This window comes from Juglans microcarpa x Juglans regia, chromosome 1D, assembly GCF_004785595.1.
Source record: "Juglans microcarpa x Juglans regia isolate MS1-56 chromosome 1D, Jm3101_v1.0, whole genome shotgun sequence".
Lineage (NCBI taxonomy): Eukaryota > Viridiplantae > Streptophyta > Magnoliopsida > Fagales > Juglandaceae > Juglans > Juglans microcarpa x Juglans regia.
Window position 1 is genome coordinate 15,788,700 of NC_054594.1, and position 71,796 is coordinate 15,860,495.

The window sequence follows — 71,796 nt, forward strand, 5'->3', positions numbered from 1 at the left end:
ACCCGTCTTTAAGAATTTGAAGTGAACATCTCCTCAAAATATTGCATTATCAGCTCATCTCTCTCATCTCCTTCTTTCCAAACTCCTGCCCCATCCTTCAATCTGACTATTTGATTCTTCTTTTTTCTTTGTGTAGCTTTATTATGAAAGAATTTTGTATTTTGATTCACTGCCTTTAACCATAGAGCTTTAGACCTTTGTCTCCATAATATTTCATCCCTTTCAAGCCATCATTGTAGTTCATCTTTGGCTTTCTGAAGTTCATCCTTAATTAGGGAATAAGTGTTGCCTACCTGAATTTTTTCCAAACGATCTCTAGCTTGTTGGATCCTCTTATGCACAATTCCAAAACTCTGTTTATTCCATTTTCTGAGGCTTTCACTGCACCCATAAATTTTTTGCATGACATATCCCATGGCCCCCTGTCCAGTAAAGAGATTCCAAGATTTTTCAATAACCTTTTTACATTCTTCAGCTTCAACCCACATAGCTTCAAACCTGAAAGGTTTAGAACCCTTTTCTTCTTGAAAAATTACCTTTTGTCTGCAGGATAATGGGCAAGTGATCTGAATGTGCTGTTGTGGCATGAACAACTTTAGCATTAGGAAACTTATTGCACCAATCATGACTTGTTAAAAATATGTCCAACCTTTCACATATGTTGTTCTCCCTCTCTCTATTATTCCACCAAGTGAACTTTGATCCTTCATAACCCAAGTCAAGCAATGCACAATCGTTCACAGCTTGCCTAAACCCTTCCATCTGTCTCTCAAGTCTATCTTTACCACCGCATTTCTCATTTCTGTTCAGGATTTCATTGAAGTCACCAAATACAAGCCATCCACTATGATCACCACTATTTAATAGTCTTAAGTAACTCTAAAGTCTCATGTCTTCTAATAGTCTCAGGTTGTCCATAAATTCTAGTTAATTGCCACTCCTTTTTCTTTCTGCCCTCCTCAGTCACCATAGCATCAATGTGGTATTTTAAAAAGCTACGGATAGTTAAAATCACCTCATGTCTCCACATCAAACTTAGTCCTCCACTACGCCCCTCACTGATGACTGCTAAACAATTTCCAAATCCAAGCTGAAACTTTACCTTCCCCATTCTCTTCCTTCACAATTTTGTCTCCTGTAAAAATAGAACGTTGGAACCTTCCTTCTTGACCAGGTTGCGAAGGGTTTGAATTCCTCATGGGTTCCCAAGCTCATGTGAATTCCAACTTATTATTTCGTTACTTTTGGTGGGGCTGAATTTCAGCCTCTACCGATATCACTGTACAATTATTATCCTTGGTAATCACCACCCTTCATTGTCTATTTTTGATAGCTTGTTCCTCACCACATGAATCTCCATCATCCTTCTCCTTTCTCTTTTGAGAAGTGTTCAACTTTTCTTTTGGGGTAACCTTTATATTATTTCTCCTAAGGTGTTGTCAATTCTTTCCAGTAACCACTTGTTGGTTCTCAACAAGTTGGGCTATTAGCTCACTTTCTTGGGACTCATCTTCTCCTTCAGCTGGGCCACCAAAGGCTCAACCCTTATTGCTTCGATGGGCTCATTTAAGTGCCTATCTGTTATGTCCACCATAGGGTCATTACTTGAGCTGTTATCCTGAGCACTATTCTTTCCTTTTCTTCAGCTGATGTACCGTTAACAATTCACTACTGTTGGGCAACTGATCGTCCTTCCTTATTTGAAAATTGCCCTCTTTATTAGTTACCATAACCTCCTCCGTTGATCCCATATTTATTTCCTGGCTACCAACTTTCTTTCTCTGTATAATTCTTTCCTTAATAGCTCCTATAACATCTCCTTCATTGTTGATGTTAATATCACAATTTATGTTATCTCCTTTACTCCTTATTGATCTCAGCTCTGTGTCAACCACTTTTTCAACAATATCTCTTGCACTTTCCTCGTCATGATTGTAGGGTCTAATTTTCCAAGGGCTTCAATCGAATTCCATCTGTTGATCACAGTGGTGACGACCCTTACTTGAGTAAACTTTGGCTCTCAACCATGGACCATAGGGAAGACAATCCTCTGTGTACAACCTTTGTTTTCGTTGCCACCCTCTGCAATCTTTATGGTTATGTCCCGATCTACCACACACACAACAAAAGTTAGGCAGCCTTTCGTAGACAAATCTGATCCAGCATGCACCCTGAGACCCCAAGTTGATACACTTGCTCTCATCAATGGTTTTGTAATATCCAATTTGACATGAACCCGAATAAATTCTCCCCATGCTACCTCACTATGCTCCACATCAATATCTTCCACTCTTCATGTGCTATTCCTAATCATTCACGCGACCTGTTCATTTATAGCATGTAATGGGAGATCATATACACGAATCCAAAAAGCTACCTCTATAATGTTGATATTGTTAACATGGAGTTCCCTTTCAAATTGTTGCATCAGAACTAAGTTCTTATAAAAATACCAGGGCCCCTCATGCTGCACATGATCCTTTTCTACTTGATCTTCAAACTCTACAAGCATCAGACTAGAGCCTAGATCTTTAAACCATATTTTCTTCACAGGGCACCAAACCTTTTTCGTTGTCCGTTTAAATGCCTCCCCATTATAATACTTTTCAATGAGAAGAGAAACAAAGAAACACATTTCTCCTCTTATCTTCGAACTTTCTAGTTGAGTATCATCCACCACAAGCTCCTCATTTTCTTGCTCTGACAGTGAGAGCCGCTGGCAAAGATCTTTTACATCATTGTCCTCCATCGAAAAAAGAAAACAAAGATACTAGGAGCTCAGAACCTGCACCATGACAGGGAAATGAGAACCTCTACGAGAGTGAGACCTCTCGAGAGAGAATTCTAATTTTTAATATAAGACATTATTAATAATTATGCATATTAAAGTCTAAGTTAGTAAGTTGTAACTATTAATATCATAAATATAATTATATTTAAATATTTTTTTAATGAGTTAGTTACATAATTCACATTAATAATTTACTTAATTTTAATTTTAATAAATTTACTATTTTTTTTATTAATTTATTTGGAAAAAATGAAAAAAATAAAAAAAAATAACAAATTAACTAGGCAATGGACCAATAACTAACAATCTGGTCTGGTCCATTAAGGGTGATCGATCCGGTTTAGTATGAGAAAATGATGGGATTTTGGTTCATCATCTCCCAAATCGGACCGTATTGATTTAGACCGCTAAATAAATGAGATATGATAAGATGAAATGAGATAGAACGAAACCAGTATAATTTTCAAATGAGTAATACTAGATACAATCGTGGAGTGCACAAATACCGTATAATCTATTTGAAAAAAAGTAAAATTTATTATTAAAAAAATTATTATTTTTTATATAAATTTCGTATTTATTTACCTTTTTTTTTAAATTATTACATGACGTGTAATTATCATTTTTCTTTCCAAATATTTCCTAATCTTCTTGAACGGGGGCCTTAATCCTTTCAAGCACACTCTGTGAACACCTTGAAATGGCAAGTAAGCTTTGCCTCTTAGTCCGTTTGATGATGTAACCGGTCTAAACCTGGAGCCCCAATTCTCTCTCTCTCTCTCTCTGGAGAATTATTTGAATACAAAACCCTAGCGAATAGAAATACAATACAACACGAATCGCGACTGCAACAATAGCCGGATCGGAGCAGAGAAGAAAGCGAACCCTAGAAAGCAAAAACAAGTACCCTCATATCGTAAGTTTTGTTTATTTGTTTTTTTTTTTAAATAAAATTTCTTTTCGTTATTCTGACTGTTACTATGAGAGAAATCTAATGGTTTCTCTTCAAAGTTTGGTACGATTTTAGGAGGTGAGGAACATCTACAGGATAAAAGAGGTCTACTTTCTGCATGAGAAGCAGATATGAGTAGGTTATCGTTCAGGCCTCGTCCGCTCGACATTCACAAGAAGCTTCCCATCGTTAAGAGCGTCAAGGACTTCGAAGATGACGACGCCCCCACCACCTCCTCAACCCGCAATTCTCAGCTGCTCCGTCTCGCTTCCGATGTCGACAATGAGGTGCGTTGCCCACCTCCCATTTTTTTTCCTTAGTTTTTAATTATTGCTTTCACTGAAGCAGTTCATCGAGCCTTTTGCATGTGGGAAATTTAGTAAGAACTTTGTATTTTAGCTGCCAAGGCACTACGACTAACTGTGGGATGTGTCAAATTAAGATGTTCAATTTGCATATAGTTATTTGAAATTCTAGACATTAGCCTCACACCCTACACACCTATTTAAAAACATGTCATTTTACTTTTTTACCCATGTAATGAAAATAATTCTAGACATGTTTGTAAGTAAAATAGGATAAAAATGTAAAATGACATGTTTTTAAGTGGGTGTGTAAGGTGTAAGGCTTATGGGTAGCACTGCTCGTATGTATAATTGATAAGTTACAGGCATGAATAGGGCGTCTTTAAGCGTACCCTTAACCCTAGTATTACAGGAGGGAGGGGGTGCCACTATAGCTAGGCTGAATGGCGCCATGGTTTTTGAGACATAACTTGATGAATTCTTGAACTGGGAAGTGTCATTTTTCTTCGTAATTTGTATTTAGCTTTGTTCTAGATATTTAGAAATGCTAAATGGAGGAGATTTGTGCATATTTTGTAAGCATAGTTGTTTTTCTGGGCTACATTGAGGTTTTATTAGCACTAGGATTGATTTTATGACTATTGGAAAAATAGACTCAAGATTTTCCGAGTACAAAGTACAATAGGTATGGTCGAGATTTTTGGAGACATTATTGCATTTCTGTGTTGTTGTATAAAACATGATCCTCATTTATAGTGATGATGGCTGGGCATTGCTCTGACCCGTCAACAAGGCTCACATGGAATTTTGAACTCCCTATGTGTTGTCAAGCTAACGCTCAACCTTTCAATACCTTTTGATCTAGTGGTGTGGTGTAAAACTATTGTATTTTTAGTATTGCACTGATTCTATCTATCTTGTTTTGCATCATCTCAAATTGAATATAGAAAGGTGGTGAATCCCACATTGCTTGGGAATGAGAGAAGTTCTTGCCCTTTATGATGAGTCAAGGGCTCAAATTGTAGCCTACTAGTCCTTTTGGAGTATAGGTCCAAATATGGCTTCGACATTTCTTAGGTTGTTACAAATAGCATTAGAGCCAAACCTCACTGGAGGTGTGGGGCTTGCGCCATGCCAATTATAATAGAATGACCTGATGAGAGCATTAGGTGGTGGATTGTAATATCTCGGATTGAATATGGGTAGGTGGTGGATCTCACATTAGGGTTTGAAAAATTGAAATCGAGTATGAAACCAAGGAAGGGTTGATTTAATGATTTGGATGATTCAACAAATTGAATAGGGCTATTCATGACAATTTTAAATCACTTATTTTAGTTTTAATAAAAAATATTAAAAATATATACAATGCAATTGAAGTATTTAATATCCTGGATAAAAGAGTTTAAAATATGAATTCATTGACTTGTTTCAATCAGACCATGATGCAAATCTAAATAGTTTCAATAAGCTTTTAATTCATATATTTGACCTCAATTGTCCACATCTTTTTGCCTTAAATATTCTCATCTAGGAAGAAGATAAATACCATTAAGTTATAAGCATATAACAATGGTAGTATTTTGTGCAGTCACAATTTTAATACAATATGCTCATTCCTCGCCTAATTGTTTTTGTTTAACTAAACAAAGGAAAGAATTCAATGTTTTATCTTTCAAATTTACTACCATTCTTGGTGAATACCAGGATGAAAAAGTTATTATATAATCAGTTCTATCATATTTTTTTTTTGATAAGTAAGAATCTTTATTGAAGAGAATGAAACTAGGCAATGCCCAAGTACACATGAAGTATAAAAAGTGAGACACCTAATTACATTCTAGTGAGCTGAAAAGAAGATAGAAACTCATGAACATTCCCACCCTTCAGTACAATAGCAGAAAACCACTGTAAAAAAGAGAATACAAATAAATTCCATATTTCCCCCATTGCACTCTCCTTGTTGTTGAAACACCTAGCATTCCTTTCAAACCATAAACACCACATTAAGCACAAAGGTATCATTCGCCACACTGCTGCCAGTTGAGTGCTATTGTGCCTTCTGTTCTAGCACGCTAGTAGTTCCACAACACTCTTAGGCATTACCCAGCTCTATTGAAAATACCAGCCCATAACTCCCCAGCCACCTCATAGTGTAGAAGCAAGTGATCTATCGATTCCCCATTCCTTTTACACATGAAATACCATTTCGTGACCACCATATCCCACTTCCTTAGATTATCAACCGTCAATATCTTCCCAAGTGCAGTTGTCCAAGTAAAAAACGCAACTTTAGACGGCACTAAAACCTTCCAAATGCTTTTCCACGGAAAGAATGTGGGTTGTTGAACTGTCAAAGCCTTATAAAAAGATTTGACAGTAAACTTTTCCCCCCCTATGTGTATCCACAACATATGATCACCTCCATTACCTCCTAAATTTGCTGAATACAAGTAGCTATAAAAATCTGCCATTTCTTCAAGTTCCCAGTCTTGAGCATTTCTAGTAAAAATGACATTCCAAGTTACCATCCCATTTACACAACACAACAAATCTGAAACTGCAGCTTGATGATTTTCAGCCAAATTAAAAATAACTGGAAAAGCTGTGTAAAGAGGGCTCTCTCCACTCCAAGCATTGAACCAAAAGCGGGTTCTTACTCCATCACCCACCTCAAACTTAATATGTTTTTCAAAAGTGTTCCACCCCTTTCTAATAAACTTCCACAAACTTATTCCACAAGACCCCCTACCCTCCTTAGAGCACCATCTCCCCCACACACTACCATATTTGTGATCAATAACCGCTCTCCACAACGAGTTCTCTTACATTTGATACCTCCACAACCACTTCCCTAGGAGTGCCTTATTAAAAGTACTCAAATTTTGCACCCCTAGCCCACCATTCGCAATCGGACAGCTCACCCTTGGCCAACTTACAAGGTGAAATTTAGTTTCCTCCCCCATGCCACCCCACAAAAATGCTCTAAACAACTTTTTAATCCGGTTTGCCACACTCTCCGGTAACGGGAATAAAGAAAGATAGTAAGTGGGGAGATTGGAGAGGGTACTTTTGATAAGAGTTAATCTCCCCCTTTTTGATAGATATAGCCACTTCCACCCCGATAGTCTCTTCTCAATCTCTCAATCTTCTCTACCGTCCCATCCCAAGTGCTCTTTGCTTTGAATGATGCCCCCAAAGGAAGTCCAAGATATTTCATAGGAAGAGAGGCAATTTTACAACCCAACAACTTCGCTAGAGAAGCAATATTACTCACATCCCCCACCGGTACCAACTCCGACTTCCCCAAGTTCACATTGAGTCCCGAAACTGCTTCAAAGCACAATAGAACATCCCTTAGAGTTTGAATCTGTTCACTAACGGCATCACAAAAGATGAGTGTATCATCTGCAAAAAGTAAGTGGGAGATGGAGCTGACACTATTACTATTGTTTCCTACCGAAAAACCTGCAAGAAATCCTCCCTTACCACAGCCTCCACCACGAGGCTAAAAGCCTCCATCACTATAACAAAAAGGAAAGGTGATAGCGGATCCCCTTGATGCAAACCCCTCGAAGTTTGAAAAAAACCACAAGATTTTCCGTTGACTAATACCGAGAACCGAGCAGTCGAAATATAATGTTTAACCCATTCACACCACCTATCTCCAAAGTCACATCTTCTAAGCATATAGAAAAAGAAAGTCCCAACACACATGGTCATAAGCCTTTTCCATGTCTAGCTTGCAAAGGACCCCCAGAAGGCCTTTTCTCAACCGGCTGTCCAAACACTCATTTGCTATCAAAACTAAGTCCAAAATTTGCCGACCCCGAAGGAAAGCATTTTGAGGTTTGGAAATGAGTGTGTCCATCACCAAACTCATACGATTAGCTAATACCTTTGAAATGATTTTGTAGATCCCACCTACCAAGCTAATAGGCCGGAAGTCTTTCAAGTCATGGGCACCGGCTATCTTTGGGATGAGTGCAATGAAAGTAGCGTTTAATGACTTCTCAAAGCTAAGATTAGAATGAAAAGCATGAAAAATTTGCATCACTTCCTCCTTCACTATATTCCAACACTCTTGAAAGAAAGCTCACCACTTGATGCGCCTCCTCTTCATCAAACGGTCTCTCTATGCAACTTGCAACATCCGGATCTAGTTGGTCAAAACTTAAGCCGTCAAGTTTAGGACGCCAATGTACTTTTTCAGCTAAGAGATCCTCATAATACTGCACTATATGATCTTGGATCTCTTCGCGGAAATGTAACACATTTGAACCTGAGTGAAGTACTTCAATAGCATTGTTGCACCTATGAGAATTGGCCACCTTGTGAAAGAACTTAGTGCATTTATCCCCTTCCTTCAACCAAAGCGCCCTTGATTTTTGCCTCCAAGATATTTCTTCCATCAACAATACTTTCTCAATTTTGGTCACCACCACATTCTTCCTTAACAAAGAATCTTCATTAACATCCCCTTCCTCCAATGCTTGCAACTCATCCCAGAGAATATTTTTCTGCACTTCCATGTGTCTAAAGACTTCCTCATTCCACTTCTTTAGGTCAGCCTTTAGAGTTTTAAGTTTACCCGCCACTATGAAGGTAGGGGTACCCTCAAAAGAATAAGCTTCCCACCAAGCCCTGACCTTCTCCACAAAGCCTTCAGCTTTTTTTTTTATAAGTAAAATAAGACTTTATTAAATCACCAAAGTAACACGATACAAAGAAAATGCCCTGTTTATGTAGGCATGTTAGAAACTAGGAATTCATGAAGGTCCATGCCATTTAAGTCTACAGCAATGGCCCAAGTACAAAGAGTTCTAAAAAATAACAATATAAGCTCCTCCACAGATCTCTCTGTCTTTAAAAGTCCTCTCATTTCGTTCCTGCCATAGACACCACATAATACAGATAGGGATCATCTTCCACACTGCTTTAATCTGTCTCACCCCACGGATAGAATTCCAGCAAGCCAATACATCCAAAACTGTTTACGGCATCACCCACGCCATATCCATCCTTTTAAACACTGCGTCCCAAATAGCCTTAGCTATCTCACAGTGTAAAAGTTAAATGATTTACCGACTCACCCCCGCTTTTACACATACAACACCAATCTGCAATAATTATCCTCCTCTTTCTTAGATTATCCGTAGTGAGGATCTTACCCAAAGACGCTGTCCACACAAAGAAAGAGGCTTTGGGAGGAGCCTTATGACGCCAAAGCTTTCTCCAAGGAAACTGTATCTCTGGCTCTTGTGTGAGAACCTTATAGAAAGAGCGAGCTGAGAATACCCCTTTCCCTGCAGGATGCCACCACAACTCATCTTCCTGCTGAATGTTCAGTCGAACAGAATATAAGAGGCTATAAAATTCTACAAAACTTTCCATCTCCCAATCCTGTGCCGCCCGGTTGAAATTGATGTTCTAGTGAATGTTTCTACCTGAGACTGAGACTTCCATAACCTCTGCCACTGTGGCATCTTTGTTACTTGCAATCAAGAAAAGAGACGGAAACAGATCTAATAAAACACTTGTACTACACCATGCATCCTTCCAAAATCTGATCTTGACACCTGTCCCCAAGTGCAATCTAGTGTATCGCTGGAAAACCTCCCATCCTCTTCTAATGTATTTCCATAACCCCTTACCCGCTGTTCCTCTAACTTCTCTGGTACACCACCCCTCCCCTAGATCACCATATTTGCTTTCAATCACAGTCTTCCATAAGGCCTCTGGTTCCTTGGTATATCTCCACAATCATTTGCCTCGTAAAGCCCGATTAAAAACTCTCAAATTTCTGACACCCAAACCGCCATTGGAGATAGGCCGACATACCATCTCCCACTTAACTAAGTGGAATTTAAACTCATCTCCCAAGCCCCCCCACAGAAAGTCTCTCTGTAACTTCTCAAGTCTACCCGCCACACTTGCTGGTACAGGAAATAAGGATAAAAAGTAGGTGGGAAGGTTGGAAAGTGTACTTTTGATTAAAGTAGTCCGACCCCCTTTCGACAAATACATTCTCTTCCACCCTGCTAATCTCCTCTCTACTTTTTCAATCACTATATCCCATATCATACGAGACTTCGGTGCTATACCCAACGGCAATCCCAAGTAAGTCATAGGTAAAGACGCAATTTTACACCCCAGAATGCCCGTCAAATCCCTTATATCTTGAACTTCTCCAATCGGTACCAACTCGGATTTATCATAATTCACTTTCAAGCCAGATACTGCTTCAAAACATAGCAGCAATGCCTTTACCGCCCTCAACTGAGCATGATCAGCCTCACACATGATAAGTGTATCATCTGCAAACAACATGTGAGAAATAGTTGTAATACCCCTACTCGGTGATCCAATCTGGAAACCACTGATGGAACCATTAGTCACTAAGGCTGAGATCATCCTACTCAATGCCTCCATAACAATGACAAAAAGTAAAGGAGATAATGGATCCCCTTGTCTCAAGCCACGAGAGTTTGGGAAGAAACCCTCTGGGCTACCATTAATCAACACCGAGAACCGTACCGTAGAAATGCACCATCTGATCCATGACCTCCACCTCTCACCAAACCCACACCTACCCAATAAATAAAGAAGGAAATCCCAATTAACATGATCGTACGCCTTTTCCATATCTAATTTGCACATAATCCCTGCTTTGCCCATCTTCAATCTACTGTCGAAGCATTCATTAGCAATAAGAGCCGCATCAAGGATCTGTCTACTCTTAACAAAAGCATTCTGTGGTTTGGAAACAATCTTCCCCAATATCCCACTTAATCGATTTGCAAGCACTTTTGCAATGATCTTATAAGCACCATTCACTAAGCTTATAGGCCGAAAATCTGTGATCTCAATGGCCCCAACCTTTTTAGGGATTAGTGCAAGAAAAGTAGTGTTAAGACTTTTCTCAAACTTTCCTAACAAGAAAAACTCTTGAAATACCTTCAAAAGATCCGCTTTAATCACCTCCTAACACTCTTGGAAAAAACTCATAGAGAAACCATCCGGTCCGGGAGCCTTATCTTTTGCCATCTTTCTTACCACTTCAAATACCTCTTCCTCTTCAAAAGCCCTTTCCAATCTGGTGACATCCCCTGGTTCAATAGTGTCAAAAGCCAAACCATCTAACGTAAGCCTCCAACCCACCTCTTCCGTGAAGCTTTTTAAAGAAAACAACCACATGGTCTTGGATAACCTCTTCTTCTCTATTCTCATCCCCTTCAATTCTCAGCACTTTAATGTTATTATTTCTTCTATGTGAGTTTGCAATTCTATAGAAAAACTTCGTACTCCGGTCCCCTTCCTTCAACCAAAGAGCTCTTGATTTTTGGCGCCATGAGATTTCTTCCTGTAAGATTAACCTCTCAAGATCAGCAACCAACAAAACTTTTTGTGCTTGTTCCTCTTCATTTAGTGACCTCCCTTCTTGTAGCCTTTTGAAATACTGAATTTCCATCAACTTGGAATTTTTGTTCTCCTCCACATTTCCAAAAGCTTGTTTATTTCACTCCTTTAGATCCCTTTTTAAGGCTTTCAGTTTGTTTGCAAAAATGAAACTGGATGTACCTTCAAATTGATACGAAGTCCACCATCTTTTAACCCTTTCCACAAAACCTTCTGACTTCAACCACATATTTTCAAACTTAAAATACCTTCTGCTGTTACGAACACCTCCACAATCCAGTAGAATAGGCCAATGATCCGAAGTTATACGAATCAAACGCTTTTGCCATACATCCGGAAAATGGCTTTCAAACTCAGGAGAAATCAGAAAACGATCCAAGTGGGACCACGTCTGATTATTTGACCAAGTAGCTAGACCCCCTGCTAATGGAAGATCTACCAAGTTTAAATCAAAGATAAACTCTGAGAACTCCAGGCTTGCTGGTCTCAATCTTCTACTTCCCAGACTTTCACTCTGGAAGCGCACCACATTGAAATCCCCCCCAATACACCAAGGGAGGTCCCACCAACTTTGTACCCCTGCAAGTTCATCCCATAATATACTTCTATTGGCATCTAAGTTAGGCCCATACACTCCTGCAAATGCCCACAAAAAATCATCTGATACACTTTTAAAAGAACAAGCTACCATATATCTCCCTATGTACTCCTCCACTTTCTCTACTACCCGTCTATCCCACATTATCACTACTCCTCCTGAAGCCCCTGAAGAGGCGAAATATACCCAATCCACATAAATATTACTCCACAAACTCCACAAAACCTTTAGCTTCCAACCACATATTCTCAAATTTGAAAGGATGCCTACCCCATGAATTCCTTCGCAATCAAGAAAAATTGGAAAATGATCGGAACATACCTATGGCAACCTTTTCTGGCATAGGTTCGGAAAATGCGGCTCCCACAAAGAAGAGACTAAAAATCTATCCAACCTTGACCACCCTTTACTGTTGGACCAAGTACAGTCCCCCCCAACCAAAGGAAGATCCACAAGATTTAGGCTTGGTTTGGGTAGTGAGAATACTTGAGAAGTGTTGAGAATGTTTGTGAATAGTGGTGAAAAAGTAATGAAAAAGTAATAATAAAATATTGAATAGTAGTAAAAAGTAGGTGAAAAGTAATAAATAGTAGAAAAGTAGGTGAAAAGTAATAATAAAATATAGAATAGTAGTGAGAGTACTTGAGATACTCTCACTTGCCAAACACACCCTTAGATAAAAAATCAGCTTTGAGAAGTCTTCCATTGCTCTTGTTGTCGTAGATGCCCCCACCCTCTCACTAGGGTACCTAACAATATTGAAATTCCTACAAAAAATCCAAGGTAAATCCCATAAAGAATATAGATCTGCCAACTCCTCCCACAAAGAGCTTCTATCACTATCCACATTAGGCCCATACACCCCCGCAAAAGCCCACCTCCACCCATCCTCAATATTCCTAAACATTACAGCCATTGAATAAGACCCGGTACAATCCTCTACCATCTCCACCACTCTCTTATCCCACATCACCAACACACCTCCCGAAGCCCCTGACGAAGCTAAGTAGCACTATCCCACAAACGAACACCCCCACAAACTACGAATAATGATTCTATCAATACCTCTTAACTTGGTCTCTTGCAAGCAAACGATGTCAATTTTCTAGCTACGAAGAAGAGATCTAATGCAAAGACGTTTATTCACGTCATTGGTCCCTCTTACATTCCAAGACAGTATTTTAGGCTTCATTATCAACAGTAAACTCCCTCCCTTTGGTTTTACCTTTCCCCGAAGTTCCCTCCTTATTGTCATAGTTAATAGAGCAATGCAGTCGTCTCAACTCTCTCTCCTTTCGAACTATTGACTTCATGGCCATGGATTGACTAGCTTCTAAAGCTACTAAAAGAGCCATGAATTGTTCTTCATAGCCATCACATGATAGTCCCACCAAACCTTGAAGCTCCTCCATTTTTTTAACACCCAATCTGATGCTCTATGTGCAATTTGGAAGGGGGGGGGGAAGCATTTGTAACGGTGACGGACTACACATCTCCTCCTCATCACTGTCTACTACAAATACCTCCATCTGTAGATCTGAATCTACTACATCTTTTACAGATTTTGTATGAAAATCTGTAGACACCTCCCAAGACTGTCTGCTGCCCTCAAAATTGAACGAGTGTTTCAACAGGCTAGTACCCTCATCCCCTAGCCTTATCTCCTTTCCCACAGAAGCCACTGGGGCTGTCTTTCCCAGTGATTTTTCCACCAATTCCCCTTCCTCAAAATCCTGCGCATAGGGCCCCACCACTAGCCCTCCCGAGGCTTCCTCAGAAACAATCGAGACTTGCTAAGCCTTGGATGGAGCCATTGGCTCGAGAGTACTTATTGCAAGAGCCTCGAGACAACTTGCCGACCCATCGATTCTTGACTTCTCTACATGTGCCATATCCGGCAAGCTGGCCCCCGTCGATGGTGCTACCACCTTCGCCGGCCTGATCTGTGTTGAATCCGACCCCTCAAACCCAGTTGAAGCTCTAGATGCAGGAACTCCATAGATTTCGTTTGAGACTAGGCATATTGGAAGCTGTGTGGGCGTCGTCTCTGGCTGCTTGGCCCCCATTGATGTTGCTACAGCAGTCGCCGGAGCCCCTTGACCCTTCGCCTGCGGTAAGGATTGAGTCCCCTCCTTCGACGGGCCTGCTTCAGCTGAGAGTCTTCTCCTCCAGATGGGTTTCTTACCTAATGGTTGGAGCCCAACCTCTTGGCCTTTGATACCCACATTCGGCCCATTCACTTGGCCCAGTCCATGTGAGTTACTCAGCACCGACCCTCCATTCAAACCGAAACCCAGCCCCATCTCTATTTCTCCTTCAACGCATCGTATCATCTAGTTCATATTAGTTTGCATCTTGTTCAGTTGCCCCTTCATCACTTCAGCTCCCTTAGAAACATTTCCTTATTTGGCCCGACCTCTCCTCTGTCGTCCCCTTCTACTCTCTGAACCCTTCTAGAAACCGCGGCTATACCATGCCTGCTCTGTCATCCCTTTCTACTCTCTGAACCCTTCTAGAAACCGTGACTATTCCATGCCTTTGCAGCGATACACCCTTGCCATGCAACCTAACAAGTTGAGTAGACAAGTCCAAATCCCTTAGTTGTTGAAGCAACTCCTTATACGACTGCGAAGATTTCGAAAGCGTTGATGCCGTTCTCGCTGGTAGTGCTTACCCACCTGTACGAGCAGCCTCCCTTAACATCTCTGCCAGTTTCCACCATCCCCTCCCTTCTTTGTCTTCAGGAACAAGGATACAGTTACGACGCCCACCCCCTCGATGCTCTTCCAGCGCCATGAACGTACCTTGAATATTTGAAAACCTCTGCATTGTGAATCCCCTGTCCCCTTCTCGATGACTAGCATAAAACCCTTTCCTCCTGCCATCCTCCAGGGCTTTGCTGAATCACCGTGTAGTGGCTGACTCCATTCTCATGTTTCTCACAAACTTCTATCCTCTTTCTGTGAGAATCAATTATCGGCCCTCCCTAGCTACCTCAAAGGTTTTTAGCTCAATGACAACAGCTTTCACAAGAGCCATTTTCCTTCCCAACCAAAACACGACTCAGATGTTCAAACAATCACAAACACCATCGAAATATAGTTTCATGCACAAAAAGTGTATGAGAAAGAAAATGTACGGAGAGGTTTTTCTCTCTCCTCTACACTACAAATCCGTGTGCCCCTTTCAGTTCTATCATATTGTCGTACAAGTATTAAAGAAATCATGTATGTCTAAAAAAAAAAAAAGAGAAATGATATTTTCAGTCATAGAGTGCATAAGAGTCGCGCACTTCTTTTGAAAAAAATGAGTAAATATGAGACCTACATAATAAAATTAATTTTTTAATAGTGAACCCTACTCTTTTTCAAAATGAGTGAACATCACTTGTACTAACTGTATTTAGCATTACTAAAAAACTAAACACGGTTTTGAATCGGTTGAAATTAGCTCAAATCAGTCTAAAATTGACTAGAATTGACCAATTGAAGCGGTTTTGTAAATAATTCGAAAAATACACTAAAATAAATTCGGTTTCTGTTTGATTCAAATTGAATCGGTCTAAATTGAATCGTTTTATGAGCCTTGTCCCACATTGTTTGGGAAGGAGGTTCTTGCATTTTCTAATGATTTAAAGGGCTTCAATTGTAACCTTGGTTAGTTCTTTTGGAGTATGGGCCTAGATGTATCTTGGACCTTTTGAGTCGCAACAAATGGTATTAGAGTCGATCTTAGTCAGAAGTGTGGGACTTGAGCCGTGCAACCTATGATAAAATGTCTTAACAAGGATGCCAGGGATATAAAGGGGGGAGATTGTAATATCTCAGATTGAGTATAGAATGGGATCTTATAGTGCTCGGCAATGAGAAATTCTTGTCCTTTATAATGATTTTTCTTATAAGTAAAAATATTATATATATCTATAGGAGTAACCAAGTACACTGAACGTATACAAGAAATTACCTAGCCCATACTAGAGAGCTCCTAATGACCCAAAAAGCCCGTGTAAATTTGACTAATCCTTTTGGAATTTGGGTCTAAATGTGGTTAAGGCCTTTCTTGGGTTTTTACATGAACTTTCCCACACATTTGTAAACATTTTCCAGCACTCTTCTATCCCACATCAGCCATATCCCTCCCTCTTGATCATGAATCCCCTTTTTGAGTCCAAATAACACCAATCCACATGCTAGCATCCACACGAACTTGGCACAACAGACCTTGACACAAGATTTAATTTAGTCTTTTGTGAGCAAACAATGTCCACCTTCCATTCCTTGAGTAAGTACTTGATCTTCAATTGTTTCTCTCTCTCTTTTGTTTAACCTTCTATCATTCCTAGACAGAACTTCAAGCCTTATCCAAAAATTAACCTCCCTCTACCTTTGACTATGCTAGAATTACCTCTCGGAATGCCCCATCTTTTATTACCTATCAAAAAGAAGAATTACCTATGTTATGGTTATATTTATTAAAACATGCTAACCTCAAGTCTCGGGTGCCTCCATTCAAGGTTATAGAATATAGAAGACTAAATGCAAAATGTAGTGATGGAAGGCCCCCCTCCCCCGTTAGCCCAATTGCCTAGTTATGCACCATGCCTTTTAGAAAGTATTCGGCCTGACCTTCAATACTTCCTTCCCCCTACTCTTAAATAAGTCCACAACCATGCAATCTTCCCCCTACAAACCGAAGGATGCCATGGTGTAACACCCCAATGGAAGGCCCAAACCACATGGCCTATACTCTAAAAGGATTAGTTAGTGATACAATTGGAGTCTCATTGAAACCTTATAAACAGCAAGAACTTTTCCTTCTCAAGCAATGTGGGATCTCATTTACCACATACTCTTATCCTTAACATATGGGGCATCACAATCTCCCTCCCTTAAATTTCCGATGTCCTCGTCGGGCCTGTCCGTTGTAGGTGGCACAACTCAAGTCCCACATTTCTGGTTGAGACCTAACTTTGATACCATATGTAATGTCCCAATGGAAGACCTAAACCATATGGCCTATACTCTAAAATGATTAGTCAATGATATAATTAGAACCTGATTGGAACCTTATAAAGAGCAAGAACTTTTCCTTCTCAAGCATTGTGGGATCCTATTCACCACTTACCCTTATCCGTATCATATGGGGTATCACACATGGCTACTTCGAAACATCTCTTATTTGTTTACCAAGTCATCGCCAGCAATCTGCTCTTATCCCTTGGTGTCAAAGGGAGAGTTCCTTTCTTGAAGGATTATTTTACACGCGCACGCGCGCACACACACACACACAATCATATATCATTGAAGCTAAAACTCATGGCTACCACAATTTTTCAGACAAAATGTCCTTTGTTTTGGAACTTGTTATATCCATGCTAACATACCAATATGTCAATCCCAAGCATTATGTAACGACCTAGGAATTATCTACACTACGAAATAATGTAGGAACAATCTTGCATATATCCCTTGTACTTGGGCTATGCCTAGTTCTCATAAATAAAATTCTTATTTATTGATTAAAAATGCATATATTTATATTATGTATAAATTAATTAGATTTTATAATTGAGGTAACAATCGAGGTACAAACTTGAGTAGCTAGAGCTGAAGTTTTTTTTTTTTTTGAAAAGTTTGATTTTTTAGAAGAAAATTAGATATTTTATTTTAGTATATAGTTATAGTGTATAAATTAATTATGCATATTATATATAAGTAAATAATATGCAACTGTAAGTTATAAGCAATAATTATAAATCAAAGTATATGTTATCGTTTGTATGGAATAATAGAAACCATATCTTATATAAAGTCAATTATATGATTTGCTTGATTAGAAAGAAATAGTATCAACTTAGGTCATGATGCATGCTATCAGTAAACCATAGTAATTATGATATATGACCTTCGGAAAAAATAAAGTCAATTGTAGTAAACATGAGTTTTATATACAAGTGATTATATTAATGAATGTATTATGATTCAACGGACTCAACCTTTTTCTTGTATCCATTTCTAGTTCTTGACTATGTGTTTCTCTTGTATATACCCTGTGTACTTGGGCTAAGCTTATTTCAATATTATTAATGAAATTTCTCTTACCTATAAAAAATTTAATCTATTATGATATTTATTGGTGTATCATAAGCGTATTACATAAGTATATAGGCACCATCACTTCAAGTATGATACCCACGATATATATTTAAGTTAATAGTTAATAAATTAGTTAATTGATTGTATTTTAATTATTAAATCATACTAATTATAGGATTTAATGTTAGGTTATGAAAAAACTATTTATAGTAAATATATATAATATATGTACAGGTTATATATATAACCTAAACATACAATATACACGACAATTGACAAATACAACATATAACACTTATGTTATATCATATAGTATATTTATAGAATAACCTATATATACATACATAAAATAACAAGATATTTTATGACCTTCACAAAATATAAACCAATAGTACAAAACTAAAAATATATAACTAATTATAGGAAATATCTTCTATAAAAAATACACGTCTTGATTAACTAACTAAATATATTATATAAGTTAAATACAATCAACTGTAATACATAATTAAATATGTAAAATACAACTAACGTATAATACAAATGACACATACATATGTAGCGTATATATTACATGCTTTAAAACAAGCTCGAACGATGCAAGTCATGCTTATATGAGTTTTGTTCACAAGCATAAACCAAGCCGACCCGAGCTTATGCAAGTTTGGCTCGTTTAATATTCAAACTAATATTAGTATTTATGAATAACTCATTTATGAAATGAACTGAGCTAGAACTTAAGTATATAAGAAAAAGTATACAAGAGTATATAAGAGCCGAGTTTGAGCTGTTCATTTACAGCCCTAGAATCTTGATATTTGTAACGTCCCAAGGGAAGGCTCAAGTCACATCTGAACTTATATTTCGAAATTACTAGTCAATGGTATAATTAGAGCCTCATTAGAATCATTAGAAAGAGCAAGAGCTTATTCTTTCTAAGCAATATGGGATCTCATACACCACTTATACTCGTCAGTTAGCATGAGGGTATCACAATCTTCCCCCCCCCCCCAAAAAAAAAAAAAAGAATCAGGACGTTCTTGTCAGCCCATGCCATTGTAGGTGGTAGGGCTCAAGAAAGGCTCTAATACCATTAAAGTCCCAAGGGAAGGCCCGAGCCATATTTGGGCCTAGATTTCAAAAGGACTAGTCAATGGTACAATTAGAGCCCTATTGGAATCATTATAGAAAGCAAAAACTTTTCCCTCCAAAGCAATGTGGGATCCCATACACCACTCACTCATCAGTTAGCATGGGGTGTCAACAATATTTCTGGATATCTTTAGGGAGAAAAGAAAAAAAATAATACAAGTGGTCCAAATACATGCAAATATGGTTCTCCTATTTCATTTTGTTAATGCTATGTGCTTATTGACGAGATTATTTATTTTGTTTCCATGTATAAGCTAGATTGAAAGTAGAAGGGTTGGGTCATGTCTTACGTGAGCATTTTTTCTTTTTCAATTAAATCTATCTCTCTCTCTCTCTTTCACCCACTCTCATTTTGCACTTTTCTGTCATGGTTGACTGATTAAATTTGGCACATGTCTAATCTTTTTTTTCAATCTCTGTATTTAATAAAGTTAAACCAATATACTTATCCAAAAAAATAATAATAATAAATAATAAAATAAAGTTAAACCAATATGCTTTTGCATACACCCAACTACTTGTGAATATTATTCAGTCTCATCAGTTGAATTTATAGTATTCTTTTGTGAGAAAATGTATGGTAAGACTTGTATTGTGCAATAGAAAGAATTGGTTCATCATCAGCCCTAAAACAAATCCTGTCTCCACCATTGCTGTTACTGTCTCCAAAAATAGTAGTACTGCACCATTACATTTATCTTCACCACGATATGAATATTGGTGAATTTAAATTCGTGAATGTGGGAATAGAGAGGTGTTCTGATACTATTGGTTAAATTAATTTTGAAGATTTATGTTCATTAGGTACATCAAATACCTACCAAGAAAGTGGCTCCTGAGATACCTACTCCTCAGTTTGTTGTTGTGGATACATATGAAAGAGACTATTCACGCACTTTCTCACAACCAACATCGTACTTACGTGGAAGAGGAGGTTTCTGAACTAGATATATTTTATTATTGATATTATAATTTGTATGGATGTTCTTGTGTCTCTTGATTGTTGTAGCATGATTAAATACTGTTTATTTATTTTCAGCTCGGGCTGAGCTTGGAGACTTTGTAGAGTATGATCTGGACAACGAGGATGAGGATTGGTTTCAGGAGTTTAACAAAGAAAGGAAGATTCTTACACCTGAAAAGTAATCATACCAAGCATTGTTGTTGTATCGGTTTGCATTGTTCTATTTTTTGTTTGACTTAAGATGGTCCATTTTAATGTTTATTTTCATAAACATCCTTCGTTTTTTTTTCCAGTAAAAATGAATTTTATTGATGAACATTAATAACTTTCTAGTTGCTCAATATTTCTTTTACTTTGTACTGAACATGGCTTTGCCCATTCTTTAATAATATACTTTTACTTATAAAAATATATATATATATATATATATTTCTTTTACTTGGGGATGAAGCTTAGGTAGTATACAATAGAACTTAGGCCTCGTTTGGGAATACAAACCATCTCATCTTATCTCATATCAAAATTTCTCATAATTTTCCTTTTCAAGCATCACTCAAACACAAATACTTTTCAATTTCAAATCTTTAATTTTTTCATTTAATTATTACACCTTTCCCAAACTTCCAAACAAAACACAAAAAACAATTCAACTTTTTCAAATTCCAAAAGAAAAATAACATTAAAAAAATAATATTATAACAATATTTTAACTTTATAATATTTTTATTGAACTTTTTCTCTCTCCTTTCCCAAAACCCAATAAAACATCTTAACTCGAATCAGTTCACCATTCACAAACCATTTTACTACTCCATAGATTTCTCGTCTCATCTTATTCACCAAACGAGGCCTAATGTTTAATAATGCTTTATTTCTTTTTTTTTTTTAAGTAAAAAATCTTTTTATACTGCTTTATTTTCTTAGGCACATTAGTTTGATGTCCCTTCACAAGATTCAGGGATGCACTTTTGATCAATTGTTGCTTAGGTGTGAAGTGATGTGCTTATATATTTTCTTATGTCATTGTCTGGTTTAGTGTTGATTCTTCAAAATTTATGACATATAGATGTTTTGGAGAAATAGGACACAAGATGAATGGACCATTAATGTAAATGCTTTATGCTTTTTATTTTTCGTCCAATTTTCTTTTTCTTAAAAGAATACTTCCCCGAGGAGATACTGCATCTACAATACTGCAGGAAGGTCTTCCTCAAAAAGCGCACAAAGTGGTCAATTATCTTTTTTTCAAGATAAAAAAACAGACATCCTGAGTTCAATTCTGAACTAGGAAAATTCCCCTGGATAACCTGATACATGGTTCCAGCAGTGCGTTCATATATCAGGGGTCTATCCACAGTGGTGGGTCCAAAAGGGCCCTACCTTGTTGAGGTTTCACATCAGGAAGAAAAGAAAAAAAGAAAAAGAGGTTTGTCAAATTAAAGCTACCAAAGGTTCATCACAGGAACAATAAACTAAGTATCACTTTAGCCTGCAATCTCATTAAGTTCAAGCAACAGTATGGAATTCTAGAGAAACTGCTAGCAGAGGAGAATATATCTTTTAGAAATGTGGACATTTAAAATATATTTGTGTCTTATTCCTATTCTTTACAAATTATAATCAGTACTTAAACATTGAGTTGCCCTTGTCAATGCAGACTTGAGAGTCTAATCTTTAAGTTGGAGGTGTTGGATCATAAGGCTCGAGAAAGAGCAGGAGTTATTACACCTACTCTTGGTTCACCGATTCCTGTACTTCTGCATCAGGATGCTGCTCTCGAGGTAAATTTTTTTTTGATACTGTGGGTTTCAACAATATCAATGCTAGTTACTGCTATTAATCACTTTCTGTATCAAATAGCCATATTTTAGTATGTTGGTGATTTATGAAAATACTAAATTGGTAATCTCTAGTTAGGTGTTGCTACATGAGACAGTGGTTATTTCAGAAGATGTATAATGATATAAAATAAAAAAATGTCACTGTTTTGCTATTCCCGAAGAAAATAACATAAGGCAACACTAAACTTGGTTTTGAAGACATTATTTCGTAACTGAAGAAGATTCTATCTGTAAATCTTTCCCAGATAATCATAGATTAGGGGATAATGGAACACGAATTGATCAGATACTTAGAATGAGGATGCATTTGTTACCATCAAGCACCTTTTGGAGATCAAATGGTACATTCTTGAAATACCATCTGTGATTAAATTTGCCCACATGAGGGTGCGTTCCTGGGACGGGTTGCAGGTGGGGAGTTACCAGCATTCAGAATTTTTTTTTCTTTTTATGAAATATTTTCTTTTTCATTTTCATGTTTTCCATGTAAAATGATGCTTTCTTGAACTATGTGCTATAGGTTTGAAAGGTTACATCATTTGTATAATATTCTCTGTTTCCTTTCCTTTGAATTCTAGGCTCTACAAGCTCATTCTCTCAGATACGCTGTTCTCCAGTCGGTTTATAACTATTGGAAAGAGAAGGTATGCTCCAAAAATTATACTGCAAGAGAGTGATTTCATCCTTGGAAAAGAATGAATCTGCTAGAAATGTGTATCTCAAAAGTGTTTTGTATTTTTGGGGGTTTGAAGGGTTATAATATCTGTGGAGCTGTTACTGAAATATTTTACTCTCTTCTTCCCATATTAGATCTTGGTTCTAAATGGCATGACTATTAATGACTTAAGTAGAAATTGTAGTTAACTTTCTTAAATGCCCTTCATTCTATATTAGTGGTGTACTTGATATTTAATAAGAATCGAGAATTTACTCGCTTTTTTCTAAGAATCAGAGTAATTTAGGAAGATCACAAGATAAATATTTAGAATTCCATAGCTTTTCGAACATCCTAATGAGGAAAACAAGATGGAGTACCATATAGGAAAAATTATGAAAGGGGCTTGATAGCCGCCACTAGTTCCTAGTAATATTGCATGTTTGTGTGTGTGTGCGTGTGTGTGTATGTATATATATGTTTATATAAAGAAAGGAAATCATGCATGCTAAGCAATAAAACTTGAGGTGGCTAGGTTATACCTTGATGGGTGGCATAAGCAAAATGGGTGTGCTGCATTGATATAATGTTGCTGCATTTATTCCAATGGCAAAATATATGGAAGGATTCTTGATGTTATACAAGACATTCAAAATCGTGACATTTGGGAACACAAAATACAAAGGGATGCTTGAATAGAGATTAATACACGAGTTCCAGAAGGCAAGTTTAAAGCCTACTTCGTGGAAAATTGCTTTAAAAGGCCTTGAAGTTTAATATTTCATAATGTTTTTGTTCACCCAAGGCATCATTTTATTTAACTTTTTTATCGGTATTATTTTTGATATCATTGGCTGGTCAAGTCAGGGTTTAAGTTGAAGTTTGACCTTTTCAGCCCTTTTATGCTTGAGTTTTGCTACTCATCATCTTCACACACCACACATTATACTTATTTTTAAAATATTTAATTTTTTTTAATTTTTTTTGGTTTTATTCTTCCAAAACTCTAATTAAGTTCTTCTACTCATTATCCATACACTACACATTTGGTAAGAGAAAAAAATAAAAAATAAAAAAATTATGTGTATTGTGTGGTGTGAGGATGATGAGTAGAATTTTTCTTTATGCTTAAATTTGTAAATTATATCCTTATGTGTCCACTCATTAGCTTTCTGAATGACTTACCATATTATGCTTATCATGAGTTCATATGCGGCTGAAGTGACCTCTTGGCTACTGGATATGGTGTTTTATATATGGAACTGTTGTCGTTTTCATGTATCTACAGTTCAGTTCACTAACCAAGTAGCAGTAGAAGCACAAAATGTAGAAACTTGTCACCTTGTTTTTGGAGATTATTTTATTACAGATATATATATATATATATATATATATAGGATAATTATTCCTACTTAAAAACTTATTATGCCAATCAGGATGTCTGTTGTTTCTTCTTTTATGAATATTTTTTATGAGTTCTTTTTCTGAATGTTTATGCTCCTTTTCTTTTCTTTGGCCAGCGTGAAAGATGGCAAAAACCTATTTTACGGCGTTTGCAGGTTAGTTTAAATATTTTGTTGTTAGATTGTGTGTTCTAACTGCTTTTGTGGATTAATTATGAATGTCTCTGAATGCTGATCTTTAATACAATTGTTGGAGATAAATGGAGCCATCATCATTTTTCTCTTTTCTTATTGTCAATTTTGTGGATGCAGTTAATTTCTGATTTTAGATTAGAATTGCATAATTATGTTATTTTAATCTTTATTACAAAATTTGTTTTCTTTTGATATTTGATTTTCTTGGGAATTGACTACAGTTTTTTAAAGAAATTTTATTAATATGAATATAAATGTCTAGGTGAAGCCTGAGTACACAAGATTGACTTTAATTTTTATCTAGAATAATTCATAAAGGGAAAGCATCTTAGACAATGATGGCATAATTTTTCATACAAGTAAAATCATTTGATTAGAAAGGTCAGCAGGTGCAAACCTTGTACACAATATGTAATACAAGAGATAACTACTTTAATAAGTAAAAAAAGAAAAAAATCCATAAATTTAAAAATATTAGAAAAAAAATGAGGAATTGCTTTTGCAGGCGTTGGCTGAGATGGAACTTCAAGTGGGAGTTTTGTCTGAAAATATTAGTTGGTTGAAACGGTGCGTTAATAAGGCTGTTGGGGACGTGGGCTCAGGCTTGGGCCAATTTCTTACGTGGCCTCTCACTAATCTGCCTACTGAATTTGGGCTAGACAAGGGCTCAGGCCCAGCACGGGTATGGAAGGAGATATATCGGGTTTTGCCCGATATACCGGTACAGGGGGTTTGTTCCCTTATCACCTCGCCGATACGTGATCGGTCGGACCCACTTCCGCCACAGAAAGGGTCGTCGGCTCTCGGCGACCACCCTGGTGGGTCCGCAACGTCAGTTTCCCGGAGGGAGTGTGAGAACTCTGAGGAAGGAGAAATTAGAGAGGATGATAATGAAAAGGGAGATTCCGAAGGGGAGTCTAGCTTACCTATCCTGGCGGTTTTGTGTGGGGAGACCAGTTTACCTATCCCAATGATGGGGGAGATGCCGTTGAGGGGGACACAACCCTGTTTTGGTGTCGCAGGCGAGTGTAGTGCTACTGAGTTGCCTTCGGATGAGCACCAGGGTGGGGTTTTTTCTGGGCTTACGGCGATAAGGGAAGTGGGGCCTGTTCCTAATGAGTTGATTGTGGGGCCAATAGAGGAGGTGGGGTCCGTAATAGAGGTGTCGGATGAATTTTCAAGGGGCTTATAGATGGTGGTCAGTGAAGATATGGGTGATCCGAAGGAGTTGGGTAGTCCTACCCTACTTTGTACAATTCACTCTAATCCAGTCCCTATCCCTGCGGATTGGTTGATGAAAAAGGCGGAGGAGCTTCAGAGATTCCTGTGGATTTCTTGTGCGGGATACGAAGAGCAGTTCAAGGCTCTTCTGGTGGCCATTGAATCTGGTTGTTCAACTGCAGAAAAGTCGGCCGCTAAACAAGATAGAGAGTTGAAAAGACTAATATGCACTGTCAATTATGATAATAAGGAGGGGAGTGTGGGTAGGGAAAGACAGAAGGGGAGGGGGAACAGTTTTTCTTATGAAGCCTAAAATCATATCGTGGAATGCCAGGGGGATTAACGATGCAAATAAGCGTCTTCGCATTTGTTCTCTTCTTCATAGTTGGAAAGCTGATATTGTTTGTATCCAAGTCACTAAGTTGAGCCATGTTGATAGGAATATTATCCAGAGTCTATGGGGTTGTTCATTTGTGGGATGGAGTTTCTTAGCCCCTTTGGGTGCATCTGGAGGGGTTTTGTTAATGTGGGATAAGAGAGTGGTGCATCTAGTAGAGGATTGCATTGAGAACCATTCAGTGGCCGTCTCTTTTAAGAATGTTGTGGATGGTTGGAGGTGGGCTCTTGTGGGGGTGTATGGACCTAATATGGATAGAGATAGACGATTGTTGTGGGAGGGGCTAGCGGGACTGCATCATATTTGGGAATTACCTTGGGTTGTGTGTGGGGATTTTAATGTGGTACACTTTCCTTGTGAGAGGGCGGAGATTTCTTCTTTGACACGGGCTATGGAAGACTTTTTGGAGCTGATTTTCGACCTCAATTTGATTGATCTTCCTCTAGTGGGGGGGGGGGGGGGGGTAAGACCTGGTCTAACAGTAGAGAGGGGTCGTGATTGGACAGATTTCTGGTTTCTTCTTCATGGGAGTCACATTTTCCGGATCTAATTCAGAAGCATTTTCCAAGGGTATGTTCTAACCATTTCCCCATTATGCTAGATTGTGATGGCTTCCACGAGGGAAGGAGGTACTTCAAATTTGAAAATATGTGGCTCCAAACGGTCAGTTTTGGGGAGAAGGTGAGTAATTGGTGGGCATCATATTCTTTTCATGGTACTCCCAGCTTTATTGTGGCTTCTAAACTTAAAGCCCTCAAGTTGGATATGAAGAAGTGGAATATTGAGATTTTTAGACACACCGATGAACAAAAGAGTATTCTGTGGAATGAGTTGAGCTCTTTAGAAGAGGGGGAGGTGAACGAGGAGTCTCTGTTGAGAAAAATTGAGGTGGTGTCCGAAATAAAAAGGGTTTTGTTGTTAGAAGAAATCTCTTGGTGACAAAAATCTAGGATGACGTGGTTGAAGGAGGGCGACAAATGTACTAAGTTCTTTCATAAAATGGCAAATTCTCACAGTCGCAATAATGTGATTGAGGTGATTCGTTCTGGTACCACATTGCATCAATCTTCAGCAGACATTCAGGCACATATAGAGAATTATTATGAAGAGCTTCTGAAAGAGACGGAGGTGTGGCATCCTAAATTGGATGGATTACATTTTAAACAGTTGGATGGTAGTGCAACGAGTTTGTTAGAGAGACTGTTTGAGGAGTCAGAAGTGCTGCAGGTAGTGAGAGGGATGTGCAAAGATAAAACTCCGGGCCCGGATGGTTTCTCTATGGCTTTCTTTTAAGAAAGTTGGGACATAGTGAAAGTGGATGTGATGAGGGTCTTCCATGAATTTCATTCTTGCCAAAAGTTTGAAAAGTCCCTTAATGCTACTTTTATTGCTCTCATTCCGAAGCTAGCAGGTGCTATTGAATTGAAAGATTTCCGCCCCATCAGTCTAGTAGGCGGGATTTATAAAATTATTTCAAAGGTGTTAGCTAATTGAATGAGCTTGGTGATGGATAAAATCATTTCCAAGCCCCAAAATGCCTTTGTATGTGGCCGGCAAATTTTAGACTTAGTTTTGGTAGCGAATGAGTGTCTGGATAGCCGGTTGAGGGCAGGTATTCTAGGAGTCATTTGCAAGTTGGATATGGAAAATGCCTACGATCATGTGTGCTGGGATTTTTTGATATATATGTTGAGGAGGTGTGGTTTTGGAGATAGGTGGTGCGGTTGGGTGAAACATTGTGTATCATTTGCTCGATTTTCTGTTTTAGTTAACGGGCAAACCTGTGGTTTCTTCTCGAGCTCGAGGAGTTTGAGACAAGGGGACCCATTATTTCCTTTTCTCTTCATTGTAGTGATGGAGGCTTTGAGTCGTATGGTGGAGGCGGCGGTAAGGGGAGGTTTTATTGCTGGTTTTTCGGTGGGCAACTTTGCCTGCGGTGCTTTTTCCATTTCTCATTTATTGTATACAGATGACACTTAAATCCTCTGTGATGCTAATAGTGGACAGTTGCAAGCTTTAAGGGCTGTTCTTTTGTGCTTTGAAGCTGTCTCAGGGTTAAGGTGAATTTGGGAAAGTCGGAATTGGTCCCGGTGGGGGTGGTGGAAAATATCAATCATCTAGCAAGTTTGTTGGGGTGCAAAGTGGCCTCTCTTTCGATGAAATGCCTGGGCCTTCCTTTGGGGGCCTCTTTCAAGGCAAAATACATATGGGACGGCGTTGTAGAGAAGGTAGAAAAAAGATTGGCAGGTTGGAAACGGCTCTACTTATCAAAAGGGGGGAGACTTACCCTCATCAAAAATACCATTTCCAATCTTCCTACTTATTTTCTATCCTTGAGTGGCCAATCGGATGGAGAAATTGTTTAGGGCTTTCTTGTGGGGTGGTATGGGAGAAGAACATAAATTTCATCTTGTGAGTTGGCAAAAGGTGTGTTGCCCGAAGGAGTTGGGAGGCTTGGGGGTGCGTAGCCTGTCATTTTTTAACAAAGCCCTCTTGGGGAAGTGGTTGTGGAGATTTCAACTGGAAGAGGATTCATTGTGGAGATTGGGTATTGTTCGGAAGTATGGTTGTGATTGGGGGGGTTGGTGTTCTAAGGAGGTCAGGGGTTCCTTTGGTGTAAGCCCTTGGAAATTTATCAGAAAGGGGTGGGAGGAGTTCGTAAAACACACTAGTTTTGAGGTAGGAGTGGGGACTAGAATCAGTTTTTGGTTTGATGTATGGTGTGGCAAGAGTGCTCTATTTATTGTTTTAAGATTGGCTGAAAATCAACAGGCCGCTGTCTCAGATATATTGTGCTGTGACAATGGGAGTGTTCTGTGGAATTTGATCTTATCCAGAAACGCGCAAGACTGGGAAGTGGATGAAATAGCACGTTTTTACAGCCTTTTAGGAGGAAATAGGAGGGATAGAATGTTGTGGAAACATTCAGGGTGCAAACAATTTTCTGTTAAGTCCTTCTATAAAGAGTTGGCAGCTCATCAGCCCATTCGGTTCCCTTGGAAAGGTATTTGGAGAGCTCCCATACCCTCAAAAGTCTCTTTTTTTACTTGGACTGCTGCTTTGGGAAAGATTTTGATGGCTGGCAATTTGAGTAAACGTGGTATGATCGTGATGGAATGGTGTTACATGTGTAAATGTAACGGGGAATCAATTGAGCACCTTTTCCTGCATTGTGAGGTGGCGAGGGAGCTATGGGCGGGTATTTTCAGTTGAACCGAGCTGTCTTGGGTTATGCCTAAGAGTGTGACGGAACTTTTAACATGTTGGAATAGGCATCATCATTGCCCCCAACTCGCAGCGACATGGAAGATGGTTCCTTTGTGTCTATTGTGGTGTATATGGATGGAACGGAACGAGAGATGCTTCAACAAGAAGGAGAGAAATGTGGGGGAATTATGGAATTTTTTTGTGTTTTCTTTAGTTCAATGGTTGGCTGCCATTGTACTAAAGGGAGGGAACGTTCACGAGTTCTTATTTTCTTTTCAGCTTTCTAGAATGTGATTAGGAGTCTCTTTTGTATGCTTCCTGTGTACATGGGCATTGCCTAGTTTCATTCAATCAATAAATTTCATACTTATAAAAAAAAAAAAGAATGTGGTGGATGCTGCTTGTATTGCATAAATTAGCAATAATGTGTTCTACAAAATGATGTGAGGGTAACTGTGCTATTGTGGCCCAATTGTTTGGCCTGGAGTGGGATTTAGGAATCCTGTTTACGGTGGATGCTGCTTGTATTGCATAAATTAGCAATAATGTGTTCTACAAAATGATGCGAGGGTAACTGTGCTATTTTGGCCCAATTGTTTGGCCTAGAGTGGGATTGAGGAATCTTGTTATGCCATCGCCTAGTGGGACCATCTTGGGGCAAAAGTGGTCATATTTGGTGGCTTTGGTTAAGCTGGTTCTTACTTCGGCAGCTCAGAATTAGTAGGTGTGATGATGGCTCTCGTACAGAGGTGTGGTGATTAGTGGATAGTATGTTCAGGCCATCACACATGCAACCAAGTGTCAAAAAAGCAGGATAGAAGGCTTAACCTGAATATGGGCTGGACCTGAATTTGGGAATCCAACCCTCTTCCATTTGGTGTGTCAAGGCAGTTAACTGGTATTCAGAAACAACCGGAATCCCAAGCTGTTGAATAATGGTATCAATGGGAATAGCATTTTGGTGTGCCTGCCAATATAAAAAAGACATTTTCTTCGGGACATGATCTTGCCAAAGCCACTTCTTCTAAGGACAAATACTACCGTGAGCACGAATAATTTGCCAAGCCGACTTCGTAGTAAAGGCCCCATCCACTGTGTGCTTCCAAACCAGCATATCCTTACCCTCCCGAACACGGACATTAGATAGTGATTTTCTGGAACATATACTCATCAACCAATGGCCGCACTTCATCATATTTCCAGCCCACCCCATCCCATAGATCCTGGACCAACAATTTATGATTCCCCACAACCGGTAGAAAATCTACAATAGGTCCATTACCAAGCCAATTGTCATACCAAAAATTTAAGACACCCTCTCGAACTATCCATTGTGAATTTTGTAAGACCAAAGGTAGCACCTGTAAAATATCTTTCCAAAAACAAGATCCCCTTGACCTCGCCCCTATTAAGGCAAGCGGCTCCTCACCCACATATTTTAGTCGGAAGAAGTCGGACCAAAGAGAGCCACCTATAATTAGCTTCCAAGCAAACTTCATAAACAAAGATTTCCGAACTTCCAAGAGGTCACGAATTCCCAAACCACCTTCCTCGACCGGCAAACAAATACGTCGCCAAGACATCCACTTCCTTTTATTGACATCCCCGCTTGAGCCCTAAAGGAAGTTAGAAAAAAATTTCTTCAGCTTGGCCTCAATTCCTTTCGGCAAGGATAACACAGAAAGCAAGTGGATGGGCATGCTATTAAGGACATGCTTAATAAGGATGAGTTTACTGCCAAAAGAGAGTAACTTGCACTTCCATCCTGCCAATTTTTTTTGCACTTTCTGTAATAAAGGCTCAAACATATGCAGCCTCTTTCTTCCTACATGAACTGGCATCCCCAAATACACACAAGGCCAGGTGCCTTCAGTAAACTCCGAAATATGCTTCGGTTGTATTCTCCGGTCATATGGAATATTTGAGAAAAAGATGGAGGACTTACTTGGGTTGACCAGCTGTCCCGATAAACTTCCATACTTGTGGATCACCCCCATCAAATTCCAAATAGAGTCCTTTCCACCATTTGCAAAAATTAGCAAATCGTCCGCATATAACAAATGTGACACTCTTGTACCACCATTTGAGCTAAAGTATTTAACTCGCCCCGACTGAAAAGCATGGTTAAGCAGGCGCGAAAGCAACCCTTCTGACAATACGAAACAAATACGGAAAGAGTGGGTCACCTTGGCGAAGTCCACGCGAAGGCTTAAAAAACCCTTTGCAACACCCATTTACATGACTGAAAAACTTGGAGAGGAAATAAAGTTAAAAATTAAGGCCCTTTATTTTTCCGAGAAGCCCAACCGACGTAACCCTTCCAACAAAAAACTCCAGTTCACTCGGTCATACGCTTTAGCCATATCAATTTTCAGCATGAAATTTCCCCCTCTAGTCTTCTGATTCATGCCATTCACAAGTTCTTGAGCAATAGACATATTATCCAAGATACTTCAATCCCGAACAAACGCAGACTGCTCTGCCGATACAATCTTCCCAATAATTGGTGCCAATCTAAACACCATAATTTTGGCTATAATTTTATAAGCCACAGAACACAGACTAATAGGACGAAAGTGGCCAAAATCCTCCGGTTCATCTACCTTTGGAATCAACACAATATTAGTAGCCCCGAAAAAAAAGTAGTGAGGAATACCTTCAAAAAATTCTTTGGTCATATCAAGCAGATCTTACTTCACAATTTCCCAAGCAAGGACAAAGAAACTTGCTGAGAACCCATCTGGCCCAGGACTGCTATCCTGGCGTATCGACCACAAGGCATCTTTAACTTCTTCTATGGACGGGATTGTGCACAGCACGGAATTTTCATTCTCAATAACCATTGGAGACAACAATTGAAAACTTTCCTCATGAGTTTCAATTGGTGCCGTCGAGAGCAAGTCTTGAAAGAAAACCACTGCCGCATCATGAACTTCTTCCGCCGAATGTAACAATGATCCATCCCGAAGCTTCATACAATCAATGACTTTACTCTTTTTTCTAATACGTAGGGAAGCATGGAAGAAAGCTGAATTTGAATCACCTTCAGTTAGCCATTTAATACGTGATTTCTGACATCCCAAAATCTCCTCCCGATGAAGCCATTGGAGGTGTCGCTGCTTACACAGCAGAAGTTCATTCTCCCGATCCTGGGAAAATTCAGCACTAAGAATTTCTTCAAGCTTCATGATATGGGATTCAAGGCCTGTAATTTCTAACTCCACTCTCCCGAATGTCTCTGTATTCCACTCTCCCGAACGTCTCTGTATTCCACTTTCTCAACTTCTTTAGACATTTTAATTTATAACTCACTCTCACCATAGCGCAACCTTCAACCTCTTGATTCCAACACTCCCAGATCAAAGGTAGGAACCCTTCATGAGTCCCCCACATACGTTGGAACCGAAAATACTGGATCCCAACCCTTCTTTCCCTATCCAAGAAAGGGGCAATGGTCCGAAGAAGTTCTCGGAAGGTACTCTGTACGTGCATCCTGAAAAACATTAAGAAATAGAGAATTGACCAAAAACCTATCCAGTCTTAGCCCAAATCCTTCTCCCCCCGAGCCTACCATTGCACCAAGAAAGTTTTTGTCTCGCAGAAGGCAAATCTAAAAGCCCACAATCATGAATACAAGTGTTGAATTCCTCTTTTACCCGAGCCGCACTCAACATACCTCCCACTTTTTCTTCATCATATCGGACAATATTAAAATCACCCCCAACAAAACACGGCCAACCACCTGCATCGAGAGCACACAAGTGCTCCCACAACTCCCTGCGCTTCCTCGTAAAACAACTAGCATAAACTATAGACACCAAGACTCACACATTACCTCTAGCGAACCAGCTAGACAAAACTTGGTTAGACATGGAAATGAAATCGAAGTTCAGACTAGCATCTCAAAACAGCCACACTTTGCCCCCGACTACAGCATTATCCACAAAATTTGGCAGGTTTAACCACCTAGCCCATCGCCAACATTTATTGGAAGAAAGAAAAGGATCTAATAAAGCCACTACTAGTGGCCTACTCTTACTCATGAGTCGTCAAAGTCTACTCTTCGACGATCGAATACCTCGAATATTCCATATTAGTATCTGCATAGATAAACAAAAGAAATTTTTTGGATTGAGTCCTCTCCAAGACTCTCAACTTCCCTGTCTTATTCACGCCCCGTAATTTTTTCAAAGGAATATTCAACTTCGAATCCGAGTCAAAACACTTGCTTACAAAAATTGTGTTCGCCCCTTCTTCGGGATGCTTGTTAGTGCCCCCCTCTTCAACTCCCATCATTGCCAACTCAAATTCCAACGTCTCATCCACCAATTTTAGTGAACTACGGGGTGTATCATGTGCTTTGTGATGGGGAGGGACCAAGGAAGGTCTGGGATTTTTTTGCTGCTGTTTTTGGCATCCGATTACCTCAGACTTGAGTATGGACAAATGTTTTGAACATATGGTGGTGTCGGGCTTCTCTAGTCTCGCAAGTTCGTTGGTTTCGTGGTATTATTCCTATATTAATTTCTTGAGCTCTTTGGAAAGCTCGATGCACGGCATGGATGGAAAATACGAAATTCGAATCAAAAGTCATTATTCAGATGGTAAAAGGGATGCTTGCAGATATTTCGGGGTCCATGAAAACGTTTAAAGTGGTGAGGAATCATGACTTGGGAGTGTTGAGGGAACTCAGCTGTCCCGTGGTGCTGCCTATAGTTAAAAATCTGAAGTTGATTGCTTGGGCCCCGCCGACAGAGGTCTTCTCTAAGCTCAATGTAGATGGTGGCTCCCTTGGGAATCCTGGGATGGCCGGTGGGGGAAGTGTTGTCTGGGATGTGAATGGGTGGGTTCTTGGGGGTTTTGCTCATTCGTATGGTCAGGCTACTAATAATATTGTTGAGTGCAGAGCAGTGCTTGGACTTTATTTGTGTCGAGCTGGGTATATGAATTGTTTTAGTGGAATCGGACTCGAGTGTGGTGATGGGATGGTTTATCTCGGGGACTTGTAAATATTGGTATTTGTGGGATTTTTGGGATGAAACGACTTCTCTTTTGTCTTCTATGGATGTCCAGTTTAAGCTCGTGTTTAGAGAAGCTAACATGGCAACGGATTTCTTAGTTAAATATGGGGCGAGTGGCAGAAATTGGGATTTTTTTGGGGAGGACTTTGTTTTGGGTAGACTAAAGGGGCTTTTACGTACATACAAGATGGGTATACCTTATGTTAGATACTAGTGGTTGGTTTGTTTATGGGTTTTTTGTCACCATGGTATTCCTCTGCCGCAAGTGAGGGTTCTTTTATAATATTTGGGAGGGGGTCACTCTTGGACAGGCGACTTTTGACTCTTTTTTTTTTAAAAAAAAAAAAAGAAAAGCAGTTAACTAGTTGTCCTCTTTTGAAACAAGCTTGACCTCGGTTAGTCCATATGATGAGCTAGCGACAGTTCCACTACCCCTTGGCCTGACACGAAAATGGTTGTTGACCATCATAGACCCTCAAAATGGTGCACCGAAGTCCTTGTTCGAGTGTGTGAATGAAAATGACAAAGGTTGGGATGGAATTTACGAAGAGGCTAATGAGGGTAATCCCTATTTTGTGGCTGCAAAAGTTGAGATGAGCGCTCTTTCTCCTACTCAAGTGCCTCAAGGCCCTCAAGTCTTGTGATAGAGGGACTGAGGTACCCCTGGCATCCTTGGCAGGGATTACGGAAGGCAATCCCTTGTAAATACCTCCCATCCTTTTGTAGATGATACATTTCTTTTTTATTTTAGTCGAAGGAAGGCCACATTCGACTGTTGAGGGCTCATTTTGTTTTGAAGCTGTCTATGACCTAAAAGTGAATTTGGCGAAATTTGAGATGGTCCTAGTGGCTTACGTGTATAATGTAAAAGGCTTGGCTAGTATATTGCGATTCAAGGTATCTTCTTTGACATGAAATTCCATGGTCTTCCCCTGGGGGCTACTTATAAAGTGAAGGTGATTTCGGATGGTGCCATTGAGAAGAGTGAGATGAGGTTGGCAGGCTGGAAAAGGACTTACCTATCAAAAGGGGGAAGAACCACATTCATCAAGAGCACTCATTCTAACCTTCCTACATATTTTTTATCATTATTTCCCTTGCTTGCCTGTGTGGCTAATCGGATTGAGAAGATTTTTGTGTATTTGTTGGGAGGACTTTGGGAGGAAGCTAAATTCTGCGTGGTTAGCTGGGATAAGATTTGTTTTCTGATTTCATGTGGAGGATTGGGGGTCCAAAAGTTGAGGATGAACAACAAGGTTCTTCTTTGTAAATGGTTATGGCGCTATCATGAAGGGAAGTCATTTTGGATGGTTGTTATTGATTCCAAATATTGGAGTGATTGGGGGGTTGGTGCCCTAATGAAGTGAGAGGTGCAAATTATGTGGGGTTGTAGAAAAATAATAGGAATGTGCAACGGTTATGTTGCAAATTTGCAATAAATGGCCAAGGGTCCGTAAGCACTGGAGTGATCCAGTAGCAACAAAGGGGCCTAGAAGTGCCTACTACTACACCCTACTACACTTGGCTCTACACATTTATAGAGCTAACCCCTGTATGTGCACACTGCTTCATCCTACGCATGATTGGTCTATGTCGCTCTACACATTTTGGCATGGGATTTGGTGCAATGACTCTGCCCTCAAGATTGCATTTCCTATCCTTTTCCAGATTGCTTATGATTAGGGTGCTTTGGTGGTGGATCTTTTGGACAAATCTAATGGCTCTTTACAATGGAATCTTCGTATTCTTAGAGCTGCCCAAGATTGGGAAGTGGGGGCTATTTTTTAACTTTCCAGGTTGTATGCTACGAGCATTGATAGCAATGAGATGGATAGGTTGCTTTGGATTCATTCTGGAAACAAGAAGTCCTCGGTCTAATTTTTGTATAAGGTTATATCAGGTCAAATACATAATCTTTTTATTGGAAGTGAATTGGGTGGAGTAAGGTGCCTCCCAAGATTGCTTTATTTGGTTGAAGAGCTTCTCATGGGAAAATTCTAACCATGGACAATCTGTAAAAGCGCTAACTTAGTTATGGATTGGTGCTATATATGTGAAAAGATGTAGTGAATCTATGGATAATTTATTACTTCATTGTGAGGTGGCAAGGGTTTTATGAGATGAGATTCTTTTATTTTTTGATTGGCACCGATTGTTGGAAACAAAGTCCCAACTAATCCTGTAGGTGTACAGGCTCACGACAATGAGTTTCCCGCAAGTGCACCTCAGGTAATTTAAGGGAAAATTCCACCAGTTCGATGGCTCCTAGAATGGATGAGATTTTTAATAGGATTGGAATTACGCGGGTGATGCCTAGGAGGGTGGTGGATCTTCTTGTTTATTGGAGAGGTCTTCAGAACAACCCCCAAATTGATGTCATGTGGAAAATGTTCCTCTATGTCTTGTGTGGTGAATTTGACTTGAAAGGAATGGCCAAAGTTTTGAATACCGGGAATGCACTTTGGAAGAACTTGAATGTTTCTTTTTCCATACCTTATTTCTTTGGTCCTTTGCTATTGTTTTCAATGGAGCTAGTTTGTATGAGTTTCTTGTATATATTTCTAGCCTCTTTTCTCTTTTCTTTCTTTTTCTCTTTTGTTCTATTTCCAATGCTTCTCTTTGGAAATTCTTTTCTTGCTATTATTTCAATGGGTTTTACAAAGAGTTTGTTGGTGGATTCTAAAGTATTTATTTTATCTAGAGAGGTAGGTCCATTAGAATCTAGAAGAGAGGAGTAGGAAAGTTAGTAAGTTCATTTCTCTCGAGTGCGGGGTTGGTGGAGTGGCTGATAGCTATGCCAATAGAGGCTTGTGTAGTTTAGCAAGGAGTTTTACAAAATGATCAGAGATAGCTCTCGAGCATCTGTGGCGCAGAGGTGTTTGAACTATTATGGTCGGTTTGTGGTGGTGGCGGGATATGGGGGAAGGGGTAGAAGGGGCTTCATCATCGTCCCAGAGGGTGAAAATGGAATAGGATGGCGAATTATTCTAGTACCTTGCATGAAGCCTACAATTTAGACTACTCTGTTCTTAGGTTGGAAAATAGAGGTAAGGTTGTGGCGTTTGGTAACCTTGTAGGTCAACAGAGAGAGATATGGAAGAAATTGTATCGGAGGGAGGTGACGGCCAGGGGCATGGAATCCTTCAAGGATGTTCTAGAGAGTCTAGCATGTGTTTTGGAAATTGAAACTCGTTTGTTGGGGCATGATTGGGCATAAAGTTGTCGCACGAGCCCCGCTGGGGGGAGGGGAGGGCCAACATGATGTTGTTGTTAATGGTCTGCTGTGTAGGACGAACAAAGGCGAGGAGGTACCCGAGGTTGGCACGTAGGGTGGAGAAGACGAGGAATCGCTAGTGTCACCGTTGAGGGAATTAATGGAGTTAAAGAATAAGATTAATATCATAAGGAGCTGGGCTTGGATGGGGAGGTGGGCGTGAGGTGGGGGGATTTTGTATGAAAGCCCAATTCCGTTCCAAGGCTGATGATAAGAATGCCCCTGAGCTTTTACGTGTGGATGACCCTAATAGAAAGGAGGGTGGGATTTCACTTAAAGGAAAGGAAAAGGTTGGGCCGGTTTTGAATAAGGCCCAACCCAGCTTAGAATGGCGGGCTAAGTCCGTTAGGCCAAGGAACTTCGACTCAGATGGTGCTTTCGGCGCTGGCTTCACCCGAGCCTCTCCAAGTGGCAGATCTGTTGTAGAATTCGTCGGCAGCGTTGTCTAAGCCTCCACAAGTGGCGGATCTGCTACAGAACTTGTTATCGGTGTTGTCTGATCCTCACTAAGTGGTGGATTTGCTGTAGAACTCCTCGTCGGCGTCTTCTAAGCCTCCAGAAGTGGCGAATCTACTGCAAAACTTAGTGCCGGCGTCGTCTCAGTTTCCCCAAGGAGCGGATTTGCTACAGGACGCTTTATCAGCTCCTTCTGAGCCGTTGATGAATGCTTTGACTACTAATGTGCATGCTGGTTGGACCATGAATTTTGTTGTTAATGTCTTCTAGGGTGCCGTTGGTCCCTTTCCTGGTGCCGGCGTCTTTGACAGAATATTTCGCCGGAGGACTCTGGATATTCTTGTAGTGTCCAATCGTCTGATTGAGAAATATGAGTAGGTTGGCAAGTATTATGGATTGTCAGTTTTCTTCTTTGCCGATTATTTATCGTGGGCTTCACTTGGGGGCTATGTTCAAGGCTAGTACGGTTTGGGATGGGGTGTTGGAGAAGGTTGGTAGGTTGGAAGAGGTTGTATTTGTCAAAAGGGGGAAAATCACTCTTATTAAAAGTAAGTTGTCTAACCTTCTTATTTATTTTCTGTCTTTATTCCCATACCGATTGGTGTGGCAAATCGGTTGGGGAAGTTATTTTGAGACTTCTTGTGGGGTGGTTTAGGGGAGGAAGCTAAGTTTCATTTGGTTAGTTGGGATAAGATTTGTACTCCTTTGTCGTGCGGTGGGTTGGGGTTTTGGAAGTTGAGTAGTTTTAATAAAGCTTTACTAGGAAAGTGGTTGTGGAGTCAGGAGTGTGATTCTTTGTGGAGAGCTGTGATTGATTCTAAATATAGGAGTGCTTACTCATCAAAATAATATGGGAGTGCTTGGAGTTCTAAGGAGGCAAGAGGTACTTATGGTGTGGGGGTGTGGAAAAATATTAGAAGAGGTTGGGATGCTTTTGTTAAACATGTTATTTTTGTGGTTGGGGACGGTTCTAGAATTTGTTTTTGGCATGATCCATGGTGTGGTGGTAGGGCTCTTTGTGCTGTTTTTCCAAATCTTGTTCATAATTCTTAGAATCCGAATGCTCCTGTGGCTGACTTTTTGGAGTGTTCTAGTGGCTCTTCTCATTGGAATGTTCTATTCTCTAGAGCTGTGAATGATTGGGAAATGGGGGCTGTTTCTGAATTGTTTGGTTTATTGAATGGTACTCAGTTTGCGAGGGATTTGAGAGATAAGATGGTCTGGATGCCTACTGGTAACAAAGTTTTCAGTTCATTCTTGCTATAAGACACTGTCTAGGCCGAATGGGGTTTACTCTTTTCCTTGGAAGAGTAAGGTGCCTTCAAAGGTTGTGTTCTTTGGCTGGTTTGCTTCTTTAGAGAAGATTTTGACTTTGGACAATCTCAGGAAGCATGGGTTAATTGTTTTGGATTTGTGTTTCTTATGCAAGAAATCTGGTGAATCAATGGATCATCTATTATTACATTGTGATGTGACCAGGTTGTTATGGTATGAACTAAGAAGTGTTCAATAGGTGTGGTTTGAACCATTTTAATAGGGAAATGGTTGTGGCATTATAATCATGAGAGGGAAGCCATATGGAAAGGGGTGATTGATGCGAAGTATGGGAGTGCAAGGGAGGGCTGGTGGTCTAATGAGGGGAGGGGGTGCTTATGGTGTTGGGTTGTGGAAGTATATACGGCAAGGGTGGATGGCTTTTTCGAGTAATACTAGTTTGTGTTTGGAATGATGTGTGGGTGGGAGATACAGTTCTTAAGGTTGCTTATCCTAATATTTTCAGAATTGCACGAGAAAAGGAAGTTATGGTGGCTGACATGAGGGCAGTTAGACATGATTCACAGGAGTGGAACATCAACCTCACTAGGGAGGCACAAGATTGGGAAGTGAGTGCTCTAGTGGATTTCTTTAGCTTGCCGTATAACATCACTGTTGTTGTTCCAACTGAAGACACGACGGAATGGAGACCTTCTAAGAAAAGGAAATTCTCGGTACGCTCTTTCTATGACATACTTACAGCTCAAACTAGGCCCAATTTTCGTTGGAATAACATATGGAGGATTAAAGCACCTCCCAAGGCTGCGTTCTTTGTTTGGACAACAGCTTTAGGGAAGATTTTAATCATTGATAATCTAAGAAGGCGTGGACTTATAATTACGGACTGGTGCTGTATGTGCAAAAATAGTGGGGAAACGGTAGATCATTTACTCTTCAGCAGAATGGGATTAGCATGGGTAATGCTGGGAAGGGTGGTGGAACTACTAGTTAGCTGGAGACTGCAGGGACACCACAGATTGTAGCACTGTGGAAGATGACTCCTATTTGTGTTTTCTGGTGTATTTGGAGAGAAAGAAATGATAGATTTTTTTAGGATCATGAACGCTCCTCGGAAAAGTTTAGGAGTTTTTTCTGGAAGACTTTATTTATGTGGGCCATTGCTTTAGAGTTAAATGGTCTCAGCTTCCATGATTTTCTTGTAACAGTTTCTAGTTCTTAATTTGGTGTACTCATATGTATACTTCCGGTGTACTTGGGCTATGCCTATCTTTATCAATAAAATTACATCTTACTTGTAAAAAAAAAAAATACAGGTGTGGTTTGGCTTGGGTGATGCCTAGGAGGGTGGTGGAACTTTTTGCTTGCTGGAGAGGTTTAAGGGGTAATGTGCAAATTGCAGCTGTTTGGAATATGATCCCCTTGTGCCTTGTGTGGTGTATTTGGATCAAGAGGAATCAGTGTATTTGGATTGAGAGGAATGATCGATGCTTTGAAGATAAGAACTCCCAGTTGATGAACTTGATGTTTTTTCTTTAATTCCTTATTTCAGTGGGCCTCGGCTATTTTATTTAATGGAGCTAGAGTCTGTGATTTTCTTCTTTCTTCTTTTAGCTCCCGACTTGTAATAGGTTCAGTTTTTGTATACTTTGTGTACTTGGCTTTGCCTTGTTACTTGTCTCAATAAAATTTTTATTCATAATATATATATATATATTTCTAGCCCAAACTTGTAATTAGGTTTTTTTATTTGTATACTTCTTATGTACTTGGGCTATGCCTATTTACTTGATTCAATAAAACTTCATTTTACTTATAAAAAAATAAATTTGGGGTGCCATTTTCCAAAGTTTTTCTACTACATTGGAATTCTTTTGTTGGTAGGAAAGAAACTAGAAAATGTAGAGTTGATACATACTATATTCTTCTGTCTTAAAGTTGTCCCTTGTACAATTCATACCAGGCTTAACAAGAAGCATGTGCTGGACTGGTCCTTTAAGAAAAGCAAGGCTTTGTGTGGAAGTATTTGAATAATCTATTTGGCAAATCTTGCTCCTACAATTTTATACTCAATACTTACATTTACATGAAATAATTTGTCGCATATGCAAATTATTATCAGTTATTGACAACTTCAACTGCATTTTTTTTTACAGCCTCCTCCACCTGTCAATGACACCAATCCGTACAATGTTTTTAGGCCAAGGGAGAAGGCCCACAGACTTCATACGAGAAGGGTAGGTGTTGAACTTATTTCACACTCACATTTAACTGAGTTCTGAGTAAAAACGTCTCTCTCTACGTAATAAAGTTGTATGTACAAATTAGTTTCTAAACTTCCTCACGGTGATCTTTTGTTTAGATGCAAAGGAGGGAAAACAATGTACAATCATTTGAAAAGCTTCGTCAGGTGAGCTCTACTTTTACATAATTTATTGCTGTTTTTATGAGTACTATGGTCTTGGAGTTATATACTCTGCTGAAAAAGAGTCAGGCCAATCCCTACGCTGTTTAACTCATTTTGGTGAAGTCTAGAAAGGCTCAAGTTTTACTCAAGTTTGAATAATTCTTTGCTAAACAAGCTCAAGCTCGCTTGTGAGAAAATTACCAAGCAGGCTGGCTTGGTTTAACGAGTCCAAGCCTGGCAAAGCATATATATTATTCTTGTTTTGTACTTATTTTGAAATATGTCTCTTGTTTGTGTGCTATTGTTACTTCCAAAAAATATATATAATCTGCATGTTGATACATGTGGGCTTTTGAGCTTAGGAGCCAGGGCAAGCCTAGCTGAGGTTGAACTCGAACTTGTTTACGGAACCCTAGCTGGGGTCGAACTTGAACTTGTTTACTGAACAAGTATTTAGTCTTGATTTTGATTCCACCATTAAATGAACTTAGTTGAGCGAGGCTGGCTATGTTATGGGCTTTTCCAGCTTGCTAATGGCTCCACTAATTTGCAGTTGTCACAAATTTAAAACTCGTATTTCTGCAAATATTGCTTAAATAGGGGATAGATTTAGAAAGGTTTAGTATTGTATAGAATTGGGGGTTATATGGCGGGAAACTGTTACACCCATTCTCGTAGGCTAGGGATGTTACGTAACTTATGTAACTCGCAACCGGCAAGAGACCAACATAAAAGTAAGTTCTTCATTTGAATAAAATAAATCTTTCATTTGAACCAAGTTCATTTGAATCAAGTCGGTTAACATAAAAACAGTATCAGTCTTGAAAGCTGAAAGAAGTTACATAAAATCTGAAACAAACTAATCTAAATGGCACCATATGCTTCATTAACACTAGAATAGGAGGCTGAGTAGGATGATGTCAGCTAATCAAATACATCAGGCAGTTGGCAGGTTAGAAACATAATCATGTTTAACAAAGCTCTTCTGGGCAAATGGCTATGGAGGTATGCCACAGAGGGAGGATTTGTGGCAATGTGCAAATAGAAAATTTCATTTCTATTAATGAAGTTTCTTTGACCTATAAAATACACCCAAGTAGACTTAAATCAAATTATGCAAATTTCCAAGTAGGATCCGCATCCCCTAGCTTACGAGTTATGCCAAATTAAAGTTTGGGCTTAATTTGGACAGCTTCTATAGACTTTAACGGGCTTAACCTACATGCTATTGTATCCTTTTCTCTTTCTAGGCACGTGTCTCTCGTATACATTCTGTATATTGGGATTGCGCCTTATTGAATCTTTTTCTTTATTGCTTATCAAAAAAAACAAAAAACTTTGGGCCCTGGAATAATCTTTTCCCTGTCTTCCTTATAAAATTAAAGGGTCCTACTACATGTCTCCATCTATCGGTTTTGCTTTTGTGCTCCTGAATTTATATTATTTGGATGCTCCTGATTACATTAGATGATTTGTGTCATCCTTAGATATTCACAGGTGTAGTAGTATGATACACTTGACCTATCGGAAGCATGTATGCAATTTTGGTGTCTTTAGTATTTATTTGTGATGTTTTGGGTAATAAATACACAATCAAAATCTCTACTGTCTGTTTAATTATTTTCAGGTCAGGCGCAACCTCGACCAAGCCAAGACAATTCTGGAGGCTTTAATTAAGGTTGTTATTTCTGATTGAACTTTCAAAACACTAATAATATATAGCTTCTGTAGCTTTCCACTATCTGGAATGCAGATTTATTGTTCAGTTTTCTTAATTTATACAGAGAGAGGAGACAAAGAGAGAAGTAATGGAGACTGAAGTTAGCCTTCAGAGGATCCAAATGAAGTATAAGGTATGCCTATTATGTATATCATCTTTGATTGCATTTATATTAAGGAATTCTCCGTTGACTCTCTGTTTTGAGTAGAATCATGGTATATCTGAAACATCATAAGAAAGACACAGGGCCTTCCCTATGAGACATCTATCTTATTGTTGTTACTTGGTGGTTTGAATGGGTTCACTTTTTCCATAAAAAGCATCTTGTGTACAACAGTACCAGCACTCCCCTTTATTGTTTTTGTTCACTATTGTTATTTTTATATTTTTGAGAACCACTGCTTTAGGTTTCCATTTTTACAGATGAGAACTTGAAAGTGAAATAATTGAAATCATACCCCTTGTTTGTTATTCAAGCGTTAAAAGGACGTAGAATGAATCATTATTTGCTTCTCCATTGTTCCTTTTCCTGTGGTCTGCTTTGGAGGCTATTGAGTTTTTCCCAATTCTGCCGTTCAATCGTTGACATCTTCGGGTAGGAAGCTTGTTGGTGGGAAGAGCCTAGTTGAATTGAGAGCAAATCCATCCTGTATTATGTGGTGTTTATGGGCAGGCAGGAATAACAGGACTTCCGAAGTTAAAAGGAAGTCACTAGTAGAGGTCAAATTGAGTTGCAAAAGTTGAGTTGTAAAGTTGGAAAGAGTGAGAAAGGATGAGAGAAAACAAAGAGAATGTGAAAAAGAAGGATTCTTTATTGATTGTCTGCATGCAAGGTTTTATATTAGGTTAATAATAACATAATTATTCTTTATAAGTAATATATATAATAACAAGTCCTACGTATGTGACAACTCTTAACAATATTGATTATCATAAAGTGACGTTAAACAGTCTTATTTATCTGCTGTAATGGATGAGGATGCAATGAGTTAGGCAGTTTAAAACAGGACTAACTTAATTGTACTGGGATACTCAACTAATTTTCTTTATGGTGTTAGCCTTTTAATATGCATCATGTTAGTGGAGCAGGGATAGATTCTTGTACTGCGTTGTTTTAAAATTCTATATTTTGCATGTATGAAAAAAAGTCTTTTTATGTTGATCTCTTAATCCTGTGTCTGCACGATGTTTCATAACATGATTTTCTGCATAGGTTAAACATGTTACATTTATTCACTTTACCATCTAGTTGATCATAGGCAAGAGATTCCTTGTTTTATGTAATTGCCAATTTGTTTTGAATTAAAACCCGTTATAATTGTTGGCTGGCTTCTTATGGGTTTTCAGCACGAGACGGAGCTCCTGGAAGATAGCTTCGCACTCCCAGGATTTCCACCCTTCTCTTGCAAGTTCGGTTCTAGTGAAGAGGAATATGTGGATTCAGATGACCTTGAAAATATCCGTCCACGTGCCCGACCTTCTGCAATACCGAATATCCCTTTGACAGACTCCAACATGGTTACAGTTCCCTCAGGAGGCATAAAGCAAGAGTTTCGGCGGCGACATGTACCACATGGATGGCTTCATAAAATGGTACTCCAAAAGCTCTTCTGCACATATTGTCCTCCTTCTTTTGTTTGAAACCCCTCCTCTCTTCCCCCGATTTCTCCCTTCTTGATTGGGAGAGAGAATCCAAAGTAATTGCTGAAATCGTTATCACTGTCATAAGTCAAGTATCAACTAGACTGCACTTTAAATGGTTCCCAGAAAAATTCTATATATAAATTGCAGTGGCGTCTGCTTTTGGTTGCGGATTATGAAATGTGAATTTTTACATGGGATAAAATCATGCGCAGGATCCTCTTGAACCAATTTTATTGTTCACGAAGCCTCTAGTTCCGGAAAAGTTGGCAGCTGCAGGCATTGTACCACCATCTGATTCGTCAACAAGAAATAGCATATCAGCACCATGTAAATTTCGTGGAAGGATGGGCCGTGGTGGCCGGATAATTTTTGATAGATGGAATCCTTTGTTGCAAACTCCAATAGACTGTGGCAACTCGTTTTATATACCACCAAAACCCAGATCTTCGACGTACAATTGAGTTGATTAGTTTGCATAGTCCCAGGTGCTCAACTCGATTGATTCATATTTAGACGACACGGTGGGATCTTGGAAATTGTAGGGTTCATGAACATTATGTTAGGCATATATAGAAGTGGATGGTTTAATGCGGGAGCAGGGAGATGGGTGTACCGTTTTTTGGTTTCCTTCTGTCGATGATTGCTTAAAAGGTGTTCCCGTGCCGTGTCTTTCCCGATGTTAATTTATTGCTTTGCCTCGAAGAAACATGGTCTCTCTCTCTCTCATTCTCGGCGGCTAATTAAGGATCGGTGTGCCAAAGACCACAAGACAGTTGCAGAATCACAAGGCCTGTGAGAATTGTTGTACAATGTATGTATGTGCTATGGTAATATGGTGGCGGAGATGCATTAGAAAGGAGAGATTAGGACTGTCATTTTGTCTATAACTCCTACAAGGGAGATGGAACTCTTTATGTCTTTAATTTATTGTTATGTATTATGGCGACGGCCAAAATAATTAAATAGGTGATGGCCCTTCTTGTATCATGTTTGTTCATTTCACACGAATATATATATATATATATATATTAAGGTTTATAGGTTGTTAATGATAATAAAAAAATACACTAACCATGAATACAGGTGCCCAGAACCAAAAAAAATGAAGATCTAAACACAATTGAATCACGTAACACTAACCATAGCCGTTATAACTTTTTCGTAGTTAATGTTATGCCATGTTTAATACAAAAATTATTATAGACAAAACTCAAGATACAAATATGTTATCAATATATCAATTTAGGTTTGAGAAATGATATTTGCAATATTAAAGTGCGTAGGTTCTGTATATTTTAAAAAAGTAGATAAATTTGAGATCTATATAAAAAAAGTTATTTTTTTTTTTAATGATGAACCTTATTTTTTTTTAAAAGTGAGTATACGGAATTTGTACGCTCTAGGATCATATCTAATATTATTATTTAAAAATAAATATGATGCATGTTTACCAATAAAAGAAATTCAAACAATTAGTGACAAGAGTTTTTTATATTTAAGGAAAATCTTATAATACGTTTAGCATTAACAAGAAAAAAAAACATTATTTATAAAAAAATGTAAAAAAGCAAAAAGCCATTCATAGAGAGGTCCACCGACCAAGTAAAAGAGGATAGGTACAATTTGAACGACACTAATTAAAGAATATAAAAAGACGATATGACTTTTTATTTAGAGATGTATTAAACTAAATTCTTTTAAGTTTTTAAGAAAAATAATTATCTTTCTCATAAGATTTGGGGTTAGAATGTAAATCGTTAGGGGTGTAACCGGTTCAGTTTTAGACAAAATTTAGGACCGACTCAGTATGTACTGATTTTACATTTTTCAAAATCGATTACATACCGGTTACCTTCCTAAACTGGTATATTCGATTTTACCAGTTTTCGGTCTGGTTCCCTTTTTTTTAAATATTTGAGTGATTTTCTTTCTTTTTTGGTTCTTACTTCTTATAATAAAATGTTATTAATAATTTAATATATATATATATATTATGTTTAAAGCATATGATCAATTAAATTTTCATATTTAAGATTAACATTTTATGTTATAAATTATAATATGAAATTATTTCATATATGATATATAATTATATATAAAAATTTCATATATAATTATATATTATATATAAAACTTATATATATAAAATATTTTGTATAATATATAAAATTAATTTTATATTTTTTTCCAACCGGTCCGGTCCGATCTAGGAAACTACAGAACTGAAACTGGACTGGGTCCAAGCGGTTTTCATAATATAGGAACTGGTCTTGGACCGGACAGGTTCAAAACCGGACCAACTGGTCCGGTCCGGTTTTTCGATTTAAATTTACATTCCTATAAATCATAATAGAAACCTAAAATTTTCCACTGCGCCTACATAACCCCAGCGTCCCTGCCTATATTCTCATATCCTTCATTTTTTTTTCGTTGTTGCTTAGTTAGGTAAACCCAACTTGAACACTTTTCAAGTTGTTTGGCATTCTTATTCAGACCAATACTAATATACATACTATCGTGTTTCAGCAAGTGAGTGAGCTTCACACACTAGCCATACTTTGCATAAATGTCATGTACTGCTACGCACAAACTTCCTCATGCGTGGACTATAGCCACCGACCTCTAAACAAAAAAACACCAACAGTTCAGCTTGGAGTATTTGGTGTTCTGATGCATCTCATCCTGGCTCAATTCAGTGATTCTTTGCTTTTATAATGCTCACTAGTAGGGCACGTACACTTACCCAACTCCCCCTATAAACATTATTTGAAATTTGAAGAAAAAACAAGAAGAGATGTTTTCAAAACACCACTAGGTAAGTACTCAGACCCTAAGTGTGCAAACAGTGCTCCCATGGATTTGTCTGCACCCTGAGCGAGTAAAGAGTGCTCAAATCCTGGGGCAAGCAACAACATCTCCTACACAAGGCAAGCGAAAGTGCTTGCACTAGAGGCAAGTACCGGGAAAGAGCATGGAGGTTTGGCTAGGGGCTAAAATGCCTGCTCAATGGAGTGGCGAAAAGAAATGCTCGTCCCAAGGGCCAATAAAAGTGCTTGCTCCCAACGAGGACTATGTTGGTCAAGAGTGTCAATCACTCTATTGGGTGAGCACTATGTTGATCAGAACTACCTGCACCACAAAACTCGAGCAAAAGTGCTTTGGGAGGATAGACAAGCAAAAGTGCTCGAACCCCAGAGTAATAGCTCTCATCACACAATAAACACAATGGGAAAAAAATGTCAAGTTCGAGTGAGCACTATGTTGAGTAAAAGTGGTCACCACGCAAAAATGAAGCTAAGACTGAAAAATGAATTAAGGATTGAAATATGATGGTATGACGAAAAATGATGGTCATAGGCAAAATGAAAGTAGGACGAAAACACGATCCAATGATAGAAAAATGAAGGTAGAATGAAAACATTACCCAAAGGACAAAAATTACTGTAGGATGGAAAAACAAAGCTCGGACAGAAAAATAATGATAAGATCGAAGAATGAAAGTAGGACGGGAAAATGTAACATGGATGAAAAATGAAGGTAGGATGGGAAAATAAACTCAGATGGAAAAATGACATTAGGATACAAAAAGAGCCAAGGTTGGTATAATGACAATCGGATGGAAAATGAATGTAGGACAACAAAATGAAGGTAGAGAGGAAAAATGATTCTAGGAAGGAAAAATGAACTTCAGATGGAAAAGTATGGTAAGACGGAAAAAAGAAGCTTGGATTGAAAATGAACCTAGGATAGAAAAATGATGGTCGGATGGAGAAATGAAGGTAAGGGCGAAAAATGATCCTTGATTTGAAAATTGTTCCTAGGACCAAAAAATGAACCTAAGACGGAAAACGAAGCTCATATTGAAAATGAATCTAGGATAGAAAAATGAAGGTAGGATAGAAAATGATCATCAGATGGAAAAATGAAAGTAAGATGGAAAAATGTGGTAGGATGGAAAAATGTACTTGCTCGCCAGGGCGAGTAATGCACTTGTCCCTCGGGACGAGCAAAAGTGCTCGCCTCATCATGAGGCAAGCACTATGTTGACCAACAACATCTAGCTCCCAAAGCTCTTATCCTAAAGGGTGAGTGAAGCGCCCAAACCCCAGGCAAGTGATAATATTGAATAAGTGCTTATCTCCAGGGACGAGGAAGACACTTTAGCTCGTGCCCCAACAAGGCAAGTGCTTGCACCCTGGTTGATGGAAAGTGCTCAAAATTCGGAGAGCAAGCAAAAGTATTTAACCCTCGTGGGAGCTTGGAAAATTATAGCAGCTCTGCAAGAAATGCTCCTCTAAGGGCGAGTATTAAAAAAATATATAAATGAAATGTGCAAAAGCGCTCGTAATACATGCATTGTGCCTGATGGTTGTGGGAGCTCAGGGCAATTGTACTAGTTCCAATAAATCTAATGCTTATGTGGGAGCTTGGCTCCCGATCATATAAAGCATACCCGATCTCCATAAGTATCTGACCTTTGATCAAGTTGGTCGGATAATATGGGAGCTCGGCTTCTGGGCATGTAAAGCATACTAGATTGCCGCAGTATCCAACCTCCGATCAAATTGGTTGGATTACATGGTGAGTAACAACATCTCATTAGGGGGTGAGCACTTTGTTCGCATCCCAGCAGAATGCTCAAACCCCATCTCAGAACCACGACAACGACAATGCCAAAACCAAAGATCTCCATCTCAAAACTATCAAACCGAATACAAAAAAAAAAAAAAAAAAAAAAAAAAAAAAAAAAAAAGAACACTCCGTCCCATAATCATGAAGGTGACGACCAAAATACTTACAAGAAATACTCTCAGCAATGGTAGCATCGTGGGTCATTAGTGTGAAAGTAAAGATATTTCTGGTTTCTCTATATTTCCATCTCTACCGTGGTCGTGGGTCACACCGTGGTCAGATCCAATCATGTCTATGCAGTCATCCATCTTTGTCGTGGGTCACGCCATGGTCGACAAACAAACATAGCTATGCAAATTCTTTGGAGAAGAAGAAGTTTGAAGCAAAAGGAGAAGAGAAAGAACATAAGAATGAAGAACAAGAAGAGAGTAGATGGAAAGTGGGAGTGCGCGAGAAGATAAAGATGAAGCTAGTTCTAGATTTCTGGGTTTTCATCGGCTGGTTTGATTTGGATCAATGTTGTTTCTATCTAATTCGATTTATTGTAAAGATATTTTAGTCAGTTCGGATATGTGGCAAGGGCATTCTAGCCTAACTTGGGTCTCTTGCAGGGCATTTTGGTCATATCACCGGCTGCAGTAAGGGTATTTCAATCCAACATGCTATCTGTAGAGAAGCATTTTGGTCCAAGACATTATATAAATTCCTACATAATGGGTCTAAACACGTTCTTTTATTATAGATAAATGTAGTTGTGCATCCTTGTGGCAGCCATTTTTCCATAATTGTTAATCTTTGAAGAAAGAGAAAGGATCTTGAAAATAAGTCCCAAACATTTCTCTCAAAACATTTTTTTTATATTTTTAACTTAATGATTAAGAAAATATTTTTTAAAAATATTGTAAATTTTTTATTTTTTTAAAAAAATTTTATGATGATTAAAAAAATATATAAAATAAAAAATAAAATAAATAAAATGCACTGTTCGAGACATCCTTCCGGACAATTTTTCGGTGGTCCCACTATTGTAGAAAATACTTTCTTACCAAAGCATTGTAAGAGGGACCTTAGTTCTAATTCCAATATATAAATTTATTAGTAATCACTTCTTTGCTCATTAGATAAATAAATATAATATAATATAATATAGGAGCAAACAAAATGACGGGGCTAAATACTATTATCCATACACATGTATCAGAGGAAAGTGAGTACTCTACGTGGCTCAGTGTCGTCTCTCTTTTCTCTCTCTCTCTCTGTTTGAAACCACAAATCACGTTATGTGGTCGACATTCCATCTTCCACCCTTTGTCTTCCTCTCTCTAATTCTGATCTTTCTTTCGAACGCCTACCATTCTTTTCTCTTCTTTCCTCAAGTCCTATTAAATCCCAAAAGAAAAGAACAAGAGAGAGACTTTCCTCGTGAATTATCCACTCGAAAGTTATCAGTTTTTTTTTTTTTTTTTTTTTTAAATTGTTTTGGTTTATACTTAAAAGACATTCCGGTTGAGACATGAGAGTTTGTTAACGTCAGATGCAGCAATAGCAACACCATGAACGCAACTGCAGCAGCTACAACCCCTGCCACTGCCAGTTTTAGCAACACCAATACATACCTTTACCATGATAACCACAAGAGACCCTCATCCCATTTTCTTGGTACCATCTCTCTCCCGAAGTCCAGTTCCTGCTACTGCATCAACACCAGGTCCACCGGCAGCATCTGTGCCCAGAACAACCACCGTGGCTATCAGTTCCTAGTCCCCAGAGCCACTGCCTCTCCTCCTGGCAAAGACAACAAGAACAGAACCAAAACCAAGGATGAAAAAGTTGTTACCTCTTCTGCCAAGGATGACAGTATTAATGTTGATGAGACTCAATCAATACAGAAGCAAGAGCAGCAGCAGCAGCCTTCCGTTTCATTAAGTTTGGATGATGTGAACCCGGTAGGATTGGGGCGGAAATCGCGTCAGTTGTTTGATGAGGTGTGGAGGAAGTTCTCAGGATTGGGGCAGATCTCAAGGACAACTCGAGCTGATGACAGGGAAGCCCTGGATGCCCTCCTAATCAGGGAAGGACCCATGTGTGAGTTCGCCATTCCTGGAGCTCAGAATACCACTGTGCTCGTTGTCGGGGCCACCAGCCGGATTGGTCGTATTGTTGTCCGCAAGCTCATGCTCAGAGGTTACACTGTCAAGGTTTTACTTTGCTTTCTCTCCACTTTCTTTTATTTTATCCAACTATATACTCCTGCTTTTCATGACCTCCATACGTTATGTAATGTAAATGGTGTAAAAAATTTCGATTTGGTTTTATTGTGCTAGTGGTGTAAAAAAAAAAAAAAAAAAAAAGCAATGATAATTGATATAAAATTTGAATAGGGTTGAGTTGATAATTTCTATAATCATCCGGTTCAGTCATACTCAAATCAAAATCATTACCTGCTAGGAAATGTCGTTGTTTTAGTATCTCTCTTTTCACTAGGTTTGGCTGTATGGCACTCACTTTAAGCTGATGTTTTACCCATAAATTCTGATTGTAGCGTATGATTTGACAATGCATAGAATGAACTTGTTCAACCTATATACTAAATTTTAAATTCAAATAATTGCTCTGTCTCACAACTGGGTTAATTTATCTCTCTTATCTTAGCTTTCATTGCTGTCTGTTAGGGTGTATGTGACAGGCTTCTGCAATTTCCAGGATTTTTTTGACTTACCTACCCAATGGACTAGAATATAGTAACTGTCATACATTTACAGATCCTTTTATTCACCAGTTGAAAATCTGGTGTATTGAGGTGAACCGAGTGTCGCAACATTGTATTGATGTGAACCTAGTGAACAATATAGTATAAGCTGATTCAAGTTGCAAAAAATATTCCATTATTTATCTCATTATAGCAGTAGAAAGGTTCCCAGGAGATAGAAGTTCCTCAAAATTGTTTTAAGCCATTTTTTGCTTTTATGTTTCTTATTCATGATCATCAGGCTTTAGTGAGGAAGGCTGATGAGGAAGTGGTCAGCATGCTTCCTAGGTCAGTAGAAGTGGTGATTGGGGATGTAGGTGATCCTGACACACTCAAGTCTGTGGTGGAAGGTTGTAACAAAATAATCTATTGCGCAACTGCTCGTTCTACCATCTCAGGGGATCTCTTCAGAGTTGATCACCGAGGAGTATATAACCTCACCAAAGCATTTCAGGTTAGGCCTTATCCTGAATCATCTCTCTTACCTGCTCTGGAAACTCTGTACGCATGTGGCACACACTGGAGTAGTTCCTCACAAATTGACTGCTTCAGACAGTTTTGCTCTAGATATGGGGTGCATGCACAAAACATAAGGCTCTAGTATTGCAGGTGTTCATCATATTTCCTTACAGCACAAAAACGTCTACCCGTTTTTGTTGACTTGTGTGCAAAATTAAGGCATTCACTTTTGTTGTTACTATGGTGATGTCTAAATGCTGCCAGTTTGTTCAAATTTTATATAATCCAGCATGTATGTTCCCTATTATGAAATTTCTTTGGCAAACTTCATATCTGATACAAATTACAGGACTACAACAATAAACTAGCACAACTACGAGCAGGGAAGAGCAGCAAAAGCAAGCTTCTTCTTGCAAAGTTTAAATCTGCTGATTCATTGAATGGGTGGGAAACCCGTCAGGGAACGTATTTCCAGGATGTAATTGCTGCAAAGTATGATGGAGGAATGGATGCTAAATTTGAGTACACTGAGACTGGAGAAGCCATCTTCTCAGGTAAAAGTGGACATTAGGTGAACCATGAAAAATGTCCAGTTTGGAGTAATTAGAACGTAGATTGGCTCTTGGTTGCTGTAATTATTTCTCAAATTTTCACATTAGTTTCAAGTGCTACAAAGGGGGTGGTGGGAAAAAAAATGAGTATTTACTCTCAGTTTGATTTTGTTATTACTATAGGATACGTTTTTACCAGAGGAGGGTATGTTGAACTTTCAAAAAGGCTTTCACTTCGTTTGGGTCGCACCCTTGACAGGTACAAGATACTTGTAATCTCAATCCAAGCTGGCTCTGTCTGTTGGCTACCATATTTTTTTACAACTAATACCTCAAGTATAAAGGATTTAGTTCCATAATCAAAGATTCAAACTGCTAATGTGTAGGTATGAGGGCCTTGTTCTCTCTGTTGGTGGAAATGGAAGATCTTATATTTTAATTCTTGAAGCTGGTCCTTCAGCAGACACAACCCAAAGCAAATTGTATTTTGCTAGATTTACTACGAAAGTAGGATTTTGTAGGGTAAGGAACTTGTTGGTTTTACGTAACAAATATTGTTTCTTTTCATATCACTCAACTGTCTTCCAACACTTTTATTAGCATTTTGAAAATTCTTGATTTAGTCTCCATGTCTTTCCACATAATTGACAGGCGAGAGTACCATTTTCATCCTTCCGCCCAGTGAAACCAGATGATCCACCACTAGACCCATTTCTTGTACATACGTTGACTATTCGATTTGAGCCTAGAAGACAGGTTTGTTGATTTTCTGATTGATCTAATGGAAAGGAATTTGGTTATGTTTTGTTGCCTTCCACTCTGTTCATGGCTTTTCACATTAGACTAGGACTTCTACGTGCTATACCGCCAGTGTTGTAAAAAAAATATTTTGCATACTTGTTGAGTCCATTCTTTTACTATCATGACTGATCTTTGATTGATTGAACTTAGTATAGTGCTTTAATGTAAAGATAAAGCTTGGGGGAAACGAGAACTTGACAAAGCTTGTCATAATGATCAGGGAATGGCAATGTGAATATGCACTATCTTTCTCTCTCTAGGCACATACTTTCTATAATATGATAGGTCACAGTACACTCTTCTTCATGGTGATATTCCAAGCTGTTTTGGCATGAACAAGGTGGCTTCTTAAAAATATATGCTTGTGTTGATTATCTATGAAGGAACTCTATCAATTAACTTTGTAGTTTTTCTTTGTTGCAACTTTTTACCTTTTCACTTCTGCATACATGTTTCTTTCCTTTTTCTTTTTATTCTCAGTTTTTAATTCCGTCATATTTTTTGGACATTCATGAGTTAACTAATACTAAATTAGCTAAGAAATGGTTTACTAGCTAGTAACATCATAACAAGACTAAAGGATTGTAAACGGCCTGGAACATAGACAACTTTCTAAGCCTAATCTATAACTGTCGTGAAAATGATACTACATGGTAATCCCCATTGCAGAATCACCATAAACCATGTCAAAATGACACCACACTGTTTTTTCCCTCTATCTTCTCCTCTTCAAGTGAATCTGCCTTGTGTGCACCCTGAGCCACATGGAGTTATTAAACTGGCGCTTATACCATTTGTCATGAGCTGAGGATGTGTTAGCCATATTTGTGAAATCTCTCAAAAGAATCAGTTGCAATGGGAGCTTTTTGTCCATATTGATTAGCACGACATGCACAATCCTCGCATTCCATATTCGCACAATATTTAGCTTCCTTTCTCCATGATGGGTTACTCAACCTTCATCATTTCCAATCAAATCAATATATTTTCTTCTTTACGAGTCTTAAGTTAGTAGTTTTTCATCCCAGTAAGATGTGCTAAGATTCTAAAAAGGTGTTACAAATTTTTTATATCGTCGAATGCATATTGTTTTTCCTTGAATTCATCATGTATTCTTGTGCATCATTGCAGTAGGCTCTCTCTTCTCTGTTTATAGTTTCAGCAGCAATACGATAGTTTGTCTTTTATATCTTCCTCAAATACCCATTAATTGAACCAGCTATATAGTGCGGTCACTGTATTTATCCGATGGAGAAGAGCACCACAACCTACGCTGTTTAATTCCTTTCATCTTTTTCCCTCTTATGGTGTAGTACAAGTCATGCATTTTGGTATATTGACTTCCAATCATATAGGGTACCTTTGTAATGAATATATTTGGCTTTCACAACTGATTCAGTTCATTATTCTTGTTGCAGAGACCTGTTGAAGGACCTACAGCAGTGAAGCAAGACCTTAGAAGCTTTAAGCTTAAATTAGAATATATAAAAGCCTTGCCTGTAGGTGCTTTCATATTTTTTTAATATTAAATTATTGCATAACATAAGATTTATTCTTGCTTCCATACTTTTCATTATGTTGTACCATCCATCGAAATCATTGCAAAGTTATGTGTTGAAACTTTCACCTTTACAGATGACATTCTTTTAATTTCTTCAATCTTGCTTGAAGGAAAATGTATATGTTTAATTATTTTAAGAATTGAGCATGACACAAAAATTCAATGTACTTCTGAATATATGGCTATAAAACCCCTTCTTCTCAAACTGACTGGAAGCACAGATGGCAAAGTTTAGTTGTAGTTGAAAATGCATGACATGAAATTTCATTTTACCTTTAGTTATTAGTGCTTACAAGACCATATTTTCATTGATTAAAGCTATCTTTTCATGAACCTAGTCAACCTAGTTTGATGACTTTTGAAGCAAGTCAACTCATGATTATTGTTCACTGATTAATCATCTAGAAATGTAGAAGTTCACTTCTTGCCAGATGTCACTGCAATTGCAATAAAAATCATGTATCAAGGGAAAAAGTGAAAATCAATAAAACAGAAGGAACAGAGGGTAAAAGATGTGTCAGTAACATGATAATAAATACTTCACATAACTTCCTGTGCTAGCTTCATATTGGGAGAATGACTTATAGATATATTTTCAGTTTTTTAATCTGATAACTGATGTATTGCAGGCTGGGCAAGAAACAGACTTTGTCCTAGTTTCATGCACAGGATTAGGAATAGAACCTACCAGAAGGGAGCAAGTTCTTAAAGCTAAGAGGGTTAGTTCATTCTTTTCTTTCGTTTCTTTTGATACTTTAACATATTCTTTTAATTTTTATCTTTGTTCACATGACTTCCCCAGGCTGGAGAAGAATCATTGAGAATATCTGGCCTTGGATATACAATTATTCGTCCTGGTCCCCTAAAGGTAGAGCCGTAAATTTCTTTCCAAGAACTTAAATGACTTTATCAAATAATCTTCAGAATCCATTTAATGTGGATAAACTATAGAGGTTGTGTGGGAAGTATGGACAAGTCCATATGGAGAGCTACTCGATTTATTTGTGACTTTGTTTTTATGATGCTCATTTGTCATTTCTATCCTGAAGTCATATAATACTGAGATTTTTCTTCATAGATAATTTTACCACCAACATTATTAGTATTTGCACACCTGCAGGAGGAGCCTGGTGGTCAACGTGCACTCATATTCGATCAAGGAAACAGAATTTCTCAGGTGAGGGTGATTTATCCTCTGAGTCATAATGGCACAAATGAAACCACATGCATTTTTAATGGCTGTCTCTTTCTCAGGGCATCAGCTGTGCCGATGTGGCTGATATATGTGTGAAGGCACTGCACGATTCAACTGCAAGAAACAAGAGCTTCGATGTGGGTGTATCACTATTTGGTTTTGAGGTTAGTTCAAGTTGGATGTATCTAAGATGATTTTTCAATGTGTCCAGGTATGTTATGAATATGTTGCTGAGCAAGGGAGGGAGCTCTATGAACTGGTGAGTGAAGATCAAAACACGTTGAAAAACAATATGAATCTTTGTCTTTAGGCATTTTTGGTGATGACAGAAACTAAGGCTGTATATATTTCTGACATTTGTGCAGGTAGCGCATTTGCCCGACAAAGCAAATAACTATTTGACACCAGCACTATCCGTTTTAGAGAAGAACACTTGATCATCCTTTTAGTCCCCTTGTTTGATATGTTTTCCTCGATATAGTTGTCTTTGTAACGTTCTCAAAGAAGCATATATTTTCACCTTTTCTGATCAACTATATATACAACTATCCTACTGTAGATCATGTATGTATTCTTTTTGTAAATCCACTTGTACAAGTACAATAATGTAAATGGCCAGGAACACCTGAATATTCTCCAGAAAATGAGTATGACTTGCTTATTAAAAGCATCACTTCTGCAGGATAAGATTATCGTTCACAACCATGATTGTATGGGGATGAGCCTTCACTTGAGCAAGTCATCAAGTGTTCCAAGCACTATTTAACCTCAAAAGTCCTTGAAGCATGCATTATATGACTTTCTCCAAAAGAGAAATGATAGTTTTAGTCATGAATGCGCAAATACCGTGTAATCATTTTGAAAAAAAAAAGAATAAATATGGGATTCACATGAAAAGAAATTAATTTTTTTAATAGTGGACCTTACTCTTTTTCAAAGTGACTGCACAGTATTTGCACATTCCACAATTGTATGTAGCTTTACTCGATTCACTTAGAGCCTAGTCGACAACAAGGTCTAGTAACAATGAGTCCACGTCCTCAGAAGCTAGCACCCTCTCTGAATCTGATACATCCATTTTCAACAATGCAACCAATGTCATATACGCACACACCTTGGTCACAAGAGAGGAAACACTGCCTTCCATTTTCTTTTCAACTACGTGGCTGATTAGGCACCTTAAAATCTCATGCCCACTGAAGTGGGTCTTCATTGATCGTATGTGTGCTGGACCATGGATACTAAGCCACACCCTCAATATGGAGGCCACCAAAGCTGACACATAGATGTATTAGATGATCAGAATGCACCCGGGTTGACCTTAGGACCGCAAGCATTATGTCAGTCCAAGCAAAAAGATAAGCATTATGTCAGATAAAGATAAGGAACTCCCTTTTGATTGTAATGCAGCAGAATGCTAATAACTCAGGGCCCAACTCCACCATCAACATTCCTTCATAGAACATCAATATATCTTGGAGGAGTTAAGTACTGCAATATCAACAGTTATGCTTCTAGTATCATCAAAAGGAACCCTAGTACTAGCAGCAGCAGCAGTAGCAGCATCAGCAAGAATCTTCTCAGCCGCTGTAAACTGGCACTAACCGGCTTGCTTGCAGCTGCTGCAGTGATATCTTCGGCGGCAGTGGGAGCAGCAGCAATTGAGGCACCCCCACAACCGGAGACTTTATCCAATATACCACAGACACTTTCGGGTGAGTGTGCATCGCCTAAGGATTGCAAGAGAGCCAGGATACAAAGGCCTAAGTCAAGGAAAGCCGAGTCTTGTACTATAAAGTGTGTCACCACTTGCATCCGGGGTGGTGAAGGCTCCCCTGGTGAAGGTCCTCTTAATGTCAGGAGGTACAACTTTACCACAATATATGTATATGTGTGTGTGCATATGATTTTTCCATGGGAAGACACAGATCATTGATATGTGGGCATTGATAAAAAAAAAAAAAAAAAAAAAAAAAAAAAAAAAAAAAAAAAAAAAAAAATCACATAATTTAATTGGAATATTTTGTTTCTCATCCTAGTTTTGTATAGAAACATAAGAGGAAGTTGTGCCTGTATGTATGTATGTACTGTATTCAAAATCTTGCATCATAGCAAGAATGCTATGAACTCTGACCATCTGTAATTTCTCTGCAGACCTCTAGTTGTCTTCAAGCAAGGGTTTCGAAGCCGTCAATACTGGTAACTGTTCTAATCTTAACCTTCAGTACCATTATTACCAATGGCGGATGGTACCTTTATATGTACTGATCATCCATACCCTGGGAAGCCCAAGTAAATCTAGAAAGCTTCAAGGGAAAAAATGAAAAAGGAATTTGATCAAAACTTAGTGGGGTTGTAAAGAAGGGCATTATCAAACTGGTCATATATATATGCTTTCAAAATTTTCCGGGACAGGGTCGATGTCATGAATGATCTGTTCTTAGTGATTGTGAGAAAGAGAGATGTTTTTCTTCATCTTTAGTGTTATCATTCACAACACACCATTTAGTGTTATCATTCACAACACACCAGCTGATGTTCCATATTTTAAGTGAATTTTCCATTAATACATGACAATCTAGTTTTAACAATTAGTCTAATTGTAAAATGTGTTGTGTGCATGCAGTTTGGTGGAGTGCTCGGATATTTGTAACTTAATTGGAGATGGTGATGATGGGCCTTAATTAATTAGTTGTATATGAAGTTTTAGTTGAATTTTGATGTGTTTTCCTTACTCATCAATTAAATTGCATGCATGGATAGGTTAATCTTTTTCCCCAGTGATCAGATTAATGCAGTATGGATCAGATTTTCAAGCACCATTGTTTTACATTTTTTTTTTAATCTATTCTTACCATTGTTAATTTAGAAACCTTAATTAGTAGTTGTATCCTCAAAAAATCTCAAAGGCACCAATCTCATTGTCATTCCATATATTGCATAAGAAGTCATTGATAGTGGATGATACCTTTACAATATTATTTTTATGAAAATTTTTTTTCATCAATCATTATTTACCATCTCACACCCCACACCCTATAAAAAACACTCACACCCTATAAAAAATACTCCCACACCCTATAAAAAAGCTATACGTGTAGGGTGTGAGAGTGAATAGTAGATGATGCATAACATTCCTCTATTTTTATTACATTGCATTATCTTATTTTTATCCCGCTATCATGAGGTAGCACTTTCCTTCAACTTTTTAATTTCTATTTTTTAAAAAAAAAAAATAAATAAAAGGTGATCCAAAGAGGATGGAAAGTATTATTTTCATAAAGTGAGATATTAATGTAGCATTACTCTAAAAACAATATTGGATATTATGCCATGCAAATTAGAAGAAAATACTCTTGCATTGGATCAGTAAAATGATGGCTAAATTTAGTTAGTTTTTGCTACAATGCTCAAACAAATATATGAGATACAGATCCTTCAGCTAAATAATATTATATTAGCTCTTTTTATATATTCTAAATTAATATTATATGAGACATTATTAATTCCCCAGGTCTTATTAATTATATATTATAAGGAAATATTAAAAAAAAAATTAATAGTTTAAGCCAAACTAATAATAATCCAATGTGTGATGTATAGGAAGCATATTACATAAAAGTTTAAAAAAACCAATGTCAATGCTCTAAGCTTGTCCAAATGTAGGTAACCCAATGTAAACTTATAAGGCATGTCTAAACGTAGACAACCCTGACTTTTTTGTTACATAAATTCCAAAGGAAAATGCTTCTAGATAGCCCTGCTGTTTACAAGAGAAAAACATCATTCCAATAAGCATAAGACACGTAAGAAAGTGGTGAATGAAGACAATGCACAACAATATAGGTGATCAAAGCCGAATAGCTCCAACTCCAAATTTTCTCTTTCTTGAAATCCTTCCCCCACCAAAATCCTTTCCCATTGCACAACAACTCGTCACCGCCACTGACCATGCACTGAGATCTTGCCATCGCTGCCACCAAACAGAGACCCCACAATTGCTATCACCCCTTCGAGATCTTGCCGTCACCATCTTTGAGAATTTTCCGTCACCCACCACACTTCCAGTCGCCCACCAGAGCTAGATCTTGCCGTCCATTACACTGACCAATGGTTTGATTTTTTCACTTTATAATTGAATTTGTTGGTTTGCTTGTGATGTCGACTAGCTCAGTTTGGAAGAAAGAAAACAAACTATGGTTGTCTTTACATTTGGGTTTTGATTGTTTGAAGCATTGAAACTGGCAAAAAGAAATTATTGGGTTTATATTGGTACTAACATGGTTTATTTAACAGATTGATTACTTATAATTTCGAGAATAAAAATCTCAAAAGTGATGTATAAAACAAGTCTATCCAAAAGGCAAATTATAGATGTTATTGGGTCGTCGTGCTCTTTGCCGTCGAGGATGAGTGGGGTGGGGATGAGTTTGGGTTGGGATGGAGTGGGGTGGGGATGGGTTTGGGTTAGAATGCGAAAACAGGGAAGCATGGTTTGATGATCCGTTCTGGTGTAGGCAAATGCATGGTAATTAAAATAAAATGCTTACGTGCCAGACTACTATTGAAGGGCTGGTTATTAAGGAAGACCAGCTGGACTGGTCTCCAGGTTTTCTCAAATTCCAATAGATGTTGAAGAAGCTTAGCTATAGAAGAAAAAAAGAAAAGAAAAAAGATGCATGTTCCCTTCTCTGAAAAATGTGATTAATGTTGAAATGTATTTGTGCAGAAAAATCTAGAATGTAACTCCACATTCAAGACTTCATCTTTTAATTTTTGCAAAATTGATAAACTTCAATAAACTTACAACTAGATACCTCCGTCAATCTTTTGTTAGAAAATTAACAATAGCCAATCAAAGGTTGACATGTGGCCTTCTGTTAGTTTTCTAATGGAAAATTAATGGAAGCACTTTTTTTTTTTTCCTAAAGAATTAATGGAAGTACTTAATTGGAGGTTCTTGAAATTCATATCAATTTTATGAAAGTTGAAAACCGACGTCTCGAATTGCAAAAAAATAAAAAAATAAATAAAAATCAATTACTAATTTCGCAATTAACCCTCAAAATATCTCCATAGTGCTGCTGGTAGTCATAATATATTCATCAAAATTCTATTCTTTTAGAGCACCAAGTCACTTTGTTTTTGGTTAATTACACTTTATCCCCTCGAACGTTCACTCAATTTATAATGTACTTCCGAAACTATTAATTGCATCAAAGTGGACTCTCGAACTTTCAAAACTTCCCAATTCTCTCATTCCGTCTACCGGCAACTTTAAATTTAACTAAAATTCACTGCACGTGCTACTCATGTGCATAACATTCATTGCAAAGATAAGTTATGCACTGCAAAGATGTAATTTTTATCTAATTTATTATCATTGACCGTATAAAATATAAAATAATATATGATATCAATTAATAATATATCATTAATCATTAATTTTTTTATTAATTTATATATGGTTAATGAATATCAAATAATTTCATTGTGTACATAAATTAGATGAAAATTACATCTTTGTAGTGAATTTCAGTTAAATTTAACGTTGTTGGTAGACGGAAGGAGAGGATTGAGAAGTTTTGAAAGTTTGAGTGTCTACTTTGATGCAATTAATAGTTTCGGAGGTACATTGTGAATTGAGTGAAAGCTCGATGAAGCAAAATGTAATTAATCCTTTTTTTTAGCACTCCGCCTTAGAGTAGGATGAGTAAATGTTTTTTATCGTGGCGGACTTTTGCTGGAACATGTTTCCTAAATTCCTATGGGGTGGAGAAGATTAATAAAGAGGTGAATAATGCTATATACAGTCATGAAGTGTGCAAACGTCGTGTAGTCGCTTTGAAAAAAAGTATGGTCCACTATTAAAAATTTATTATTTTTAGTGTGGATCTCATATTTATTCATTTTTCTTAAAAATAATTATTCAGCGCTTGAATACTCACAACTGCGACTATCATTGGGGGGAGTTTGCGCCAGAGTATTGTAGGAGCAGGACACATGGAGTGACGTGGTTGGGGAGCTTTTCGCATGAAGTAGCAAAGAATTGCGATTGTTCGGCTCTTGAACAGTTATCGCCACCATTCCCGAGGCAAAGAGAATGATAATGGGACATACGATCTAGGAGGTTGGGATCAATGGGGTTTGCAATAACCAGGCAATACGGATAGATGTGGGAATGTCCAAGGGGTTGTATTAACTGGTTGCCTGAGGTTTGGAGATCACTGGCAATTCAGGGTTGTGGATTCTGACATCTAATCGTCTGTATCACAAGAAGTTACAATAAATCAATAAAATCTAGACTGAGTACTAGCAATATTGGTTTCTCTATATGTATATGTAAGATTATATCTTTTGAAAATTGATTTTGCATATTAAGAAAAATGCTCACATTGGATTATGAGCAAAATAATAATTTATTTTTTCCCTAATTTTTTTTTTAATTTCTTTTCGTTGGTGTCGAGAGAGAGAGAGAAAGAGCAAGGAGAAAGAAATGTTTCGAGAGAGGATTTGTTTTCGTTGGTGTCGAGAGAGAGAGAGGGAGGAGAGAGAAAAAAATAGTAAAATAAGATTTGAAGAGTGAACAGTGCATCTTCAAATTTATAGAAATATTGTTCATAGCTATGCAAATGCTTGAATATGTATAATCCAATGCGGTCTAATTTAAGGTCATATTATACAAATATGTAGATGCATAATCCAATACTAGTGCTCTAAGACGCTTTCAACCATCTCTAAGCCTTGACCATCTATCTCATTTTTGCTTTAAGACAATGCCAGAGTCACCGAGAAAGGTTATTCTTGTATTGTACCGATAGTGTAAATTAAATTTTTATTTATTTTAAAATATTTTTCAAACTCCTTTAAATATTTTGAAAAAAAAATTAAAAAACACTTAACCATGAAGTTAAAAAAAAAAATCGGTTGCTTTTCTTTGTGGAAGAAGTATTTTCCTTTGCTTTATCCCATCTTTTGGGAGAGTTGGTTATTAAAGGACAATAATACAATACCAACTACTCTACAAATTATCTACAACTTCTTATTAAAAAATAATTTATTTTCACTTTAATTCAAAATTATTGTCCTAGCAACAGTTTAAAGGACATGAAAAAATAATTATTTAATCCTTAGTTGTAAATAGATTATGATAGAGTTGTTATCATATCATTTTGCGTTATTAAATAGGAGACGAAATCTTGATTATTACTCGATATTTCATTTGAGTTGTAGATGTTGGTCGCGGCTTCAAGTTATGATGGAATGGAGGGATCCGTCCGCCTATCACTTATGGTGTAGCATACTAGCACGATCCACCTTTTCTTTCCTTTCCGTAGGATATGTCACATGTTTTCACGATGCCCTTTCAAAATCCATGAGGCAATGTTTCCGACTTCTAGATAGAGAGACTTTTCTTTTCTATATGATGTATCGACCATCCCAGATTTGCAGCAATAAAGGCTCTCCACATTAGGTGCTTTTCTTTAAGAAAAATTATATCCACACCCCACACACCATAATTTTTTTTTTATTTTTTTTCTTACCAAATGTGTGGTGGTATATGGATGATAAGTAGAAGAATTTAATTAGTTAATAAATAAATAAAACCAACAAATATTAAAAAAAATTAAAATAAATATTATGCGTTGTATAAGGATGATGAGTAGCAAAACTCTTTTTTTAGAATGAGTTTTTCTACTAAGCGATTCTACACCACACACCTGCTGATGTGAGTTTTTATTTTTTTTTCCCTCAACATGTGTGTGGTGTAGGGATACTGAGCTGAAGAACTCGGGATCATGAGTAGAATTTTTCTTTTAAAATATCTTCAAATAGGATCCGGTAAACAAAGGGGATTTACACCCTCCAGTGGCATTGTAGCACATCTACATTCCAAGATTAGAAGAATAGAACTGCCCTCATATAAGCAGATCCCATATAACCCCCTCCCATCGTCTCTCTCTTTCTCCCCTCTCTCACTTTCTCATTCTTCGAAACTCTCACGCCCATCGTATGAAACAATCAACAATAAAGGACAAATCTTACAAGAAATACCATCAACAACATATCTTACAAGAAAAAAGAGAAATTGAGTTTTATGAGAAAAAGAGAGTTAATCATATAAAAACCTAAACGAAATACAACAGACCTCCGAAATTACATTCTAGGGCACTGTTTGGTTCCTAGGAAAATGAAGAAAAAAAATTGAGAAAAATTGTATATTCATTTTCATTGTTACAAGAAAAATGACAAATTGGATTTTATGGGAAGAAGGTAATGATGAGTGTACAAAAGTACACTCTAAATACCCTATTATTGGACTAAAGTGCTAAAATATGAATAGAAATTATATGAATTAATGTGTATTCTTGAATTGAGTTTCTATTTATTTTGGTACCTAAGCAGATTTTTATGTTTAATTTTAGGGTCTATAAAAGAGCAAGTCAAAGCCTAGTCAAATTCAAAGGACTTTCAAGTGGCCAAGACGTTGGAACAACCTATGAACTTTTAACGAGTGTAGGACTCTTCAAATAAAGATAATGATGAGGTTTGAGAGCAATTCGGATCAAGAGAAAAAGTCAGAATCCAAAACACGCTAGGAGACAACCTAGACATACTTTAGTATTTTAATCATAACTTTCCACTCACATATCGGATTGATGCTATTCTTGATGCGTTGGAAAGCTATCTTAAATGGCTACAAATTTGTTCTAAATTTAAACTCCTGAAGCATGTACGTGGCTGCCAAGATGAGTTCTAAAATTTAGACCATTTTTTATGCGGGAATCATGAAGATATTAAGATTTCTTTCCTACCCTATACAAGCGTATCATTAGCATGAAATTAGAGTTGTAGAAAAGGGAGACGGCTTAGTTCTGAAGAGAGGAGAAAAATACTATTTTTATTTATTTTTAGTTCTTCTACGGAGAACTAAATCTTGGGTAATGCCTAGGGCGAAAATTGATCGGTGAAAATATTTTGACTTTATTTCAATTCATAGATTAAGCTTTATTGTTTAAAATTCTAGGATTCAATTCTCTATTTGTTTTGGATATTATAAGTTTGAGACAATTATATTAAATCTTGCTATGATTTGATTTTGTTGAGCTATAGGATTATGAATATATGATTGTGACTTAAACATGCTTTTCATGCCATTGATGTGATCTTTTGCTGCATTATTGTTTGAGAACATAATGTCGTCTTTAAATCTGTTATTCATTTTTATATATAAAAATTGTGATTTTTAAAGGGAGAATATATTCTAAAATTAAATTTGATAAAGTAAATAAATATAATGTAATATCTTCTAATTAGGAATTTGGTATTATAATTCTTAATTGTGTATATAGGTTGGATTGAAAAAGTCAGAGTATTGGATCCGGTCAATGGAAGCCCAAAGCTTTACTTGCCTTCTTATACATGCCCTAATCTTATTTTAATTACGTGCTTTACGTATAATTTTTAGATTCTTGTCATATTGTAATTTGATCTTTCCTTTTAAGCTTAAGTCGTGTTGTGTTTCTTCCGACTCCCTATGGATCGATATCTTGAACTATACTATAACACTGAGTACTAGTTTGGGCATAATCAGATTTTGGCACCGTTGCAGGGGAGACGGTAGAAGAATTGATAGATAGTTTTTATTTTCAGCAATTTGTAAATGCAGTAACTTCATTCGTTCTTTTAGCTTACTGCATTATTTGTTTTTTCTTTCTTTTAGTCGTATTTTTAGTTTTTAGTATTATTTCTTTTTTACCTTGCATGTATAGATATAGAGACACATTGGATAGATTTGCTTGTATGCCTGTGCTAGGGTCAGAATCAAACTTTTTAAATCATTTATTTGACAATTCATCTAGTCTGGAAGAAATGAGTGAACACGACGATCAACCCTCTAGAACTCTTCAAGATTACATCTACCCTACACGCATAGCCACATCATCATAAATCATGTTTCCAGCTAATACTCGCCAACTGGATTTTAAAACAGAGATGATACAGTTACTCCCTACTTTTCATGGCTTGAAAAATAAAAATCCATATGTGTACATTAGTGTGTTTGAGGAAGTAGTTGCAACTTTTCATAGTCAAAATGCAACTGATGACATTGTGAGACTTAAGTTATTTCCTTTCTCTTTGAATGATAAAGCTAATAGTTGGCTATACTAGCTAAGACCACGATCTATTGGGTCATGGAATGAGATGATTCAGGTCTTCTTTAATAAATATATTCCCCAACATAAGACCAACGCTTTAAAAAGATAAATCTCCACCTTTGCACAAGAGGATAGTGAGACTTTGTATTAGTCTTGTGAGAGATTTAAGGAGTTGTTGAATATGTGTCCTAACCATGGGTATAAGAATTGGCGCTTAGTGAGCTATTTTTATGAGGGACTTACACCTAGAGAGCACCAATTTGTGTAGATGATGTGTAATGGTGATTTCTTATAGAAAGATCTTGATGAGGTCATACAATACTTCAATGAGATTGCTGAAAAAGCTCACACATGGACTGAACCTAGTGCTATTGAGAGCATAAATAGGTCACGGCCTGTTGAAAATTTAAATGGTGGTGAAATTTACCATCTCATAGAAGAGGATAACCTAAAGGCTAAGGTTGAGATGCTCACTAGGGAGCTAGAGGTGTTAAAGACTAAGGACTTAAAGCCTACACACGTGGCTAATCATGCAGAGTCTTTTGGACCATGTTTTCTGTGTGATGGGGTAGATCACCTCGCCCAAGAGTGTCCCACATTTGCTGAGATGAGAGGGATGTATAAGGAACAATGTAATGCATTAGGTATGTACAAGAAGCCTTTTACAGCTTTATCTAATACCTATAATCTGGGGTGGCGCAATCACCCTAATTTTAGTTGAAAGTCTAAAAACCAGCTGCATGTACAACTCCTAGATCATATCCTGCACCATATCATGCACCTTCATCTTCTTGGAGTCTTTTAGAAGACACTTTGCATGATTTTATTAAGACACAAAGTAAAGCTAATCAAAAGTTTGAATCTTTGATTATGCAGGTTATTAAAGAAAATAAGGAGATAAAAAGTCATGTATCCAAGTTGATGAGCTCTTTGAGTGTGAATGAGCTTGGCAAGTTCACTTCTCAAACTCAATCCACACCTCAAGGTCAACATATAGCTCAAGAAAATTTGAAGGAGGTCAATGCTATTGTGACATGAAGTGGTAAGTCCTTACACATGCCAATAACTGATAAGCCAGAGGATGTTGAAGAGGAACAAAGTAATGATAGTGCCGAGTTGCCCAAGAAAGCCGAGGTAATTAAGAGTCCTGTTAAGGTACCATTCTCTCAAGATTTAAAATCAAGCAAGCAACTTTGGATCCTAACAATGAAATTCTAGAGAATCTAAGGCATGTAAAAATCAATCTTCCTCTTTTGCATGCGATTAAACAAGTTCCTACTTATGCAAAAGTTCTCAAGGATTTGTATACAATTAAGAGGAAGCACCATGTTAAGAAGACAACAATCCTGGTAGAGCAAGTTAGTACTCTAATTGAGCAGCGAATTCCTTCTAAGTACAAGAATCCTGGTTGTCCATCATTTGCATGTAATATTGGGAATCATGAGTTTGGGCTAGCGTTGCTAGATTTAGGAGCTAGTGTAAATTTGATGCCTTATTTCATTTATTTGCAGCTTGGTTTGGGTGAAATTAAGCCCACTTCTGTTGTGCTTCAATTGGCTGACCGATCAGTTAAGAAATCTAGATGAATAGTTGAAGATGTTTTGATATAAATTGACAAGTTTTACTACCATGTTGATTTCTTATTCCTTGATACTAGTTTTATTGCTGACTCTAATTCTAAATTCCTCTTAATTTTAGGTAGACATTTTCTCGCTACTGCTAATGCTTTTATTAATTGCATGAATGGTCTAATGAAACTCTCTTTTAGGAATATGAATCTTGAGGTAAATATTTTTCATATTGAAAAACAGCTAATAGAGGATGATGAGTGCCACCAAACGTACATGATTGACACACTCATAGACAAGAGAGTTCATACAACTCATGATTCTGATTCCTTTGAATATTTTCTTGTTAATTCTGAGTTTGATACTATGAATGATTCATCTGATGTTGTTGATGTATGTGCCATTTTTTATGAACCTCAGGATTATGGCCCACATATTTGGCAACCGAAATTTGAGGAGCTGACTAAGAAAAGTGAAAAACAGATTCCTTCAAGCGTGGACAATCCCAAATTGGAATTGAAGCCACTGCCCTCAGGTCTTAGAGCATTGACAATGGACTAGCCATTGCCGAATCCAAGTCTAAATTTTAAACTTTTTTGAGATAAAATCCCTATATTGGACTAGCCAAAGGCATATTTTCCTAATCTGAGCTACAGTAAATCTCCCTCCCTAGTCATAGTTGGCGAGTTCCTGTAGAATGATCAAAAGTTTATTTTATTATTTCTATCCAACTGCCCCTCTCCCTTTCCCTCGTATTTCTCTCGTATTTTCCTTTCTTCAGAACCACTACCCTCGCTCGTCTCTCCCTCTTCTCTCCATTTGCCATTTTTTTTCTTCTGAAACTCCTCTCCCTCTTCTCTCTGTTTGCCATTTTTTTCCTGAAACTCCTCTCTCTTTTCTCTCTTCCTCAATTGATTGCCTCTTCGTTCCTGTGTCGATCTTCCATGGTTGTGCAACTTCCTTTCTCTCTCTCTTTCTCTCTCAGCTTGGCTCAAGAACGCTGCACTCTCTCGGTTTGGGTTGGTAAAAATACCGAAACTTTATCTGGGTAAGCTTTGTATTGAGTATTTTGAGTATGAATTTGTTAATTTGTAAAATGGATATGAATTTGTTTGGGTAAACTGGTTATTATTGTTGCTGATTTTTCTCCAGTTGGTGTTGCTGATTTTTCTGAAGTTGTTTATTATCACGTCCAGCCAAACCTCCTCTCAGAGTCTCAAAGTTGAGCCCCTATATTTTTTTTTTTTTCGGTAACTACAATCCGTTGTTTCTACTTTCACTTTTTTGGGTTTGTTTGCTTTTCATGCATGGTCATTTTTGTCTCTCTGTTGTTTTACTAGTCATTTCGGTTATAGATTGGTTTTGTGTTCGCTATAAGTTACTTGGTTTTGTGAAACTAAGTTGCTAATCTCTTCTAAAAATTTTGATAAGCTTATTCTGGAAGGATACAAACTTGTATCTGTGATTTGTTGTTTTTTGTGGTTTAGAGGGTGCTTTCATTCTCTTACTGAAACTGGGGGAATAATTTTTTAATAAGCATTGTATGGTTCATATTTCTTAAATATTTGACAATAAAAATATCTATTCAAAGTAGTATTTCTTTTTTTTTTTAATTGGTTGTAGTTAGGTGTGATCTGTGCAATTTCATTAATTTATAAGTTATTTTTAGATCCACGTGCCATGCTCAATTGAAGCAAGAGAACCATGACTTTAAAGTTTGTATGGTTAATTAAGGGTTAGTATTTGATGTGCAGGCATATAACTAGTATGTGATGTGTAGTAGTATAGTTGGCAGTCACGGTATAGTATGCAGGACATGCCTCTGAAGGGTGTTGGGAATGTGTTGTTTATTGTTAATAATGAAGTGTCCACTCTTTGATATTGATAGCTTTTATCATCTACAATAAATAGATTGGGAAATTGCAGGTTATATAGTGTTTGCATTCATCATAATAAGGTCAGAATGTTACTCTCTGTTTCTTTTAGTTATTTTAGTTGATTTATTCTCACTTCATCACAATCTTTAGCAGCTTTGTTTTCCTTTGTTCGGAGATGCAGCTAATCTTTTTAGTGAGTTGAGTTCAACTTATCAAGCTTAATTATCTTGTTATTTTCAGTGTTCAAAGAACAAAGAATTATAAGAAAGAGTGAATAGCCTTGAGCAATTGGTCTCATTCACAGGTGATAAGTCATCAATGTCTTCAAAACAATATGCATCTGGAGAATATATTGATGAATTGAAAAAGAGAATTCATTCTCAAATGATCATTTGGCCTGTTTTGGATCAGAATGGCTAAATAGATTCAATTGTTTGGGCTGTTGATGGTTTGGAACCTTTTAATTATCATGCTACAATTGAAGTCACATTAATGTATAGTTTTTGCCCATCTACATATTTGCAAGAGCTTGCATTTATAGAATTCATTCTGCCTTTGTTTGTTTGGACAGGAAATTGAGAGCTATGGCAAGGGTAATGAACTATATAGTGACTGAGGTGAAGAATAATGCATATTGTAATGGGGACTGGCAAGGGTGGTTGTATCTGTAGAGTCTGTTTCTAGTGGCAAGGGTGATTGTTCTATTTCATATACCAAAGAGTATATGTTGTTATATTTCATATACCAAAGATGTGTATAATTCGAACTAAAGAAGAAAATTTTGGATGATGTACATTTTATGTATGATCTAGTGCTCAGACCCTTTATTTATTTATTTATTTTTGTTATTTATTGAGTTTCATTAACTCAAATGAAAGTTGTTGTGCATGAAGTACTTCATTCAGATCGTAAAGTTGTAATATGTAGGAAAAATGAGTAAGGAGTTAATTATTATATGTTTTTTTTTTCTTTTTGGTTTTGATTTATATGCATTATATTTATTAATTAATATATAGAGTGTATTTGAAAAATATAAAAAAAAAATTGTAAAATATTATTAAAATATATAATATTATATTACTATTTTGGCTTTAACATGACTAGTCCAATGTGGATTCACCTAACCAAAGTTTACCCCTACAGCCAAAACTTGAAATTCTAGCTAAACTTTGGATTTGGCAATGGCTAGGCCAATGCTCTTAAGCATGCATTTCTCGGTTGAGGTGACACTTTTCTTGTTAATATTTCTTTGAA

The 71,796-nt window shown here is 37.7% G+C and overlaps 4 protein-coding genes and 1 non-coding gene across 7 annotated transcripts; 4 read left to right on the top strand and 1 right to left on the bottom strand.

Annotated features, from left to right (window-relative positions):
- The first annotated feature begins 3,463 nt into the window (after window positions 1-3,463).
- On the top strand, window positions 3,464-45,973 carry LOC121268219. 2 transcript variants are annotated; one of them, XM_041172381.1, is made up of 13 exons: window positions 3,464-3,707; window positions 3,819-4,030; window positions 20,117-20,246; window positions 20,352-20,454; window positions 21,934-22,057; window positions 22,696-22,761; window positions 24,293-24,331; window positions 41,375-41,455; window positions 41,581-41,628; window positions 43,253-43,303; window positions 43,410-43,478; window positions 44,693-44,938; window positions 45,202-45,973. In XM_041172381.1, exons 2-13 carry the CDS (start codon window positions 3,875-3,877, stop codon window positions 45,448-45,450), a joined length of 1,362 nt encoding a protein of 453 aa, XP_041028315.1. In that variant the 5' UTR covers window positions 3,464-3,707; window positions 3,819-3,874; the 3' UTR covers window positions 45,451-45,973. The 2 variants fall into 2 exon arrangements, with proteins under 2 accessions (XP_041028315.1, XP_041028325.1); XM_041172391.1 differs by having other exon boundaries at window positions 3,464-3,694.
- Window positions 25,554-26,845, top strand: LOC121268231 (exodeoxyribonuclease-like). The gene is made up of 2 exons (XM_041172403.1): window positions 25,554-26,307; window positions 26,590-26,845. Exons 1-2 carry the CDS (start codon window positions 25,831-25,833, stop codon window positions 26,671-26,673), a joined length of 561 nt encoding a protein of 186 aa, XP_041028337.1. The 5' UTR covers window positions 25,554-25,830; the 3' UTR covers window positions 26,674-26,845.
- Window positions 45,974-50,853: 4,880 nt separating the features above from the next.
- On the top strand, window positions 50,854-57,581 carry LOC121268209 (protein HIGH CHLOROPHYLL FLUORESCENCE PHENOTYPE 173, chloroplastic). 2 transcript variants are annotated; one of them, XM_041172370.1, is made up of 13 exons: window positions 50,854-51,819; window positions 52,612-52,824; window positions 53,179-53,383; window positions 53,564-53,639; window positions 53,767-53,902; window positions 54,032-54,136; window positions 55,600-55,680; window positions 56,372-56,461; window positions 56,545-56,610; window positions 56,863-56,919; window positions 56,997-57,074; window positions 57,149-57,196; window positions 57,303-57,581. In XM_041172370.1, exons 1-13 carry the CDS (start codon window positions 51,175-51,177, stop codon window positions 57,372-57,374), a joined length of 1,872 nt encoding a protein of 623 aa, XP_041028304.1. In that variant the 5' UTR covers window positions 50,854-51,174; the 3' UTR covers window positions 57,375-57,581. The 2 variants fall into 2 exon arrangements, with proteins under 2 accessions (XP_041028304.1, XP_041028297.1); XM_041172363.1 differs by having other exon boundaries at window positions 50,879-51,819; window positions 56,821-56,919.
- Window positions 57,582-58,296: 715 nt separating this feature from the next.
- Window positions 58,297-59,756, top strand: LOC121268239. The gene is made up of 3 exons (XM_041172415.1): window positions 58,297-58,800; window positions 59,092-59,136; window positions 59,564-59,756. The coding sequence occupies exons 1-3, from the start codon at window positions 58,352-58,354 to the stop codon at window positions 59,619-59,621; spliced, it is 552 nt and encodes a 183-aa protein (XP_041028349.1). The 5' UTR covers window positions 58,297-58,351; the 3' UTR covers window positions 59,622-59,756.
- Window positions 59,757-67,190: 7,434 nt separating this feature from the next.
- On the bottom strand, window positions 67,191-67,298 carry LOC121243345. Its single transcript, XR_005936114.1, has one exon. It is a non-coding gene; the product is annotated as a small nucleolar RNA R71 (small nucleolar RNA).
- Between the last annotated feature and the right edge of the window lie 4,498 nt (window positions 67,299-71,796).

Bases quoted from the DNA above. Each gene is read 5' to 3' on its own strand.
- LOC121268219 (XM_041172381.1), top strand. From the start codon at position 3,875: ATGAGTAGGTTATCGTTCAGGCCTCGTCCGCTCGACATTCACAAGAAG. The intron at 22,058-22,695 runs GTAAATTTTTTT...TTTGAATTCTAG, and splicing joins ATCAGGATGCTGCTCTCGAG to GCTCTACAAGCTCATTCTCT. The intron at 41,629-43,252 runs GTGAGCTCTACT...AATTATTTTCAG, and splicing joins CATTTGAAAAGCTTCGTCAG to GTCAGGCGCAACCTCGACCA.
- LOC121268231 (XM_041172403.1), top strand. From the start codon at position 25,831: ATGATAATAAGGAGGGGAGTGTGGGTAGGGAAAGACAGAAGGGGAGGG. The intron at 26,308-26,589 runs GTTGTGTGTGGG...CCATTATGCTAG, and splicing joins ATATTTGGGAATTACCTTGG to ATTGTGATGGCTTCCACGAG.
- LOC121268209 (XM_041172363.1), top strand. From the start codon at position 51,175: ATGAACGCAACTGCAGCAGCTACAACCCCTGCCACTGCCAGTTTTAGC. The intron at 54,137-55,599 runs GTTTGTTGATTT...TTCTTGTTGCAG, and splicing joins GATTTGAGCCTAGAAGACAG to AGACCTGTTGAAGGACCTAC. The intron at 55,681-56,371 runs GTAGGTGCTTTC...GATGTATTGCAG, and splicing joins AATATATAAAAGCCTTGCCT to GCTGGGCAAGAAACAGACTT.
- LOC121268239 (XM_041172415.1), top strand. From the start codon at position 58,352: ATGCTAATAACTCAGGGCCCAACTCCACCATCAACATTCCTTCATAGA. The intron at 58,801-59,091 runs GTACAACTTTAC...ATTTCTCTGCAG, and splicing joins GGTCCTCTTAATGTCAGGAG to ACCTCTAGTTGTCTTCAAGC. The intron at 59,137-59,563 runs GTAACTGTTCTA...GTGTGCATGCAG, and splicing joins TTTCGAAGCCGTCAATACTG to TTTGGTGGAGTGCTCGGATA.